This window comes from Lepus europaeus, chromosome 14 (genome assembly GCF_033115175.1).
Source record: "Lepus europaeus isolate LE1 chromosome 14, mLepTim1.pri, whole genome shotgun sequence".
Classification (NCBI taxonomy): domain Eukaryota; kingdom Metazoa; phylum Chordata; class Mammalia; order Lagomorpha; family Leporidae; genus Lepus; species Lepus europaeus.
In genome coordinates, this window is record NC_084840.1 from 88,535,460 (window position 1) to 88,606,750 (window position 71,291).

The window sequence follows — 71,291 nt, forward strand, 5'->3', positions numbered from 1 at the left end:
TCCGTGATCTCTTACGGTCCTATATACTTTGAAGATTCTTTGGGGAGAACAGGCGAAACGCTCAGTTGGATTGCCAAGGTAAAATAATACTTTTTTGAAATTTCAGATGCATATACCCTCCATTACAAACAGTGCTAACATGCCGGGCGCCCCTCTGGGGGAAGAAGCAGCTGTGATTTGTAACAGGCCACTGGAAATCTCAACACTCAGCTTCCTAGGGGCTGCTATGGCAAAGACCCAGCGAGCGACCAGGAGGCTGAAGCAATGGAAATCCATTGTCTCGCAGTTCGGAGGCTGCAAAGCTGAGATCAAGGTGAGGGCAAGGTTGTTTGCTTCCAAGGGCAATCAGAGAGAACGTGTTCCATGCCTCCTGCTCATCTTCTGATGTCTCTCTGGCAATTACAGCCGCTTCTCGGCTCAAATGAGTATCACCTTGGTGGGATTGTGTGTGTGTGCGGGCGCGCGTGTGTGTGGGAGGGGGTGGGTGGGTGGGTGACAGGGGGCATGTGTGTATTCACGGTTACCATTTTCTAAGAATCCCACAAACCTGAGTGCTTCCTCCATGCACAGAGTACATCACTAGGTCTGATGTGGGTTGGGGGTAGGTGAGTAATTACTTATTTAAAGATTTATTTATTTATTTGAAAGGCAAGTTGCAGAGAGAGAAACAGAGACAGAGAGGTCTTCCTTCTGATGGTTCACTCCTCAAATGGCCACAAAGGCTAGGCTGGGAACTCCATCTGGGTCTCCCACGTGGGTGGCAGGGGCCCAAGCACTTGGGCCATCTTCCACCGCTTTCCCAGGCCATGGCAGAAAGCTGGATCAGAAGAGGAGAAGCCAGGACTAGAACCGGCGCCCATATGGGATCCTGGTGCTTCAAGCAGAAGATTAACCTACTTCGCCACAGTGCTGGTCCCTGTGTTTTTCTTTTCCATGTAATTTTTTTAATGTTGTGTTTGAGACTTTCCTACTAACTCCAAAATCATAAACATGTTTTCCTCTAATGTCCCCTAAAACGTTTAATTGATCTTGCACTTGTAAATCTGTAATCCTCTTGTTTTTTATGTATAAGAAGGTATGTATTTTTCCCATAAGGACAGCCAATCGCTCCAGCAACGTTTATGGAAAGATGATCTTTTCTCAGTTAAATCGCAGTTGCCATGTCTCTCGTAATCAGGCAACCATGGCGGGAGCTGGTGTGCTATCAGCCTGTGGGTCTGCCATGAACCCTGTCTGTCCCTGTGCCCAGGACTTCCTGGCGTAACTACTATCATTTCAAAAACAGTCTTGCTCCCTCGTGGGGTGATATTCTAGCCTGTTTTGTTTCTTCAAACTTTGATTTTTTTTCTCCTAACAAAGAAAGAAGGTTTGGACTTCATGGGACCCTGTAATTACATAAAAGTGGTCTTCAAAAACTTCATGGAAAGAATGTATGTGTATTATGAATAAAACTATACATGGAGCATTTTTTTCTTTTTTGGTACCAAAATAAACATCTTTTTGGTCTTTTCATGAAATTTATTATTAGAAGCAGAAAAGGTAATAGAGAATTTTTGCAATGTTTTTCTCCAAAGATCCAAAATTCTGAGTGGTGTTTTATGAACTGTTTTGGGGGCCAGCATTGTGGCAGAGTAGGCTAAGTTTCCGCCTGCAATGCCGACATCCCATAAGGGTGCTGGTTCGAATCCCAGCTGCTCCACTTTTCATCCAGCTTCCTGCTAATGCACCTGGGCAAGCAGCAGGAGGTGGCCCAAATGTCTGGGCCCCTGACACCCACATGGGAGACCTCCATGAAGCTCTTGGCTCCTGGCTTCAGATCAGCCCAGCCCCAGCCATTGAGGCCATTTGGGGAGTGAACCAGCAGATGGAAGACCTCTCTCTCCCTCTCTCTCTCTGCCTCTCTCTGTCTGTAACTCTGCTGCTCAAATAAATAAATACATCTGTAAGAAAAAAAATGCTCTGACCATGTAATTTTTATTTATACTAAAATAAAATTTATGAATTAAGTGTCCTGGAAACTAATCAAAAACCTCAGTGAGACAGAGTTGGATGTTTTCACAAGTTGATTTCTTTGGTTAACATACTGAGATCTGCAAGTCTCTTATTTCAACTTGCGTTTTTTTATCCTTGATTTTATACTCTGACAGTTTTATTATTCAAATTTTACATACACATGTAAAATATTTTTAACCTTACTCTTCCTAAAAAAAAAGTATTTGTTTATTTTGTTTGAAAGGCAGAGAGACAAAAAGGGGCGGGGGGAGATCTTTCACCTGCTGGTCCTCTCCGTAAATGCCCACAATAGGTGGACTGAAGCTAGGAGCCAGGAGCTCAATCCAGGTCTCCCAGAGTACTGAGGGCCATCCAACTGCTTGAGCCATCCCCAGCTGCTCTCCCCCAGGATGCACACCTGCAGGAAGCTGGAATTCAGAGCGGAGCCGGGACTTGAACCCAGGTACTCCACATACAGGGTGCCGACATGCCTAAAGTGGACTCTTAACTGCTGGGCCACATATCCATCCCTGAACTTGTCCTCTGATTCCATTTTCCATGAGCTTTGTGAAGTCCCCTTGTCTCGTTCCACAGCTGCTGGGACATCTCAGACAACGCAGGCGAATCGGATGTGGAGGTAGGGCGGGCAGCCGGCTCTGCACTGGCTAAGCCGTGTCTTCCCTCCTGGAGCCCTGCGAAGGTCATCGCAGCAGGAGAAACAGCTCACCAACGTCAGCTAGCACTGCACGTCACAGCCTTTGGGGAGACTACGGCCTTGGATCATTCTTTGAATGCTAAGATGTGTCTCTTGAGGATCTGCCCATGCCAGATACCTAGGACCGCTGGGATCCCTGCCGGCTGTCTCTACCACAGCATAGACCTTACCCCTAGAGCAGACCACGCTGACAGGCGGATAGGAGAGCCCACTGCTGCCCAAGGCCGCAGGAAGTGAGAAGAGGGAAGGAGACCCTGGCTTGGCCTTTGCTTCCCTTCCCAGGATCCCTCGTGGCCACTTCCCAATGTTACATCCGTAGATTCCTCAGACACAAACAAGTGCTCCCTGGAAGGAAGTTGCTCAGTGGGCCAGTGAGCCCGGCCCTGGAGCACACCCCCGCCCAGAGGTACTCCGAGGAGCAGGGGCGACCTTTGCAACTGGGCATGCCACCTTCCTCACCGCCCAGGGAACCACGCGACCGAGCTTCCCCATAGGACGGAGGCCTTCTTCTTTCCTGATATCCTAGGCCATGTATGCCGAAGAAGACGAATTCTCCCCATTGGGACCAGTTAGATGGTTTTGTCTCTGCACACTGCTGCAAATCACCAGGTGCTTGTGGACAACTAAGGTTGGGGTTTATTGACTGATTGCTTTGCTCTGTTCAAATGCTGTTTCCAGTTGAGAAGGATTAGAGAGAGATACTTAGAAGCTATTTTTAGTTTAAAGATTTATTTATTTATTGGAGAGGCAGAGTTACAGAGAGAGGGAGAGACGGGGCGGGGGGAGGTCTTCCATCCATTGGTTCACTCCCCAAATGGCCACAATGGCTGGAGCTGTGCCGATCCGCAGCCGGGAGCCAGGAGCTGCTTCCGGGTCTCCCACATGGGTGCAGGGGCCCAAGGACTTGGGCCACCTTACACTGTTTTCCTAGGCCATAGCAGAGAGCTGGATCAGAAGTGGAACAGCCGGGACTTGAACCAGTGCCCATATGGGATAGCGGCACCACAGGTGGAGGCTTAACCTACTACCCCACAGTGCCGGCTCCACTCAGAAACTGTTAAGGAGGGGGAACGAGTGGGAGAAGGAGCCCTACAGTAGACAAATGAGTAGATAAGGAAGAAACATTGCCACCAGGAAGAACCACGGATCAAAGAAAGATTTAAAAGATGATACCAAAGTGGTTATGGAAAATTCCTATAACCAGAAAACCCAAACAAAGGAGAGAGTTTAATGGATATGAGAGTCAGCATCGGGGCCAGCTGGTACTCCACGGGGGCTGATGTGACAGCAGGGTGAGCAGAGGTCTGGAGACGCTGCGTAGAGTCCGCCTTTCTTTGTTTTACTCTGGCTGTAATACCTTGGTCCTCGGCTCAGCAACTCCGCAGATCTCTCCCATAACATAGCATTTCTGAGTGAAGATGGGAAACTCCTTGTTCAGTCTTAAGGACCAGAGTGCTGAAGAAGGAACCAAACGTGACAGCAAGAAGATGCCTAGAATCCAAGAGGAACACTTTCTTTGAATTGTTCTGCTAAAAATAAACAAAAAATCTCCCTTGGCATTTTAGCGACTGGAACAAAAAGTTGATTAGTAAAGAGAATATGTTTTGTCATGTGCTCTGGCTTCCCATTTAGAAACACAAAGCATCTATAAAATTAAATTTCCTTTGGGAAATTTTTTTTTTAATAAAAGAGAAGGCAAATGGCTTTTCCATGGCTGGATCCTGAAGTATATACCTTTTATGTATGCATATAAATAATTTGCATATTGATATACATTAGTGAATATGTAGTCTTTCTTTAGCATCAAAGGGAGATACCCACATCCTGGAATCAAGTCCTGTATGTAAAACAGAGAGTTGGCATTTGGCCAGGCAATTAATGCACTGGTGGGGACACCCACATCCCACTTTGAAAAGCTGAACTAGTAGCTGTGCTCCCAATTCTAGCTTCCTGCTAAGGTGCTCCCCAGGAGGCAGCAGATGACATTCAAATATCTGGGTCCCGGTCACTCATGTGAGAGAGCCTGACTGGGGTCCCAACTCTCCGGTTTCAGCCCAGCCCAATGCATGCCCTTGCTGGCATTTGGGAAGTAAACAGCCAACGAGAGTTCTCTGTCTCTGTCACTCTGACTCTCAAATAAATAAATATTTTTAAAAAGAAATTGTATTTGGCCAGCGCTGTGGCTCACTAGGCTAATCCTCTGCCTGCGGGGCCAGCACCCCGGGTTCTAGTCCCAGTTAGGGTGCCAGTTCTGTCCCAGTTGCTCCTCTTCCAGGTCAGCTCTCTGCTGTGGCCCGGGAGTACAGTGGAGGATGGCCCAAGTGCTTGGGCCCTGCACCCGCATGGGAGACCAGGAGGAAGCACCAGGCTCCTAGCTTCAGATCAGCGTGATGCGCCAGCCGCAGTGGCCATTGGGGGGTGAATCAACGGAAAAAGGAAGACCTTTCTCTCTGTCTCTCTCACTGTCTATAACTCTCTCTGTCTCTCTCTCTCTCTCACTGTCTAACTCTGCCTGGCAAAAAAAAGAAATTGTGGCCAGTGCCGCGGCTCACTAGGCTAATCCTCTGCCTTGTGGCACCAGCACACTGGGTTCTAGTCCTGGTTGGGGCACCGGATTCTGTCCCGGTTGCTCCTCTTCCAGTCCAGCTCTCTGCTGTGGCCCGGGAAGGCAGTGGAGGATGGCCCAAGTGCTTGGGCCCTGCACCCCATGGGAGACCAGGAGAAGCACCTGGCTCCTGCCATCAGATCAGCGCGGTGCTCTGGCCGCAGTAGCCATTGGAGGGTGAACCAACGGCAAAGGAAGACCTTTCTCTCTGTCTCTCTCTCTCACTATCCACTCTGCCTGTCAAAAAATAAAAATAAATAATAAATAAATAAATAAATAAATAGAAATTGTATTTACAATAGAGCAAGGATATTATTTAAAAATATATATATAAGGCCAGGTGGCCGGCCCCGTGGCTCACTAGGCTAATCCTCCACCTGTGGCGCCGGCACACCGGGTTCTAGTCCTGGTCGGGGCACCGGATTCTGTCCCTGTTGCTCTTCTTCCGGTCCAGCTCTCTGCTGTGGCCTGGAAGTGCAGTGGAGGATGGCCCAAGTCCTTGGTCCCTGCACCCACATGGGAGACCGGGAGGAGGCACCTGGCTCCTGGCTTCGGATCGGTGCAGCACGCCAGCCACAACACGCTGGCCGTAGCGGCCACCTTGGGGGGGGGGGGGTGAACCAATGGAAAAAGGAGGACCTTTCTCTCTGTCTGTCTCTCTCTCACTGTATAACTCTGGCTGTCAAAAAAAAAAAAAAACAGGGCCAGCATTGAGGTACAGCAAATTTGGTCACCGGTTCAAGTCTAGGCTGCTCCACTTCCGATCCAGCTCTCTGCTATGGCCTGGGAAAGCAATAGAAGATGGCGCAAGTCCTTGGGCCCCTGCACCCACATGGGAGACCCGGAGGAAGCTCCTGGGTCCTGGCTTTGGACCGGCACAGCTCCAGCTGTTGTGGCCATTTGGGGAGTAAACCAGAGGATGGAAGATCTCATTCTCTTTGTCTCTCTTTGTAACTCTGTTTTTCAAATAAATAAATAAATACATCTTTAAAAAATAAATAAAATGTTATAGTATTTGCATAGAACTTATACACAGCCTGCTGTATACTTTAAATCATTTCTGGATTACTTATGGTATATTATAACTATTGCTTATAATACAATATAAATACTGTGCAAATAGCTGTTCTACTGTATTAAGGGAGTAATGACAAGGACAGAAAATCAATGCACACATAACAGTTTTTCTTTTTCTTTAAGATCTTGTGTTGTTTCTTTGAAAGGCAGAGTTACAGACAGAGAGACAGAGACAGGTAGAGAGGTCGTCTCTCTGCTGGTTCACTCTCCAAAAGGCAGAAGTAGCTGGGACTGGGCCAGGCTGCAGCCAGGAGCTAGGCGCTTCATCTGGGTCTCAACTGTGGATGGCAGGGGCCTAAGCACTTGAGCCATCTTCTGCTGGTTTCCCAGGTGCATTAGCAGGGAGCTGGGTGGGAAGTGGAGCAGCTGGGATTCAAACCGGTGGCTTAATCTGCTGAGCCATAATGCCAGCCCAAAGATGTAACTTTTTAAAAAAATTGTTTTCAAGGTTGGTCAACTCTGTGAGTTCAAGGCCAGCTGTATACATGATTGGGGGATTCCCCTGGTCACTTGTCCCTGTCCTAACTATGGCCATTTCAGGAGACGTGTTTCGTGAGTGGAGCCACCTCCACCATCCCAGCAAGCTCTTTTCTATCAGGGATAAAGAAACTGCCATCAGACCCAGCCCCAGCTCCCACGGCCAAGAAAGCGAACCCTTACTCATGCTAGCATCCTGCAATCTTGTTCTGTGAGCCATTCTCCCCAGGGACTCTGCCTTCATGTGTGCGCCAGCTGGTCTCGCTTTTTGTGGACATAGGTATCGTGAACTTGTAAGCCACACTTTTTTTTCGCTAGTGGCTGTCCATTCAGGAGCACTCACCACATTCCAGAACTATGCTCCCTGCTACAGGCACAGGGACAGCAGACCACTAAAAGCGTGCACCTGCTGTCTGAGGAGTCCGTGTGGCAGGAAGGGAGCGCCTAGGACCTGCACAGGGGTCCTCAGCCCCACCTTCAACTCTGCAGGCTGAATGGCTTTCCCTTTGCAACACTGCCAGCCGCCCCACATCTCCCAGTGTCCCCCTTGTTTTGTTTTATTTCACCCGTAGCAAGGCAAGGGGTGAGCAAGAATCTTCCACCAGCGACCACCATCTCCCCTGCAACAGAGCAAGCAGCCTTTGGAGCAGCCCCTCCACGTGGATGTACTTGAGGGCCCTTGCTGGAGCACACATGGACCGGTCACGTTCAAGGCCAACCACTCCGACTCCACGGTCACTGCCCAATCAGGCAGATTTCATCGCCTGCATCCAGGAGCTGGCATCCACCTGGTGGGGGCGTGGGTGTGTGGACCGGAAGAGGCCTCCACGATTGGATTGCTTTCCTTGTGTTATTTTTGTTTTGGAAACAAGTTCTGGTTTAGGTCGAAAGTCGTTTGTGTGTGGCTACTTCCTGCGGTTTCCATAACGCCTGGCCCTTGACCCACACTCTTCTTGCAGGCTCAGCACTTCCCCTCTGCTCTCTGCTCTCATGCTGAGCAAAGTGGCCTCTTAGACATAAGCTGGCGCCGCGGGACCCCAGCGAGGCCCAGGGCTTCCCAATCCGCCCACCCAGGCAGAATGGAGCTCCTACAGGGAGAGCTGGCAGCCAGTGGCGTGCATGCAAGTAAATGTGCACCCGGAAGAAACACTGCCTCTTTTCTGTGCAAGCGACAGGCAAGGCGGCTCTGCTACCTGCCTGACGCTGGCCGCTAATCTTGATCAGATGCTAAGCGTTTTAAAATTCATATCATTTCTGCATAAGCTGGTCTTGCCTTATTGTCAAACTTTCAGGGCACTTCGTTTTGATCAAAGTAGGATGTCGCCCCCTCCTGAGACTGGTTGCTATGCTGTGGGGACAATAGGATTTCTCACGCAGTGGTAGGTTGGACTTCAGCATTTCTTTTTCTCAGGAGGTGTTCAAACCCTGACTCTCAGATCCCAGCATCTTCTGGAAATGGAAGCTAATCCGCGGCTTGACACAATAGGGGATAATTAAATTCTTCTAGAGTCACACGCAGAAAGCTCTGTGTTCTTTGTGTTATTAATTCACAGGGTCTTTTTTTTTTTTAATTTAACCTGATGGAATAAAGTTTGTTTCCCAGCAAATCTCTTTTCAAAATTGTGCCTGTTGGGTCTGCAAGTCCTCTTGCGATCAGCGGCTTATCTTAGCATTCTGTATGTGGCAAGGAACATAGAATACTTGCAAATCTATTTTGCCTATTGCTTGGAGTTGACATTTCTGGAGTTTGCAAGGCTCTTCCTAAATAAATTTTTTTAGACAAATTAAGCATTATATTTCTACCTGGATATAGAGCTTGGGTATCCTGGAGTTGGTGGAATTGTGGACATGTAGCACTGTTAAACTATTGAAACTGCTTAGAGCAAAATGGAATTCTGATTGTTTTTGGTGACTTAATTTACCCCAAGCTTCCAACTTTATTGCATACCTCACCTTTTAGAAGTAAGAATAGGGGTGGCCATCTGGTCCAGCCTGGAAGATGCCACTTGGGACACTAATATCCCAGACTAGAGCCCCAGCTCTGTTCCCAACTCTGGCTTTCTGCTTTTGTGCACCCTGGGAGGCAGCCGATGATGGCTCAAGTACTTGAGTCCCTGCCCCCACATGGGAGACCCCAATGGAGTTCTGGACTCCTGGCTTTGACCTGGCCCAGCCCCAACTGTTGCGGGCACTTGAAGAATAAGTCAGCAGATGGAAGCACTCTCTCTCTCTCTCTCTCTCTCTTCCCCCCCCCCTCTTTCCCCCTCTCCCTCTTTCTTTCTGTGTCTTTCTCTCTTCCAAATAAAATAAATAATTTTTGGAAAAAAACATATGCACACACCCCATATTACAAAACCATATTCTGACAGCAACACTCACATCCACACACAGACCCTAAGCCTCTTGGCAATCATTCGATGGCTCTCCAGAGGCCTCCAGCCTTTGCTGAGGACATGTGGGGTAGCAGATGACAAAACCAAGTTCTTTTCAGGTTCACTCATTCTGTGATGGTCACCAGGAAAGATTTCAGAGAAAGTGAGAGCCCAACTTCTTGGCCTGAGGGGCCACACCCTCCAAGGAAGGGGCGGTGAGCTGGCCACCTCCATGCAGACCTCTTTCCTTGGCAAGACCCCTGGGTGCTACGGAAACCCGTGGGTGGCGTTGTTGGTGGGATGCACACGAGGAACACATCAGTTTTTCATGTCCGGCGTGGGTGGCCCCCGGGGCCTCGGCCGGAGACTTGCCATTGTTTTAAAGCATCTTGGATGAGCCCACACGGAGCTCCCAGGAGGCCGAGCGGACGCTGCGAGCCAAGTCCTTGTTAACCGAGGTGAAGCTGAGGTTATGTTGCTCTGGGTCCCTTCTCAGTTACAGAGGGAAGTGGTGGGGTTTTCAAGGGCTGAGCTCCCCGAGACCTTTGGCAGAGCTCTTTTTAATCATTGGAGCCAGGGTCAGCAAGGGGACAGAGTGATTGCGTCCATGCAAGGGGGCAAGTGCTGACCATGGCCTTGAAGGAGAAGTGACAAGTGTCTCTGGCCCCTTCTCGCCATCTGGTGACTCACACGCGGTCCCTGTGGACACACACGCCTCTTCCTTTTGCAGTGTTCACTCAGCTTCCCCTTGGAGGTCAGGCCCACCTACAAACAGCTCAGAGGTCCGGGGAAGAGAGGGGGAGGCTTGTCCGTTCTCGGGGCGCAGGGAGGAGGGAACAGTTCCGCTGTGAGCGGGAGCCAGGCCAGATGTGGGGGCAAGCAGCCGGGCCATGGGGCCTGTGAGTGGGGCTGCCCAGGCCAAACACAGGAGCCCAGCATCGGCCAGGCCTGCTCTGCTCGGCTCTGCTTTCCCAGGTGTGGCCTGAACCCCTGCTGGGTGGACACTTGCAGCCCCAAGCCTCGCTCTTTATGGAAAACCAGCTCTTCACCATCACTAACCCCAGCTTCCTGTTTTCAAGAGGCTACATAATGGGCCCTCTGTTGCTCGTTTGTTTGAATAAGGAATAGGATTCTGCTGTGTGGCTCCCAGCGTGGAAAGATAAAATTCAAACAGGCAGGAGCTGTCCCTGCTTTGATTTTTTTTTTTTTTAGTCTCACTTCCCTTGTTAAAAAAAAAAAAACACCACACCTCTTCCAAGTGGGTTTCAGCAACTTCAGAAATCAGTGCTCCCGAAGACTTTGCAAGGTATGTGGACCCAGGAAGAGGGGAATCTCTCCTGCTCTGCCAGCTGAGGCCTGGAGCCTTCCAGGACATGTGCCTGGCTGACTCTGAACTTGAGCATGGATTCTCCCAGGCAGCCACTTAGGCGCCTCAGCGGGGAGCCAGCTCTTGCTAAGTGGGAACAGAGCATTTAAGAACAAATAACCTAGCCTGGCTGCCACACCTTGACTTTTTCTTCCCCGGGCTGCAGAAACCGTCTCAGGGAATGGGCCAAGGATTGCAAAGTGGAGTGAGATTGGGGGAAAAAGAAGAGCTTTGGAAATGCGCTCTCTCTCTCCCTCTGCCTTTCATATAAAGGAAGCAACATCTTTTGAAAACAGACACGCCCAAAATCTTTCCATCCTGGTGTCTGAAAAGCAGGTGAACCGAGTTGGAGAGGCACTGAACGTGGGCCCTGGTGCTACAGCATTGAGGGGCTCACCAACTGGCTGATGCTCTCAATAAGCAGGCAAGCAGGAGATGGATCTCTTGGGGGCCATGTGGGATAGGAGGTCAGCCACAAAGGTATACTCTTGTAGCTGCCCCACGTGTGTCCCTTCCGCTTCTCTTCCTCTCTAGGGTTTGGTTGTCAATATGCAGAGTCCGAAATTACAGAGAAATCAGACTCCATCTGTCTTCTCGTTCTTGTTCCCCGATTCATAGCTTCCACAAAGAATGATACAGTCCCTCTGTCCCCTTGGAGAGTCGGAGTGTTGGTGGTTCTAGAACGCTCACAGGCATGGCTACCCCGGATTTTATCACTAGCCTGCCAGTCTCCAAGTCTCTCTTGGTGAGTGTTGAGTTGTCGCTGTCAGATAGAGAAGCAGGAAGTCATCGGTTGTTACTTGTTTCTCTGCTGTGCACTCCATGAGCCCAAAAGCAGCTGTGTAGGTGATGTGATGTGAGCGCTAAGATCTCTCCAGCCAGCCGGCTGGCACCTCAAGAAATTTGTAGACTCTCCTCCTGCCCCTGTGGGTGCCCTGTGCTATGGTGGGCTGCAGAACACACTGCCTGGCCAATGGCTGTATCTAAAAATCACACAGCTTAAGTTGGGCATCTACTATTTCAGCAGAGTGAAGAGACAACGCACACACAATGGGAGAAAATGTTTGCGAACTCTTCATCTGACAACGTCCGCAATGCAGAAGGGACTCAAGAAACTCCACAACAATAAAGCAAACAATGCAGTTAAAAATGGACAATGACCTGAAGAGATGATTCTCCAAAAAAAAAAAAAAAGGATATGCACATGACAAGTATGGAAAATATGTTCAACATCACCAGCTATCAGGCAAAGGCAAATCAAAAGCTCTGTGAAATCAACCCAGGTTGCCTGCCCAGGAGAAGCCGATCACTTGGGGCCATCACTACTCCCAAACTTTGCTGGGCTCCTCTTTGCTAATGAGACAGGACTTGCTACTTTCCCAGAAAGGACAGGCTCTTTGTAGCCTCTGCATTTCTTCCTATTATGGTCTCTACCTAGAAATCTAACAAGCCAGCCCCTTCCATTTCTATCCGGAGTTATCCCGTAGTCCGAGAAGCCTGCGTCCCCATTAGAAAGGATTGCTTCCTCCTCTGCTTGATTAACTTGGAAGCCAGGAATCGGTGGTTTCCACGGCTCGGGTGTTACTCAGGTCATTCTTTCCCGTGGGTCTGTTTGGGAGCACACATGATGCGGTGAGTGTTAAAGCTGGATTAGCAGAGAACTTGAACCAAAAAATAAGTGATGGGCAATGAAATAAAAATGTGACGTCTTGGCTGGAGCAACCGTCACATACACACAGCTACCATGCTGCTGCTCTATTTATCTTGTTTATTGTACATCGGTAGTTCAACAAGTGCATGGAAACTGGAGTGAAAACATACGTCTGCTTTGTTGCCCATGACTTTGAAATTCATGCAAATGAGGTGTCTTTAAAAGTTCATGGAAAAAGTGCATTGCCAAAAAAAATGCATAGATCTCAAATATTTTTGTACCAAAATAAATGCATCTTTTAACCCCATTTTCCACAAATGTTTTAAAATATTATCCATTTATTCATTTATTATTTGTTAGTTGAAAGGCAGAGAGAGAGAGAGAGAGAGTCTTCTATCTGCTGGTTCACTCCTCAAATGGTCACAACAGCTTGGGTTGGGCCAGACTGAAGCCAGGAGGCAGGAGCTCTATCCAGGTCTCCCATGTGGGTGGCAGGGGCCCAGGCACGTGAGCCCTTACCTGCAGGTTCCCAGTGCATCGGTAGGGAACTGGATCAGGAGCTGAGCAGCTGCGACCCAAATCTGCGCTGGGATATGATGCAGGCATCCCACACAGGAGCTGTACCACACACCTGTCCCTCCGTGAACTCTCTGAAGTGTATTCACGTCATGTGAGAATGGAGGAAAATATTCATCCTGTGTTGATTTCCTTCCAGAAGCCAAAGGATTGAACTATTCTTTCTGCTCAGCTAAACCTGTTTCCCCTAAACCTGTTATTTTTTTTAAACTTATAGGCAATTGTTTCTCTTTGATATCCGAAGTATCCTGAGTAGCACTATGAAATAGTAATGAGAAGATTTTCAGAAAACAAAGGAAAATTATTTTTTTCTCTAGAGGGCAGGCTTTGCATTTTGGTTTCTTATAAAGAAATCATTTCCCTGCAGAGCACACGCTGCTCAGGAACCGTGTTCACAAACATCGCCATGTTGCAGAACCCTGGGAACAGGTGGCCTGGGTGGGGGGGGGGCAGTCCAGTTCCACTGCCTCACAGAGGCTTGCGTCCTCCGAGAGCGGGCCTTGCCCAGGGTCTCGTGGCTGGGCAGTGGCAAACCCAGGGCTGGAGTCGGGCCTCCCAGCTCAGGCCGGGGCCTGTGCTGGCGACACTTCAGCTTCAGTTCTGTGAGACTGTGCGTTAGAGGGGTTGTGGCTGCCATTTTCCTTCCAGCTTTGTCTTACAAAGTGAGTGTGTGTGTGTGCACGTGTGTGGTGTGTTCTTTCTTTAAAAAACATTGTAGGGGGGCAAGAATGATTCTTCAGGGCTTTTCTTCATCTACTTCAACTTTCAACTCCTGTAAATATCAGCAAATCCTTTTTTTTAATATTTATTTTATTTATTTGAAAGACAGAGTTACAGAGAGAGGTAGAGACTGAGAGAGGGGTTTTCCATCTGCTGGTTCACTCCCCAGATGGCTGCAACAGCCAGAACTGGGTTGATCCGAAGCCAGGAGCCTGGAGCTCCTTCCTGGTCTCCCGTGTGGGTGTAGGGGCCCAAGGACTTGGGCCATCCTCTACTGCTTTCCCAGGCCGTAGCAGAGAGCTGGACCAGAAGAGGAGCAGCTGAGACTTGAACCGGTGTCCATATGGGATGCCGGTGCTTCAGGCCAGGGCTTCAACCCGCTGCGCCACAGCGCCAGCCCCAGCGAATCCTTTTTTAAAAATGTATTTGAGAAACAGAGACAGATGGACGGACATACACGCGCACACACACAGGCACGTACGCACACATGCAACACACAAAGAGCTCCCATGCCTAATTCAGTCTCCAAATCCCTGCAATAGCGGGGACTGGGTCAAGGTCAATTCTAGGGCCTGGGAATCCATCCAGGTCTCCCCTGTGGATGGCAGGGACTCACCTGCTTGAGCCATTCCTGCTGCCTTCTAGCTTGAATGGGGAGTGAAGCTGGGACTTGAACCCAGGCACTTTGATATGGAGGCAGGTGTCTTGGCTGTGTGCAGGGCCCTGAGTACACAGGGCTATCCTGAGAAGCCTTGTGCTTCCTTCCAGGGGTTTGCAAACTTGTCGGGCATTGACCTCTTTTAAAAATACCTCCTCCACAGCAGATGGTGCCAAGTGTCATCACAGAGGGATGCTTTTTTAGAGACTCAGAGGGAGGGAGGGATCCTATCGGGGGGGGGGGGGGGGGCAGGGAATCAAAGGCAGCTTCCTCAAGGGGCGGCCTTTGCCATGACCCTGAAGGACTGGTGGGGTTTCAACAGCAGCAGATGAAGATGAAGGAGATGTCATTGCAGACTGGCCGGGCCTGTCTCAACCTCTTCTCATGCTGTGGAGACGCAATGACGCTTCTCATGCTGCGGCGTCGACTGATGGCTGCCCTGAAACCAGGGTTGCACCGGGGTTGCTGTCTTTCATGTTTGCCTGGGACAGGCGCTGGGAAGCTGCTGCCCCAGGGAGGCAGTAGGGCATGATCTTTGCTGTGCTCCAGAGCTGGATGCAAAAAGGCTGGGCTCTCTCTTCCCCCATCTAACTTCCGGCCCACACCCTCTGGGATTTAGAATGATGCTGGGGTCCCATTTAGCTCAGCTGATTCTCGGCCCAAGTCAGAGCCTCCTCGTACACCCAGCTCCTGCAGATAGCAGCAGACTGCTGGAGTTGTATCAACCCATTTCATTGGGGCAGGTGCAGCCTCTGCCTGGCTCCTGTACAACAGCGCAGCCTGGTCAGCCTTACCTCACCTGGAAAAGCTGCACCTGTTGCAATTGCTGTTTCCCAGGAGTCTTTCCTGGTGACTGTGGTGCCAAACTGGAAGCTGATTTGCTTTCTTTAAGGCAGTCATGCACCCTGATCTCAAAGCTCAGAGTGCAGCCGCCATCCAGCCTAGAGGTTTTCAACCGCAACATCAGGATTCATCCGTGGGTCCTGTCCATCAAGCCTGTGTTATACGAAAAAAGCTACAAGTGGGGGCAGGGTGACTTGTGGCATAGTAGGCTAAGCCTCCCCCTGCTGGCACCAGCAACCCATATGGGCATGGGTTCGAGTCCCAGCTGCTCCACATCCAATCCAGCTCCCTAAGATGGCCCAAGTGTTTGGGCCCCTGTACCAGTGTGGGAGATTTGGAAGAAGCTCTTGGCTCCTGGCTTTGGCCTAGCTCAGTCCTGCCCTTTGTGGTCATCTGGGGAGTGGACTAGGTGGATGGAAGATCAATTCTCTCTCTCTCTCTGCTTCCCTCTTTATAACTCTGCCTCTCAAATAATAAATCTTTTTTAAAAAAAAGAATAGGCTGTGTTTGTAGTGCTTTGCTTGATAGCATGACCTCAAGAAATAAAAATTGCCCTCTATTTGCTACAAAGCTAATTTGTTAGCATGAGGGTACTCGAAAAAGGAACTAAGGCATAAGTGTATTTTGGAGCAAAAAACAAGCTGAAATTCAGCTTGTGGGTTTTCCATAGTATGCATTTTCCAGAAATTTTTTGAAGCCCTCTGATATGAATGGATTTCAAATATTTTCCACTATAATAAACTGATTTTTAAACATTTTTTTACTTATTTGAAAGGCAAAGTTACAGAGAGAGACAGAGACAGAGAGAGACAGAGACAGACAGACACACACACAGAGAGAGAGAGACAGAGAAGAGAGAGAGAGAGAGAGAGAGAGAGAGAGAGAGAGAGAGAGATCTTCCACCTGTTTGTTCACTCTCCAAATGGTTGCAACAGCAGAGCTGGACCAGGCTGAAGCCAGGAGCCAGGAACTCCATCCGGGTCTCCCACGTGGGTGGCAGGGGGCCAAGGACTTGGACCATCTTCTACTGCCTTCCCAGGTGCATTAACCCAGATGTGGAGCAGCTTAACCCCTGCACCTCCTCGCCAGCTTATACACTGATCTTCTAATTCCATTGTCCCACAAACTTTTGAAGTCTTTCAAATGTGTTCTGTCCTCTTAGGAAACAGGTTAGGAGTCTGTCCAGGATCACAAAGGGTCATTTAGTTCGTGGTGGTCAGACAGGCTGAGGGGACAGGAAAACGTATTAAAACTGACTGTCACCTTGACTGTCCAGTGTGGTTTCTTTCCTGAGACATAAAACAAGAGGAGGTGAATGTGGATGCCCTGGTATCAAAGTCAGACTCCTGCTAGTGCTGGGGCTTGGGCTTTAAGGACGATTTAGCGTGGAGCAGGTTGAGCCCAGCCCCTCTCCCGCCGAACGCTAGTCTTGGCCCTGCTACTGGCGATGACATCATGAGCAGCTCTTTGCAATTTTTAACTTCAAATGTTTAAAATTTACTTTCTGCCTATTAGAAAGGCTGTGAGAGAGAGAGAGAGAGAGAGAGATCTCCCATCTACTGGTTTTCTCCCAAATGACCATAAACACGGGAGCTGAGCCAGACAGACAGAAGCCAGAGACTTTGAACTCATTCTCGGTCTCCCACGTGGGTGGCAGGGGCCCAAGTGCTTGAGCATCACCTGCTGCCTCCCAGGTTTGATTAGCAGGGAGCTCGGATAGAATTGGAGCCGGGACCCGTATCCAGGCACTCTGAGAGGGGATGTGGGCATTGCGAGTGATGCCTTTTTTAAAATAACAGGTTTATTTGTTTATTTGAGAGGCAGAGTTACAGAGTGAGAGAGAGAGATAGAGAGAGAGAGAGAGAGAGAGAGAGAGAGACGTCTTCCATCTGCTGATTCACTCCCCCAAACGGCCTCAACGGCCAGAGCTGGGCCAATCCGAAGCCAGGAGCCAGGGGCTTCTTCAGGGTCTCCCATGCAGGTGCAGGGGCCCAAGCACTTGGGCTGTCTTCTACTGCTTTCCCAAGCCATCAGCAGGGAGCTGGATTGGAAGTGGAGCAGCTGGGACTCATACTGGCACCCATACGGGATGCCATCATTACCAGCTGAGGCTTTACCTGCTACACCACAGCGCCGGCCCTGTCAGCAAAGGCCGGTGCTCAGCCTAGCAGTTGAGAGACCCCTGCCCCGCCTCGTGGCGTGTGTGTTCACTAATGGCTACAGCTCTTGACTCCAGCTTTCTGCTATGAGGAAGGGTCTGGTGAATTGCCCCGGGTGGAGATGAGCAGGTGCGGGTGCAAACATATGACTGTAGAACTAGATGCTACTGCCCACGTGAGTATCTGTGAACACACAGTGAATGTTCAGGATTCTGCAGATGCAAGGGAGCCTGGGATCCACCTGCCCAGGGGCCCACTACTCGGCCACTGATGGCGGACGGGGAGGCGTACGGCAGAGGAGGGGGTTCCTCTCCCTGTCCCTCAATGGGACTCTTTGGTTCCTGTTGGCTTTGGCTCCTATGTTTCCCTTAAAAGCGTAAAGGAGAATGGGCCAGTGCTACGGTGTGGAGGGTAAAGCCACTGCCTGCGGTGCCTGCATTCTGTATAAGCTCTGGTTCTAGTCCCGGCTGCTGTAGTTTCCATCCAGCTCCCTGCTGCTGCACCTGGGAAGGCAGCAGAAGATGGCCCGAGTGCTTGAGCCCCTGCCACCCACATGGGAGACTCAGATGAAGTTCCAGGCTCCTGGCTTCAGCCTGGCCCAGCCCTAGTGGCTGCAGCCATTTGGGGAAAGAACCAGCGATGGAAGACACCCCCCACCCCCGCCTCTCCTTTTCTCTCTCTGTAACTCTGACTTTCAAATAAATAAATAAATATTTGAAAAACATTGTGCAGGTGGAAAAATAACAACTGAACAGAAAATCTAGACTACATAGCGCCCTTCTTCTCTACAAGGGGACTTCAAAAAGTTCACAGAGCATGCTCGCACATAAACACAGACACACACCCACACACTGCTACGCTCACATACATTTACACATACATATTCACAAAGGTTCAAGTCCTTGTTTTTGCCCCTTACTATCTAGACAGTGCCGTCCTCCCTCCCAAATATCTACAGCCATGGGTCCCCAAACCCAGAGCAAGCTAAGAGTTAGAGATAACGTGTGAACAATGAGAGACATGTGAGTTCTCAATAGAAGATAGCTGCTATTATTAATTGGTGAGTGTGCCAACACATTGATTGAATTGGTGACCACGGTAGTAATCTTGCTGCCTGGGCTCTCTCAGTGGTTCCCACAGCTCAGATGCTCCGACCTCTGATTACAAAAATGCGGCTTGGAGCATGCCGACGCATCAAGACTTGGATTTCTGCAGGTGCCTTTCTCTGAGGAGGGAGCCTGGGTGTGTTCGTGGCCAGGCAACCACAGAATCTATTCCTAACCCAAAGGAGGAAATTAATTTAACTGACTGTATTGGGATGGAGGTTACAGGACAACTTGAGAAAGAAGAAATCTCTTATGAGATGATATGGAAGAGAGCATGGCATGTCTGACAGGCCCCCAGGGGAGAGCCCGAAAAAGCCATCGTGAGTGAAGTGTTATCAGGGGTGAATGGGCTAGGTCAACAGGCGGGGCAGGACTGATGTACAAACCAGAGAGGGGCCAGCTAAGTGGGAGGTTCATGTTTGGCATAGGATGCTTTGGACTTTAAGAGGAGCTAGCCAGCACTGCACGCATACGAGTGTGGGAAAGTGCAGGCTTCGCAGAGCCCTGGACTTGCGTTCCGCACACCCTGGTGCATTTTAGCTTTCATTCCTCCCCAGGCTGCCTCCGCTGTGTTTTAATTCCTGCCTTTGCTCCACGTGTTTCTCCAGCCCAGCACCCACGTGCACACAGCATTCACAATGTTAAGCCAAACCATTACTTCCACGGCTAAGCAAAACCAAATGTCCCAGTAGCCTGCAAGTCCACATAGCATATGTTTTCCTTTTTCCCAGTGATTGAGAATCTCTCTCGCTCGCTCTCGCTCTCTCGCTCTCTCTCTCGCTCTCTCTCTCGCTCTCTCGCTCTCTCTCTCGCTCTCGCTCTCGCTCTCGCGCTCTCAGCTAATTTTCTTCCTGTTTCATCCATCCCAGCCCCTGGATGTCTACGGCCTCAAGTCTTTTGTCAACCACCCTTAAGCACATCCGTCTCCTTGAGGGTGACGCTGCCTGCCTGGTCTCATTTCTTGCCTGGCATTCCTCACACACGGGGACTTTGACCTTCTGACATTCCTGCTGAAGATTGAATACCGCACCCAGCAGCCCGGAGGAGGCTTAACAGATGGCATCAGAAGGAGTCACGTTACCCACTCATGGGAAAATGTGCATCGGGTGGTCAGACACAGAATGTAGCTCACATTCTAAGTGGCTTTTGGCACTGGGGTCGCCGGAACCCAGGGAGGGAGCAGCTCTGTTCTTGGCTGGCAGGAGGCCCCTGCAATGGACATATTTTCTACTGCACACACCAAGGCATTGAGTCCCTTTGCGGAAGGTTGAGAAGTCTCTGTGCTGCTTCAGACAGCTCACTCCTCCACATCTCCTGCAAATGGCCCCACGCAGAAACCGAGTCAGAACTCGTCTCTTCTCTCTTCCGCCTATTCCTGGCTTGGTTTTAGGTTTCTTTTGGTAGTTTAAAGCACAGAACAGCTGCTTGTAGGACAGAATCAAGAAGTCTGGTTGCTGCAGAAAGAAATCAAGAAGTCTGGTTGCTGCGTGAGGAACATACCCCATCACCATGGAGGGACTCCTGAAATCAGCAGGTGGGGAAGCCAGGCGCACAGCCGAGGTCTTCTTCCCTGCCATCGATGTGAACATTGCATTGAGATTTTAATTTTCTGAAAAGCCTGTGGGTTTGGCTGAAGATGCTGTGAACTGTTGTTGCCTCCACATTTGGCTTCCTTCTGTTGCCTGCTCTTTGGTTATTTTGGTTTCTGGTATACAGGAAGGATCTCAGAGAGACGGAAAGAGAAAAACAGGATTGTGTATTCTTCCTCCTTTGGACTCTGTTAGTTTTTTCTCGGGAATGCAGAGCTAATGTGCTGGGTAAAATGGGCTTTAGGGGTCTGTATGGAGGTGGAATAGAGCAGTGGATTCAGAGTAAGGGTTTAGGGGCTGGTGCTGTGGCATAGCGGGGAAAGCCATCACCTGCGATGCTGGCATCTCATATGGTGCCAGTTCCTGCCCCAGCAGGTCCACTTCTAACCCAGCTCCCTGCAAACAGCCAGGGAAAAGCAGCAGAAGAAGGCCCAAGTGCTTGGGCCCCTGCCACCCATGTATGAGACCCGGATGGTGTTCCTGGGTCCTGGCTTCAACCTGTCCTAGGCCTGGCTATTGCAGGCATTTGGGGAAAGAATCAACAGATAGAAGATCTCTCTCTCTCCTCTCCCTCTCTTGGTGTCACTCTGCCTTTCAAATACATAAAATAAATCTTGTTTTTTAAATCCATAAGGCCTATAGCAGGTGCATGCCCTTGTATGATACTTATTTATGTATTTATTTGAGAGGCAGAATTACAGACAGTGAGAGGGAGAGGCAGAGAGGACTTCCTTCCGTTGGTTCACTCCCCAGTTGGCCACAACAGCTGGAGTTGCGCCGATCCAAAGCCAGGACCCAGGAGCTTCTTCTGGGTTTCCCATGAGGGTACAGGGGCCCCAGCACTTGGGCCATCTTCTACTGCTTTTCCAGGCCATAACAGAGAGCTGGATCGGAAGAGGAGCAGCTGGGGACTTGAACTGGCACCCATACGGGATACCAGTGCTGCAGGTGGAGGATTAACCTACTGTGCCACTGCGCTGGTCCCTCTTGTAGGATTTTATAGTTTACAGATTTTATAGTTGCACTATCCTGAAGGTGCTCTGTGTTTTGGATTATTAAACTTTATGCAGCTTATTAAGTACAGCTGGGAGTGACCCGCTTAGCCAGCGCCCCCACCCCCTCGGCACACCTGCGCACACCTGTGCAGCATGGGGCTCCATCCTGGGCACACTCTGGCTCCCAGCAGCCTCACTGCCTGGTGGCTCCCAGCCCTGGCTACCCATAGAGGCACAGGGTGGCCCTACAAGTGCTGATGTCCGCTAATCCAGGGTCTCTGAGGATTAGCTCTAGGTCCGAGTGTTTTTTTTGTCAAAGCTGCCAGGTGAGTCCCATGGCGATCAGTGAGGTATGACCGGTGGAGGCATCAGACAGGAGCAGTGGCAGCTTCGAGGTAGGAGTGTTCAGGAGTCCTGTGGGCTGGCACGGTCACAGCAGAGAAAGGACTCATAGGACCTGGGTGCCACACCTAGCACAGTGGCGCAGCTGGATCTCAGTTTTTCTTGGGTATAACTTGCCATGGCTCAGGACTCTTGCATTTCCAGCCAACTGATGGCACCAGAGGGGGAGGCAGGGGGCTCTGTGGGAGCCCTGAAAAATAGAACTGCCTGCACCCCGAAGGAGCAGTTTCTCAGGGAGAGGGGTGCCTTGCCTTCTTCAGCTTCTCAAAGGTTTTGCAATAGTGCAAACGGTAGATGAAGACATTCACAGAAGCCATGCATCGATGGCTCCAACAGCAGCCACGGGGCAGACACACAGAGCCGCACGGCACCAGGGCCCACGGCCGGGGCAGCACGTGGCAGTGGCCTGTGGGCTCTGGGAGACGCTGAGACCAGGGCCGCAGGCTGAGCCAGGGAGCTCAGAGTCTGTGAGTGAGGCTCTCTGTCAGGATTTGTGCATAGCTCCCCAGAGCAGTCTGAGGAGAGCCCAGAGGTGATTAGACTAAGACTAAGGTCCCATCTGCTCGCTCTGCTCCATGCCCCGCTGTGGGATCCTCTTACGGCCTGGTCTTTCCTGGCTGGGGGGCTGGGTTTTCGTTCCGACTCCTGGCTCTTCCCACTTCACCTGTGAGTCTTCTCCTCAATAATTTCCTTCCTGCCTCTGTTCCTCCTTCCCTTGCCCTATGACTCAGGAAGCTCTTCGACTAGCTGCACTTTCTGCTGTGGTCAGAACACTTCCATGGCTGCGATGAATATGTGGTCTCGGTGCAAATTCTAGGAGGTGTCAGAAAACCCAATGATTGAGATAAATAATTTTTGGAAGCACAATGTTTGGGACCAGCATTGTGGTGCAGCAGGTTAAGCCTCTGCCTATGATGCTGGCATCCCATATGGGTACCAGTTCGAGTCCTGGCTGTTCCACTTCCCATCTAGCTCCTTGCTAATACACCTGGGAAAGCAGCAGAGAATGGTCCAAGTGCTTGGGCCCCTGCACCCACGTGGGAGACCCAGAAGAATTTCCTGGCTCCTAGCTTTGGCCTGGGTTGCAGCCATCTCGGGAATGAAACAGTGGATGGAAGATTCTATCTCACCCTCTCTCTTAATCTTTCAAATAAATCCATAAATGATTTTTTAAAAATAAAAAACGTTGCTCATCACTGCAGTTGAGTGTTTGTGCACCTTGTACCGGAGGCGAGTCCCTCACTGGTGACACTCAGGGTCAGGCCTGAGTTCTCTGCTCCCTGAGTTCCATCAGACGGGAAGAGCGGGCAGTGACTGATCACACAGCAGAGCAGGTGAAAACAGGTGTGGGTGGGTGCAAGGCCCAAGGACTTGGGCCATCCTCTGCTGCTTTTCCTAGCAGGGAGCTGGATTACAAGTGGAGCAGCCAGGACTGGAACCAGCGCTCAGATGGGATGCCAGGTGGCAGATGCTCAGATGGGATTGCAGGTGGCAGCTTTACCTGCTGTGCCACAACCCTGGACCTGAACAGATCTTAACCTCATATTGACCTCCCTTGTTAATTAATGAGCCAGATAAAAATCTCTGCTTTTTCTCTATATATTAATAAGAATTTTTTTAATTGCTTTTTCTGGAAAAAAAAATAAAAACCCAAAGTACCCACTCAGCACATCCCATCAGAGAGCTTGATCTAACCAGAGCAAGCCAGGCCTGGGATTGCGGTTTTGGACAATGTGCAAAGATTGTCAAGAGCAGCCAGGGCTGAGAGCCACAGGTCTGGGATGTCCCCTGCCCCCTCCACCTGCTGCTTCCTGGTTGGCCCTCCTACTCCTCCTCCTTCTCCACCTCCTCCCCCACTTTCTCCTCCTCTTCCTCCTCCTCCTCCTCTTCCAACGTGGGTGACTTGAGCTGTGGTAAGGCCCCCTCCCACCCCAGGGAGTGTCTCCTGGGGAGCACCCATGCGTACCTTCACGGCAGCCTCCGAGGAGCCCCCAAGCCCTCTCCTCAAAGAGTCTCCTCTCCGCTGTGTCTCCCACCTGCCTGCCAGCACACTGTGCACCAGCAATGCCGCCCCGCCCTTTCTCCCTTCGCTGCACTCCGCGTTCCTAGCCGCCCTGACACGCCCCTGGGCTGCTGCCCTGCGCACTATCCAGTCCCCGGGCCCCACCCCCAACCTGCTGGTGAGAGACACCGGGCTCCGGGCCTGTGCCTTGCTCGCTCGCACCTCTGCTGTCACAGCCTGGCCGCCTCCAAGCTCACGTCATCCCTTTTCCATGGGCCCCTGGCCCGCCAGGACCAGCTCCACCCAGGGGTCAAAAGTGCAGTCCCAGGCCCAGGACTGGAGCCTGGCCCTGACCACAGCACACGCCGCCCCCCCAAACCAGTCTTTCCTCTGGAAAGATAAAGCTCTCTCCCCAGACCCTCTGTGTCCTCTCCCCACAACCCCCTTTCCTTTTAATTCCAGACTGTCATGCAGGGAGGGGGAGGGGCAGGGTGGGTTTTTGCACAAATATTTAATCTTTCCCCATCTGCCCTTCTGCACTGCCTGTTGGTCCCCGGGGTGGAGACCTCCGTGTTTGCTTTAGCGGGCAACAGGATCCTGCTCAGAGAAGCCCAGCAGCAGGCAGATGGTTTAACTGCACACTGTTGCTCTGCCAGGCAGCTCGGCCGGGCGACTGAGATGTTCGCTTTCTGCTGGAGAGAAGCGCAGCCCAGCTCAGGCCCCTCGCCCTGTGTGCAGGACGCCAGCAGATGTAGAAATAGAGCCAGAAGCACCCCCCTGGTATGGAAAGCAACCACCAATTCTCACCTTCCACAGGAGATCAAACAGAGAGGGACAGCATCTCGCCTGAGCTCACACAGCCAGGCGCCGGGGGCCGGGAGGTGCACGCGGTCTGTCCATCTCTGAGTGCACGGCTGTCGGCTTTGATTTGCACCAGGCACATGGCGCCTCAGTCTGCAGTAACCTGGATTATTGCATTTCCCCAACGGGACCCATGTGGAACAATTTCTCTTCGTATGCAGCCCAGCGGCACATACACGAAAGCACTGCCCAGCATCATAGCTCCAAGACTCAACCCGAAGGGGTCAGGGTCCCTGGAAAGAGAGCCCCCCCACCCACCCAAAAAGAACACACCATGTATTGAGGGACTTGGGGTGAAGTTTGGAGAACAAGCAGTAAGAAGAGAAAGGGCCTTTTGCAAACACAGACTAGTGCCTGGACCAGTGGTGGGGGCAGATGGCATGGTCACTGCTGATGCTACTTTTGGGGGGTCCCGTTTTTTTAAAATATCAGCAAATCTTGCATCCAATTAACTGAAAAGAGCGGGGTGCAAAATCCTACAATTGCAACTTTCTAAAGCAATAGAAAAAAAAAGAAAGAAGGCAAAAGACATCCAAACAGGGCCAGCAGTTGTTGAGGGACGAGGATGCTTTGTTTTGATGGTTCTGATGTGGATTCGTGCTGCGTTTCCCCAGTGAAGACGGGTTTTCCTGAGAGGCACAGTCTCACCGGTAGAGCCAACCGAAGAACAAAGAAACAGAAAAATGTCACCGCTCCCTATGCCAGGGGTCTTCAAAAGGTCCATGGGAATTGCATGTTAGGAACAAATCATGCACGGATTTTGATCAATTTTCACCAAAAAAAAAAAAAAGTCTTAAAGAAAAAGATTTAATTTGCTTATTTGAAAAGCGGAGAGAGAGAGAGCATGCGCACACAAGAGTGAGCTTCCACCTGCTGGTTCACTCTGCAGATGGTTGCAATAGCCAGGGTTTGGCCAGGCTGAAGCCAGAGCCAGGAACTTCATCCAGGTCTCCCACATGGGTAGCAGGAGCTCCATCCGGGTCTCCCACGTGGATAGCAGGGAGTCTTCTGCTGCTTTTCCAGGCACATTAGCAGGGAGCGGGAGCGGTGTGTTTGCTTGGCGCCATGGTGGCCCACACCTTATGGAAGGAAGCCGTCTCTTTTTCTCCCTGCTCCGTCTGTCTCACCAGGGGCACGCAGGGGGCTTCCGCACTTGGTTCCTCTTCTCTTTCTGCTGTTGGGGGTGGGGGTGGGCAGACACAGGTGCACCTGCTGAGGCTGTGGGTAGCACAGGTGCCCAAGGTCTCTCCCTCTCGTTGCCCTGCGCTGGGGGAACTGGGCGAGGAAGGGGAGGAACAGAGAGAAGCCACTTGCCCGTGGGAGCCCCCACAGTGATGCAGGTGCCACTTCGGCTTCCTACGGATCCAGGCCCTAAGCTGTCGCTAGCGAGCCAGTCTTGTGACTTTGCATCCGTGAGAACAGGGCCTGGGACTCCTGCAGGCACCATGCAGGCACCATGCAGTGGCTGCTGTGCCTATCCCAAGCCACATTTGCTCTTCCTGCCTAGGAAGCACCAAGTGCAAGGGCAGTGGCCTGTGGGGGCCTTTTGGTGGCCATTGGAAGACATACTGTTCCCATTTTCAACTTTATAAATAAGGGCCCTGTTTAGCCTAGGGATTAAGAGATCCACTTCCACTTCAGGGAGAAACTGGCTTCGATTCCTGGCTTCAAGTCCTGGTTCCAGCTTCTTGCTCATGGAGACCCCGGAAGACAGCAGTGATGACGGAAGTCCTCGGGTCCCTGCCACCCACAGCGGAAACTTGGGTGGGGCTCCTGGCTCCTGGATTTTGACAGGAGCCTGGCTGATGTGGGCATTCAGAGCCAATGGGAGCTGCCTCTGTCTGTCAGCCTCTCAAATAAATACACATGAACGGGTCAGGGCCAGAATGTCCGCTTCCCAAACCAGAGTGCCTGGGATGGAGCATTAGCTCGGATTCCAGCTCCCTGCTAACATGCACCTGGGAGGCAGCAGGGGATGGCTCAAGTATTCGATCTCCTGCCACCTATGTGGGAGATCTGGGTGGAGTTCCTGGCTCCTGGTTCCAGCCTGGCCTGGGTCCAGTTTTGTAGACATCAGGGAAGTGAGGCAGCAGATGGAAGCTGCCTCTGTCTCCTTCTGTCTTTCTGTGTTTCAACCAAATCATCAATCTACACCTGTTAAAGAAGTCTCTCTCTCTCTCTCTTTAAGATTTATTTATTTATTTGAAAAGCAGAGTTACAGAGAGGCAGGAGGAGAGAGAGAGAGGTCTTCCATCTGCTGGTTCACTCCCCAGATGGCCACAATGGCTGGAGCTGCACCGATCCAAGCCAGGAGCCAGGAGCTTCCTCCGGGTCTCCTATGTGGGTGCAGGAGCCCAAGCACCTGGGCCATTTTCTGCTGCTTTCCCAGGTGCATTAGTAGGGAGCTGGATTAGAGGTGGAGCAGCTGGTACTTGAACCGCCACCCATATGGGATGCTGGCACTGCAGGCGGCGGCTTTACCCACTACACCACAGCACCGGTCCCGTGTTTTGTTTTGTTTTGTTTTTTTCCAAATTCATCTTGAGGGCATTAAACTGTCCCCATAGGTCGTTTAGGGGCCAGCGAGGGTTTGTGCCATCTTTGGGGCACTTAGGGAAGTAGATGTGTTGAACACATGTGAGGGGCTCAGATGCTTCTTGTCCCCAAAAGAACAAGGCCAGCGTTCTTCCACTGAGTCCCTAGGATCCTTTCTTTGAAAGGCAGAGTGACAGTAGCTGGCTCTGTGGCGCAGTGGGTTAAGCTGCTGCCTTCAATGTTGGTATCCCATATGGGTACCGGTTCAAGTCCTGGCTGATCCACTTCCGATCCAGCTCTCTGCTATGGCCTGGGAAAGCAGTAGAAGATGGCCCAAGTCCTTGGGCCGCTGTATCCGCACGGGAGTCCCAGATGAAGCTCCTGATTCTTGGCTTTGGGATGGCTGCAGCCATCTGGGGGAGTGAACCCACAGTTAGAAAATTTCTCTCTGCTTCTCCCTCTCCCTGTCACTCTGCCTTTCAAATGAAATAAATCTTTATAAAAGAGAAAAAGTAAAAGGCAGAGTCACACACACACACACACACACACAGAACGAGAGAGAGAGAGAGACAGAGAGAGAAAGAGGTCTTCCGTCTATTGGTTCACTCCCCAAGTGCTCACAATGGCCAGAGCCAGACCAGGCCAAAGCCAGCAGCCTGGAACTCCATCCTGGTCTCCCACATGGGTGCAGGCACCCAAGCACTTGGGCCATCCTCCATGGCTTTCCCAAGAGCATTAGCAGGGAGCCGGAACAGAAGCAGAGCAGCTGGGACTGGAACGAGTGCTCCGATATGGGACGCCTGCATTGCATAGACGGCGGCTGAATCCACCGTGCCACAGCGCCAGCCCCTCTAAGGCTGGCTAACTGGCAGCAGGATGCTGTGGGCCCTGGGAGACAGCTACCCCTATGTATTTCAGTGACTTGCTTCTAATGAAGTTGATGTTCCCTTGGTTCTTAAGGTTGCTACAAAGCACTTGTGGGAACCTGATTTGAAAACAAGCTGTTCTAAATACAAGGCCTTGTTCCCACCCCCTTGACCCCACCGCACAGGCAAGCAGTGCCAACGGTCGCCATCCAGTGTGACTGGCTGCCAGCTGTGACTTGTTCAGCATGGCAACAACAACCATGGAAAATACTGATGTGCAAGGAGATGACAGAGAGGGGGACGAGCCCAGTCCCTGGGGACTTCATCCTCTGTGCACAGCAGCCATGAGCTCAGAGCAAAGGCCTTACGAGGCCAGAGCATCACAGGGCATCACTGATGGCACAAGCGTGCAGGAGCTCCCAAAGCCGGGAAAAGCGGGAGCCAGGATGCCCAGGGACGAAGGGTGCTCAGGGCTCAGGCAGCCTGGGGCACACAGGGCAGAGCAGACCAGGAAGTGCTGAGGGATCTTGGGGAGCAAGCTAAGATGTTATGGGATGGATGCTGGGTGGGGGTGGGGGGCCACGAGCCATGCAGAGCTGAGTCCTCCGAGACAGGAGGGCCCCATACAGACTTACTCCTGCACCCTCATGGCCAACTGTAGGTTCAGAGCACCCAATGCCCTGCTGATAAGAAAAGACAAACAAAACAAGAGTGGGCATTCAGCCTAGTGCTGCCCACCCTGGAGGGCCTGGGTTCAATTCCCTGTTCTGACTCCTGTCTCTAGCTTCCTGCTACCTGGGAGATGGCAGATTGATGGCTTGGATGATTGGGTCTCCTGTCTCACACGTTGGAGAACTGGATGGAGTTCCTGGCTCCAGGCTCCTGGCTGGCCCAGCCCAGGTTTCTGCAGACATTTGAAATAGAGGATTGGAGGTCTCGCTTTCTCTCTACCTCTTAAATCAATATTTAAAAAAAAAAATTAAAAGAAATTGGGGCTGGCACTGTGGTAAAGCAGGTAAAACCTCCACCTGCAGTGCCAGCATCCCATATGGGCGCCAGTTCTAGTCCCGGCTGCTCCACTTCTGATCCAGCTCTCTGCTATGGCCTAGGAAAGCAGTGGAAGATGACCCAGGTCCTTGGGCTCCTGCACCCATGTAGGAGACCAGGAAGAAGCTCCTGGCTCCTGGCTTCAGATGGCTCAGCTCCAGCCATTGCAGCCATTTGGGGAGTGAACCAGCAGATAGAAAACCTCTCTCTGTCTCTACCTCTCTCTGTAACTCTTTCAAAAAAATAAAATAAATGTCCCCAATTTTTTTTAAGAAGTACTCTTTAATTCTTGAATTTCTGAGGGCATTAATAGTGGAAAAGGACCCAGGACAATGCATTTTTATCCTTATTATTTATAGAAATATTAAATAAATAAAACACTCAGGGAAGGAAATAGTAGAATTGCATGCTTAGAATTTTATGAGTTCTGAAAAAAAAAAAAAGATCAATCAAACTATAAGGCCAGCCAACTTCCCATCACCTTGAATTTTTTTGGAGTGGGATTTTTTTTTAATTTTTAGAATCTTTCTCCCAGTCTCTGAATGCCTGGCACCAGGTCCACGCCAACCACGGTCATTAACTTGGTGCCACTGGTTTCAATGAAGGAGGAGGTCTGGCTCAGAGTGGGGACTGCAAGACAGATGGATGACTGTCCCCTAGTAATGTAAACTGTCTCTTTATGGTCCTCTGTAAGCACAGATTATTGATTGAACACCGCCTAATGGATCCACGCTTTTCTCATTTTCTTTGGCCATCTCATAGAGTTATTGTTCAATTCTTACACGAGTCCCCAAAGCTCTCGTCCCAGGACGATATGTTTGTCTAGAAGTATTTAATATAGTTATTTATTTGGCAAGCAGCAATCAAGATTTTGCTTTGTGTCTATGTATGCATGCCCAGCCTGTGAGCCCAAAATGAACCCAACAGTGAGGTCAGACAGAGTGGGGACAGAATGCTGAAGAATTTTCTAGATGCCATCATAGTGGCCAACAGTCTCATCAGTGAGGATTTTCTTCTAAGTGGGGAGCTTATTTCTTGGTATCACCATGTCTCTAGCAACTCTTAATTTAGTGCAGTCTCTCTTTTTTAAGCTATTCATTTTATCTGAAAGAGAGAGAGAGCGAGAGAGCACTCTTCTATCCATTGGTTTACTCACCAAATGCCCACAACAACAGGGGCAAAGCCAGGAGCCAGGAACTTATTCCAGGTCTCCCACACGGATGGCAGGGACCCAAGTACTTAGCTCTCACCTGCTGCTTCCCAGGATGCACATTGGCAGGAAGCTGGAATAGGAAGTGGAGTCAGGACTCAAACCCTGGTACCCTCACGTGGGACATAATATCACACCTGTGAGGCTCAACACCCATCCCTCATGGTCACACTGCATTTTACCCGTGTCTCCTGCTTGCGCCAGGACTGAGAACAAGGTGGCTTTGACCAACTGTGCTCCAGCAGGACAGAGACATGTGGATAGGAAAGTGGAGAGCTGACCTGTCACATGGACCAGCGCAGCAAGCATCCCTGGGTGGAGCACAAGGCATCCTGGGAATATCTCTGTGGGGTCCGAGCATCTCAGCCCACTGCTGTGGTGAGTCTCTGAATTCCTGGGCACGCTAATACATTCTGTACATCTAAGGCTGAAAACAGCTTTCTTGAGGACACTAAGTGTGGCTTTTGAATTTGCTAGGTTCCATTGCAGTGGATGTTTTGGGATAGCCCCGGGGTACTCTGGGGGGCTGTCACATCTGCAATTTCCTCTCTTTGGTTCCATCAGAATTTTCATCAGGATGGCCCTGCGAGGCCAGAACATTCTCCCGGGCAGTGTTGAGCTGGGGGGAGTTCTTTTTTGAACCAACTGCCATTTCAGTGCCCCCAGGGAACAGGACCGCTAATTCCTTCCAGGGCAGGGACACGAGGGAGATGACTTTGCAGGTGCTAGCTGAGACTGAGTCCAGGCAAAGACCTTTCAATGGAAATGTTTATTCCGTTAAAAATACAGCTGAGTTTTGAACATGGGCAGGAAAGGAGCCAGGATGGCCCAGTCATCACACATCCCAGAGACCCACTGCCAGGCACTGTAGGTCCGGGTCCCCGGTCAGGAAACCTCACACCCTTTCTTCCACTCAGACAGTTCCTTGCCCTCACAGTGCTTCTTCCAGCCTTGCCTGGGGAGAAGAGAGAGAGAGGCAGCAAGAGCAGACAGAAGCGTGAGAATCCTGATAGGCGTGGGTCGCAGCCCATGCATCCTTCACCCAATAACCGGCTGTGCCCAGGGGTCCAGGACTGACCCCTATGGATGCCTGGGCTGTGTTGAGCTGTTCCCCTCCCTGGATTTCCCTCCATCAGTATTAACCTCAGCAAGAGGGAAATGACTTTGGTGAGGACAAGGTGGTTTCATCAGACACCGTATGTCTGGAAGTTCACCAAGTGGATGGTCAAGCGCACAATGACCAAACCAGACGGGGTGGGGGTGGGGAATTCATCCTTGGGACATCCTCTGGGCTGTCACCAGGTGACAACCAAGCTCATTGTCCTCTCCCCCTGCTGTGGGTTCTTTTGCCCCCAACACACGCTGCTCTCGCCCTGCAAAATCAAAGGCAACCTGAAGCTTTGGTTTCTGTCTGGTCTATGGACTTGACCAGCTTTTTCTGGTCCACATGAGACAGTAGCTCCTGGTCCACTGTCGGGAGCCCCTTCACGTGGAAAGCACATCATGCTATCTCAACACTCTCCCTCTCTGCCCGTTCCCGCCCAGCCCAGGCTGAATCTGGGTTGGCTACCCTCCCGCTCGTCACTGGATAACATTCTGGCAATGCCCACGAGCACCATGATGGGTAGACCCTTACCAGTAGTTCATCCCTTGGGTATCTTTCACGATTTTCTTGGCACAGATGATCGCATCGGTGAGGTCGTCTGTGAGCAAGGCTAGAAAGAGAAGACACGGGGGTGTCAGCAGAGGCTTTGCCACTGAGGGAAATTCAAACCCCGACGTCTCCACCTCTCCCACTGCTTTTGCAATAGACAGATTCCCATTTCATGGAGCTTGTTCACAATCAAAAGATGTTTGTTTATGGCTGAAACACCATGCTTGCCATGAATCACCTGAAATTTCAAAGAATGGGATTTTCTGGAAAAGTGTTTGGACAAGACACACGTATAAATTTTTTTTTTTTATGTCCTAAAGAAATACACACATCAGAGCAGTATATTGGCTACATTGGCTGTTTTGGCGTGTAAGATGTCCTCATAGGTAGATAGTAAACTCTGTTAGAAATTTCTAGTCTATGTCTTTAAGTAGATTTTTACCCAAGGTGGTTTTTATACGCAGAGATGTTAAAGTCAAATACATCAGTCTTTATCATTATGCTTTTTTTTTTTGGAAGATTTTATTTGATTTCTTTGAAAGTCAGAGTTATACCTAGAGAGGGAGAAGCAGAGAGAGAGAGAGAGAGAGAGAGAGAGAGAGAGAGAGAGATCTTCCATCCACTGGTTCATTCCCCAAATGCCTACAACAACCGGCTATGGTTACAGGGGCTGGGGCGGGGCTCCAGGAAATGCGCAGATGCTGATAGAAAGATCCAGGCTTTGAGAGGCAAGGTGGGTGAGTTCTGGAATCTCACCCACAGCAGGTGCCTGTGGCTAGCAGTGCTGCATTGCTGACTTGGAATTTGTAGAGAGAGTGAGTCTACCATCATCACTTCACCGTGTGTGCCTACACCGAGTCTTCCCAGTGCGTGCCTTAAATTATGTCCAATCTGTGCCAATCATCCTGCAGTAAATCTGGAAAAGCATTATAAAAGTGGCACGTTTGCAGTCACATTCAACGCAATGACAACTTGAGTCCCTCGGTTGCTCCCGCAATTTCTCAGGTACTGCAGCACCGCTCGTGGCAAGTGGATCCTGTCGTGGATGGGGTAGACGGACAGCTTGGCGACAGAGCCGGCACCCCCTAGCCCAAGGCGTGTGGTTCTCTTGGCAAAGATTGCTGCTTAGGGAGCATCTTCTGCTGTTTTTGAGCTGCTGGCTCACGAGGTTTGGTGCCCGAGCCACTCGTGCCACAGTGGTTGGGTCACTCTTCCCAACAGGAGTGGGGGCTGGGGGCGTCTCTAGGGCTGGGATGCTCTATCCTGCTGTCCCAGGGCGGGAGCACATCCCAGGTGTGTGCACACCAATAGCAAGTTCTGCGCCTGAGGCCAGGCAGTCCGCTTAACATATTAATCCTTAATATATTAAGTCTCAGGACTGCAGGCTCAGGAAACGGACATCGCATAAGACCATCGGCCTGCACTTTTTTTTTTTTTTTGCACAATCGAGATGGTTTGAGAGTGCTGGTGGGACAGGACTAGATTCGCTTAGGAAAAGACGCAAAGGAAGGAAGGAGGGTGGGGGCTGGGAGAACAAGCCCCCCACTCCGAGGCAGCCCTGCAGTACTGAAGATGGTCACAAGAGGGCGATAGAAGGGCAGGAATGTAACTTCTGATGCTTGTCAAACAGCTATGGAGTCAGGGGAAAAAAAAAAAAAAAACAGGAAAGGGAATAGCAAAGCGATATGCAATAGAAGCGTTCACTCCCTGGCCCCGACGACAGGATACTAGCAGGGAACTAGGCTAGACAGACCAGTGGGTGGTCACCTTGGGCTGAAACTCCTGTGTTAAGAAAACCATGCTGTCAGCCAACAATGAATGTCACTGTTACTGCAAAACTTTGTAATGTGGGTCTGAGCATGTGTGTGTGTGTGTGCGTGTGTGTGTTGGTGGGTGTGCATCTTTGAGGGTATCTCACAAAATTCACAGGAAATGGAACTTAACACAATCGATGTATGGGACACAGTAGTTAAGACCTTGGTTGTGACACCCCCATCCCACATGAGAGCACCAGCAGACCTGGCTGCTCCACTTCTGATCCAGCTCCCTGCTAATGTGCCTGGGAGGCAGAGGAAGATGGTGCAAGTGCTTGGGACCCTGCCACCCACATGGGAAGCCTAGATGGAGCTCTGGGCTCCTGGCTTCAGCCTGGCCCACCCCCAGCTGTTGAGGCCATTTGGGGAGTGAACTGGTAGATGGAATCTCTCTCTACCTCTGTCTCTTTGAAAATAATAAACAAATAAATAAAATAAAGTTTATTTTGGTGAAAATATTTGAAATCCAGGCACAGTTTCTTATAAGATAATTTTTCATGAACTTTTCACAGACCCCTTGTATGCATAGATTTCAAAAAAAATATTTGTACCAAAGTAAACAGATCTTTTTTTTAGTTTAAAGATTTATTTATTTGACAGGCAGAATGACACAGACAATGGGAGACACACATACACACACACACAGAAAGAGAGAGAAATATCTTCCACCTACTGATTCACTCACCAAATGTCTGCAACAACCAGAGTTGGGCCAGGTCAAAACCAGGAGCCAGGAGCCAGGAGCTTCATCTGGGTCTCCCACGTGGGTGCAAGGCCCCAAGGACTTACTTGGGCCATCTTCTACTGCTTTCCCAGGTGCACCAGCAGAGAGCTGGATCAAAGGGGAGCAGCTGGGACTTGAACCGGCGCCCCATGGGATGCTGGCACTGCAAATGGTGGCTTAACCCGCTGTGCCACAGTGCTGGCACCTAAATATTTCTTTTAATCCCACTTTGCACAAACTAAAGTATTTTTATGTTAAATATATTCCTAGGAATTCATGCACGCATGATCTTAATCTGTTTTCTGCTGTTATATAACAAAGTAATGCAGAAAAAATAGGTCATTTAGAAAAATTACAAATTTAGAAAATGTGATTGAGAAAGAAAGTGCAGTTGGCTCAGGGTTGTTGCGGCTGAAGTTCAGGAGCACAGCACTGGTGGTTGCCTGGCGGCCCTGAGGCCCTCCTGCTGTGCTGGAACGGGGCGGGGACATCATCTGGTGAGCTCGGGGGCTTCCTTCTTCCTCCTTTGAAGCTGCCAGAGCTGTGATGGGACGCCCACCACCATCTCATCTAACGTTCCCCTCTCCCAGCTCCATTAACGTGTGAGCTTGGGGGCTAAGCCTCCAACACGGGCACTTGTGAGACAACATTCAAACCAGAGTACAGACATAGAATGTTCTCTGTCCCCATGGGGTGGGGTCCGTAGGCAAGTGTTGGAGAAGAGAGTCTGGAATGGGAGTGACAAGACGGTGCCTTCAGCAGCTGGGCTTGCGGTGTCAACTGTGCGTGCAGTGTATGCACTGTGCATGTAGTATCACATGGACTGTGCATACAAAGTCATGTGACCTGTATGTAATGTTTCATGAACTGTGTGTAATGCATGAACTGTGCATGTAATGTCATATGACCTGTGTGTGTAATGTCACCTCAACAGTGTATGTAATGTCATGTGAACAGTGAGTGCAATGTATGAACTGTGTGCAATGTATGCACTGTGTGTGCAATGTCATGTGACATGTGTGTAATGTCACATGCCCTGTGTGTGCAATATCACATCAACATGTATGTGATGTCATGTGAACAATGCATGCAATGTATGCACTGTGCATGCAATGTATGAACTGTGTACGTAGTATCATATGAACTGTGTGTGGAATGTATGAACTGTGTGGAATGTATGAACTGTGTGTGGAATGTATGAAATGTGCATGTAGTATCACATGAACTGTGCACACAATGTATGAACTGTGTAATGTATGAACTATGTGTGATGTATCAGCTGTGCGTGCAATGTATGAACTGTGTGTAACATACAAACTATGCTTGCAGTGTCACATGAACTGTGTATGAATGTATGAACTGCACATGTAATGTATGAACTGTGTGTGGAATGTATGAACAGTGCATGTAGTATCACATGAACCATGCATGCAATGTCCTGTGACCTGTGTGTAATGTCACATGACCTCTGTGTATAATGTCATTTGAACTGCATGTGTGATGTCACATGCCCTGTGCATGTAACGTCACATGACCTCTACAGCCTGATGCTGACTTGTCTCTGGGTTCCCACACCGCGTATCCCTTGTGCCACTCATGGGACAGAATGACACACCTCGTCATGAAAGCGTCCCTGGCCAGAGGCTGAGGCAGGCCCATCACTGGCCAGTGGCCAGGCTGTAAAGCCAACACCCTGTTTTCTATCTTTAAGGCCGCCCCTACAAACTGCACGCTATTTCCGGTGAGAAAACGGTTCTGAGTGTTCTCACCTCCAGCCAGTGTCCACCCAACACTTTTCATCTCCTGGGATCAGAGACTGCCCTGAAGATCCACACTGGCCCCAAACTCCCCTACTTGGAGCTAAATTGTGCAACTTGACATGTACAAACTGCACGTGGATCCAAGCACTGGACAAAACACTTGCACACGAGACTTTCGGATCTTGGCCAACCAGCAGTCTAGGCTCATGGTGCCGGACATGCAGAGAAAGAATGAGAGGAGCCCTGTGTTCACCGTGGCTTCCTGCCTCGGGAAATGTTCCCAACCCAGGAGCTGAAACCAGACGGGGGGGACAGAGATCAGACAGCAAGGCAGCTGGGGTTTGGGGAGAGCACCTGCAAGGCAGGAGCCAGAAGTCGGTATGGGGCATCTTCTAAGACTTTGGCCGAGGGCTCTAGATCGCATGCAAAGGGTGAGTCTCCAAGGAGCTAGACAGAAAGCATCCAATGGGGACTGGACCATGACAGAGCTCCCCTGGTGTGGGTGATGCTGGCTTTCTGTCCAGTCAGAAGAAAGAGACCCTGCTGAATCCCCAGGACATTCCAAAGGGACCTAAAAGAATTACGCCATGGGGGTGGGAGCAAGCCAGTGCTACTTGAGAACTTGCCTTCCACAGTTGAAGGGTCAGGTTCATGGGGATGAACTCAATTGCTTGGCAAAACAAGATTCACCGCTGCTTACAGCAATCTAGACAAGCAACACTACTAGTGTTGTACCTGGCAAAAAATAACTTCTTGTACCACTGATGGAAAGACCCAGAAAAGACAGGGCTGATTGGATTAGTAGAGGAAATAAAAGTGACCCCCAAAGTTTGTGGGGAAATGGCATTACAAGATTAGTTGATATGGGGCAAAAAATTTTTGCAATGCATGCATAGCTTTTCTCTCATAATATACATTTTCTTTTTGAAGGACCTGCCTATATTAAAGACTTAAATGAAAACATGTATAAAATTAAATGAAAGGTACAAGAATGTACCTAGCGCTGAAATGAAACGTTCAATTAATGAGCTTAATAGATGAAGCATGTTGGAAAAAAAGATCAGAGAATGTGATGATAGCGCAATGGAAACTACTGAGGATCAAAGAGAGAAGAGGGAGTGGCTGAAAGACAGGAAATGCCCTCTGCAAGCTTTGGAACAACATCAGTAACCCAGCGTAGGTGCCACTGAGATAGATTCTAATTCTCAGGAAAAGAATTTGAAGCAAAAATGGAAGGCATTTTTTTCTGGATTGAGATAAAATCGTAAACTCAAGGATCAAAGACTTCTTTTACTCTTTTTTAAAAAAATAATTAGAGAGAGAGAGATGGACAGACAGAGCTCCTGGTCTCTGGTTCCCTCTGCATATGGCCACAGTAGCTGGAGCTGGACCAGAGCCAGAGCCAGAGCTGGGACCTCAATCCAAGTCTCCCACGTGGGTGGCAGGGACTCAAGTACTTGAGCCATCGAGCTGCCTCTCGGGGTGTGCATGAGCAGGAAGCTGGAGCAGGAGCCAGAGAGGGATGCAAACAAACCCAGGTACTCCGATGTAAGGTGTGGGTGTCTTACCCAGCACATCAACCATGAGACCACATCCTGGCCCCCAGAAACTTAAGGATAGAGAAAATATCTCCCCAAACCAAAAAATGGAACAGACACATTACAAGAAAAATGAAACCTGAAAATGCTAGCTAGTAGATTTCCACCCTAAAAATAATGAATTACATTGCATTTTAAAAGTTACAGGAAGTTCTTCAGGTTGAAGCAAATATCACTTACCTGTGTGCCCCAGTGCTCCACCCAAAGGAACGGAGGGTGTTGGGAATATTACTATGGGATGCAGGCGATGAAATCTATCACTTCATTTAAGACATGTAAGCCAAACTACAGAAAAATCACTGTGGGGACATAACACGTAAGACAGCACAGCTCAAAGCACAGGGTAGGGAGCCCCAACTATGGTTATAGGGCTCCCGTGTTACCCCCCCATGTGAAGTGGTGCATTATTTGAACGTAGAACATGATAAGACAATGATCTTAGAGTGACTACCCATGACAAAGAAGAGGCATAGTGAAAAAATCAATGGAGGAAATTTAAAAAAGAATGCTTGCATATATTACATTAACTTAAAAGGAAGCAAGGGGCTAGGTAGTTAGCCTAGCGGTTAAAACTCTGGTGAGGAAGCCCCATCAGAGTGTCTGGGTTCATGCAAACCCCTGGGAGGCAGTGGTGATGGCTGGAGCACCTGTGTCTCCACTATACCCACAGGAAGATCCTCACTGAGCGCATGGCTCCCGACATCAGCCTCTCTGCTGTTGTGGGTGTTTGGGGGAACGAACTGGCAGACAGGAGCTCTCTGCCTCTCTCTCTCTCTCTCTCTCTCTCTCTCTCTCTCTTTCTCTCCTTGTCTCTCAAATTAAAATAACTAAAAGGCTGCACGGATCTTAAAGCACCACATGGCTGTGTGCTACCTACAGACGTCCACTTTTCATATAAAGAAACCCGCGGGCTGAAAGGAAAAGAATGGGGAGAGAAAGGCTGTGTGTGCGGGTCCAGCTGCATGGGTCCCTGCCACCCATGTGGGAGACCCGGATGGAGTGATGGGCTCCTGACCTCAGCCTGGCCCAGTGCTGGCTGCTGCAGGCATTTGGGGGCGTGACCCAGAAAAAGAGAAGGTCAGACAAAGTGGATTTCTAGATAAGAGGTTTCCTCTTCCGTTTACCTTGTCTTGGTAGATGTTTGCCTTTTAATTGTACTATTGTTTACTGTGAATTCAGTAGGATGTCAGGATGGAGGGGAGGTCTGTTAGCTTCCTACTGCCGCCACTACAGTCACCAGGCACCTAGCACTGGTGACCGGAAGACACAAGGGCTTCTTCCTGCGGAGTAGGTAGGCAGCGGGATGTGGGACTCACTGGGCTACACTCTGGAGACTCCAGCAGAGGAGCCATCTCCTTGCTCACTTGGGTTCTGGGCCATCTCAGCTCCTTGCTGGCGTAGGGCTGAGGTCCCTGTTTGCTACATGTTGGCTGGGGGCCAGAACTCCATCCAGCTGTCCCATGTAGGTTGCAGGGGCCCAAGAACTCGGGCCATCCCCCACTGCCTTCCCAGGTGTAGTAGCAGGGAGCTGGATCAGAAGTGGAGTAGCCGGGACTGGAACTGGCACCTAAATGGAAGGCCGGCAGTGCAGGGGGTGGCTTAGGGGGCCTCATGCACCCTGTATACCTTGAATGACTGGAGCAGAAGACTTGGAATTGAGTGCTGGTTTAATTGCTGCTGTTTGAGAACCCAAGGTGCATTTCTCTGTTCATTTTGCACAGAGTGTATCCTTTGGGTGCTCTCAGAGAGCAAGCAGCTTTGGGCTTGCTATTGACAAGATCAGATGTCTCTGTATACGACAGAATTGGTGCATTGCCCCTGGTTGCACAGAGGGCTTAAAAAACTACCCTAGTAGGAAAAAAATCATCTTCAGGCAAGCACGTCACCTGGGAGAACTGGTAAACCATCGACTGGCCTGGAAAAGACCTACTTAGAATTCTCAACTCCAACTCGTAGTTTAAAGCCGAACACAGGTGGATAGCCCCTCACCAGTTTTCTGGCCTTTGTCCCCAGGGATGCTATTTTTGGACAAACCAAAACGGTACCTGAGCAGGCAACGTGGCAATGGTTCTTCTCCTGCGTCTTCGCACGTCTGCACCACGTGAAACTGTTTATCTGGAAAATGCCGTAATCAACGCTCCCATCCTCCAGGACGGTCTGAGCCGTGGTGTTGTAGTGGCTTTCGTAGTACGCCATGCAGATCCCTGGGGAGACAGAAAGCCCGGCCAAAGTGCCCAGCTTCGTCTCAGCCTTCTACGTGGTCCCACATCGCCTCCTCCTGGCAGACCGTGGGCACGGGCAGATGGTTGCCCCCACGAGGCATAGGAAGGGCCTGAGAGGGGCGGGAATGGCACACCTGGGCCTGCACACTTTGTCAAAGGCAGATACTCATCTAGACTAGACGTCAGGTCATCCCCCCACAATGCCAGCAGGTGCAGCCTCGCTCCTGGTTCCTTCGCTAGCATCTGACTCCGGCACTCCAGGAATGAGCAGGAAAGAAGCAGGGAGCAGAGAGCAGCAGCTGAAGATGTGTGAAGCCCCACCAGCCACCCCAGGTGGAGACAGAGTGTGACAAAGTTGGGACCATGAAGATGGAGGTGTGGATGGGACCTTGGGCACCTCCCCAGGGAAGCCAAGGGTGCAAGGGAACAGGAAGGAAGAAATCTCACAGTTTCCAAGGCTAAAGCCCTCGTAATTGTCCAGGCCGGCCCTCGAAAATATTTTTGCCAGTTTACAGCGAGTGTAGACTTTGGATTCAGTGATGGTGGCCAGGCAGCCAACCAGGGCCAGGATGGCAGCAGCCCTCATCCCGAGACCCATCAGAACCGAACCTGGAAGAGATCAGGAGCTGGGTCAGAGGATCTTGTTGCAGCCCGAGGGTGTGTTTGTCACCTGCAGGAATTTCAAATCTGACAGCGGGAGCTGGCGGTGATTAGGCCAACACCTGCAATGCTGGCATCCCATATGGGCACCGGTTTGTGTCCCAGCTGCTCCACTTCTGATCCAGCTCTCTGCTGTGGCCTGGGAAAGTAGAAAATGGGCCAAGTCCTTGGGCCCCTGCACCTGCGTGGGAGACCCGGAAGAAGCTCCTGGCTCCTGGTTTCCGATCGGCCCAGCTCTGGCTGCTGTGGCCATCTGAGGAATGGACCAGCAGATGGAAGATATCTCTCTCTCTCTCTCTCTCTGTAACTCTGCCTTTCAAGTAAGTAAAAGAAAAAATCTGAGAGCAGCAGCTCAGGTGGCTCCACCCAAGAGCCAAGGGGAGCCACCAGGGAAAGCCAGAGAAAATCCAGGCAGAACACAGGGCAGGGAGGGAGTCTGCCTGGCCACTCTTTGCTGAGTGCCTTCCACAGAGCACAGCACAGCCCTGGCTGTAGACTGAGGGAATGCTTCACCTTTTGTATTTTATTTAAAATTTTTTAAAAATTTAATTAATTAAAATTTTAATTAATAAAAAATGTAAGTAAAAATCCAATTATTGATTAAATTTAATTGAAATGTTAATTGGTGAACCCTCCTTTGTGGACATCCAGGTAGAAATGACAGAGTATTTCTACAAGTGGAAAACATTTAACAAAATGAAATATAGGGTGGGTGGGGGCATTCTGTCCGCCAGCGCTGACACACACCTGGGCCTACGCAGGCAACTTCAGGACTTGGTGTTTGGTTTGGGGTTGGCACTGTGGGATAGTGGGTAAAGCTGCCACCTGCAGTGCCAGCATCTCAAATGGGCACCAGTTCAAGTCCCGGCTGCTCCACTTCCAATCCAGCTCTCTGCTATGGCCTGGGAAAGCAGTGGAAGATGGCACAAGTGCTTCAGCCCCTGCACCCCCGTGGGAGACCTGGAGTAAACTCCAAGCTCCTGGCTTCTGTCAAGTGCAGCTGAGCCATGACTGTGGTGGCCATTTGTAGAGCGAACCAGTGGATGGAAGATCTTTCTGTCTCTTTCTCTCTTTTTTTTTTTTTCTGTAGCTCTGCCTTTCAAATCAATCAATTAAAAAAAAAAACACTCATCTGAAGCTTATTGAAGGGAGAATATTAAGAACCTCTCTTTCATTCTCCCATTTTTCTTAAAGCAGGCTTATTTATTTATTTATTTGAAAGGCAGAACAATAAGATACAGAGAGAGAGAGAGATATCTTCTTTTTTAAAGATTTATTTATTTTTTACTTGAAAGTCTGAGTTATGCAGAGAGAGAGAGAGGTCTTCCATCTGCTGGTTCACTCCCCAGATGGCCGCAATGGCCAGAGCTGATCCAAATCCAGGAGCCAGGAGTTTCTTTCGGGTCTCCCACGCGGATGCAGGGGCCCAAGGACTTGGGCCATCTTCTACTGCTTTCCCAGGACATAGCAGAGAGCTGGATTGGAAGTGGAGCAGCCTGGACTAGAACCAGCGCCCATATGGGATGCCGGCGCTTTAGGCCAGGGCTATAACCTGTTGTGCCACAGTTCCAGCCCTGAGAGAGAGAGAGAGAGAGAGAGAGAGAGAGAGAGAGAGAGATCTTCTATCTGGTGTTTTACTCCCTAAATATCTTCAACAGCCAGGGCTGGGCCAGGCCAAAGCCAGGAGCCAGGAACTCCAACCAGGTCCCCAACATGGGTGGCAGGAACACCAGTACTTGAGCCATCACCTGGTGCACATTAGGAGGAAGCTGGATTGGAAGCTGAGCCTGGACTCAAACCAGGCACCGGCTATAGGGTGCAGATATCCCAAGGGGCGACTTAACCTGCTGTGCCATGACCTCTGCCCCTCATTCTCTTGTCTTGATGCCTTTCCAAATGCGGGAGCATTGCTTGGAAAATGTCAGTCTTTTCTCCTTTATATCTAAAATGTGATGTTTTGCTGGCCTCCCCCACTACTGTCCTGGAGGGACCTCCTTCAGACCTGGCCCCTGATTGGAGAGCGGGAGTACAGATAAGGAGAGGTTCCCAGGGGAGAGAAGTGTTGGGACGCACATGTACAGGTCCCAAGTTCTTCCTCTCTTGAAGCAGTCTGACATCAAAACATTCATGGAGAAGTGGAATGAAAAGGTACATTTATTTATTTATTTCAAAAACAGAGATACAGAAAGAGGAGGCACACACATGCATACACACACACAATCTTCCATACATACATTGGTTCACTCCTCAAATGGTCACAACAGCTACAGCTGGACCAGGTCAAAGCCAGGAGCCAGGAGTTTCTTTCCGGTCTCCCACGCGGGTGCAGGGGCCCAAGCACTTGGGCCATCTTCTACTGCTTTCCCAGGCCATTAGCAGGGAGCTGGATCAGAAGAGGAGCAGCCAGGACTCAAACTGGTGCCCATGTGGGATGCCAGCACTGCAGGCAGAGGCTTAGCCTACTATGCCATAGTGCCAGCCCCTGCAGCGCTCTCTTCAGCAGCCCCACTGTGTTGGGAAAGGAAGAAGAAACTTTCTGATAACCGCACAGGATCTGCACTTGCCAGCTCTATGTGTTTCCAGTGTCACGTGCTGCACCTGCCTGGCAGAGCCTCGAGCTGCTGCACTTGCGGCTGGGGTTGAACTTGAACTAGAGCGGGCGGGGCTGAAGACAATGACTCAGGGTCAGTAAGGCTGGTGATGACAGCGGGGGCTCTTATGTAACTGAGCCACCAGCTACGTGCGTTTTGCAAAAAGCCTAAAATAGTTAGTACCTGGTCCTTTAGAGAAAAAACAAAAAAGAATGCTGGGCACACAGAGGCGGGCCAGCGAAGTTTCAGATGAAGACCTGGAGGCAGCGTTCCCACTACACTGCCTGGGACCCCTGCATCCTCTGTTGGAGCACCTGGGTTTGGTGCGTTCAGCTCTGCTTCCACTTCCAGCTTCCTGGAAGGTGGTGATGATAGCTCAGGCACTTTGAGTCCTGACCACCCGTACAAGAGACCCAGATTGTGTTCTGGCTCATGCCTTTGGCCTGGCCCAGCCCTAGCTGCTGTGGGCACCTGGGGGCGTGAATCAGCAGATGGGACGTCTCTCTTTCTGTCTGCTTCTGCCTCTCTCTGCCTTTCAAACACACAAATAAGAAGACCCAGAGCTCACAAAGAAAGTTGGTTTCTATGCCCTGAGAACTTTATGGTTGCAAACAAATCAAAAGAAAACCCCTCAGTGCTAGCAGCGCCCCCCCCCCCAGAAAGTTCCAGAAGATTCTGTGAGGTTCGAGGGGGTGGCATTGCTGGGTCTTTGGGATGCTGCCTCCCTCGGAGTTAGTGAAGACAGATCCCAGTGCAGCGGCAGAAGCTGGTTTCTCGGGGGGCTCTGGGGCAAGGGCACGGGCTACTTACTCAGTCGGTGGCGAGCAGCTCCCAGGAGTCTCCTGCACCCACTGATGGCATGGCTGATCCTCACAAGGCACCACGGAGAAATCAGTAGGGTCTCCCTCCCTCACAGCCTTTCCTCAGAGCCTCAGACAAAGAAGGATTCTTATCGCCTTTGTTGCCAACTGCCCAGAGATTCTAGAACTCTGTTGACATGCTGCGCCCCCGTGTTCCGGGACAGATGGTCACACTGGGCCTCCCTACTCCTCTCTCTCTTCTTTTTTCCCCATCCCGAGCCCTCCTTCCTCCGCAACTCCATAGAGCAAGGGCTGCTCTCCAAGGCAGCAGCCTCCTAAAACTGCAGCAAAGTCCCCTCAGTCAGGAAAGGTAGCCAGGTACTGGCAGTAGGTGCCTATGAAATTGCCAATCACAGCCCCACACACCCCATACTGGGCTATCCACACACCAAATGATAAATGTCCACAGAACTCGAACTTGGAAAAGAGCAAGGTAGAGGGGAAACTAGCATTGAAAGGTTTTCATGAACAGCACAAACCTCCTTTGCTGTCATTACATTGGTTTTAAAACATTTATTTATTTATTTGAAAGGCAGAGTTAGAGAGAGGGAGGGAGAGAGGAGAGAGGGAGAGAGGGAAAGAGAAGAGAGGGAGAGAGGGAGAGAGAGATGGATGTTCCACTTGAAGTTTCACTCCCCAGATGACCACAGTGGCCAGGGCTGGCCCAGGCCAAAGGCAGGAGCCAAAAATTCAACCTGAATCTCTCCCATGGGTGTCAGGGACCCACACAGTTGAGCCATCACCGACTGCCTCCCGGATTGCATTAGCAGGAAGCTATCTTGAACCCAGACACTCTGAGTTGGATGTGGGTGTCCCAAACAGGATCTTAACCACTGAGCCAAATGCCTACCCCTGGTGATGATGTTTTAGATCCAACACCAAAAGCATAATCCATGAAAGAAAAGGAAAGATTAATTAGACGTGATCAAAGTTAAGACACTGTTAGGAGGTTGAAAAGACAAGCCACAGATTAGGAGAAATATTGCCTAATCATGTGTCTGAATGAAAAAAAAAAAAAGCCTTGTAGCCAGAATATATAAAGAGCTCTCAACGGTCAACAATAAGAAAACACACGACCTAATTAAAACTGGGGAAGCCACCTTGTCATCGACAGCAGCCGGTTTGCCATGATTCTTTTCACCAAAGGAGCAGTGAATCCCACAGTTCAGTGAGACAGTAATACGGATGACAAAGCAAAGTGAAAAAGTTACTCCAAAGGAGAAGCAGGCCGTCAAGAAAAAAGACAGCCCCTTTTCTGCCTGGCTTAGGGCTTTTATCCCTAAAGTCTAAGGGTGCTGACTGGTGACATGGCCATGATGCTCTTGATTGGCATTTCTAATTGACGCCTGGGAGTTGCTTGCCTGGGGGTGGTCTGTGCCTGCACAGCTTCCCAGTGTGCATTGGGGAGGCCCCCTGAGGGGTTGGGGAGGGGCAAACCACAATGCTAATTAGGTTATAATGATCATGCAATGAAGCAGCGTTGCTCCAATCTCAGGCTCGATCTCCAGGCTGGCGTTGGGGCCTAGCGGATAAAGCCCGCTCCCTTCAATGCCAGCATCCCATATGGGTGCCAGTTCAAGTCCCAGCTGCTCCACTTCCAATCCGGCTCCCTGCTAATTGCTTGGGAAAACCAGCAAGAGATGGCCCAAGTGCCTGGGCCCCTACCACCTGCATGTTAGAGACCCAGAAGAAGCTCCTGGCTTTGGCTTAGGTTACAGCCGTCTAGGGAGTGAACCAGCAGATGGCAGATCTCTCTCTATCTCTGTCCCTCCCTCTCTCTGTCTCTCTAACTCTGACTTTCAAATATAAAAATCTGAGAAAAAACCAACTCTCCTGGCCCATGTGCCATAAACTAGACTTTCCCAGTTTGACTGGGCCTCTATTTTATAAGAACAAGTGAACCACAAACTACACCATGAAGTGGGAGGTCCTGAGTGGGCCCGGGTGGAGAGCAGGGTCCCTGGTCCCTCCCCCAGAGGAGGTCCCTTCCCTCCAGATGCTCGAGCCCAACTTTCCTCCTGACCACTTGAACAGACAGGACATTAGGGAAGAGACACAGATGGCAACTACCCATATGTGGACATGCTGGCATCACTTGTCGCTAGGGAAGGGACAGACAACCGGACAGCGGCCCACCCCAATCAGAACCGCCAAACATCGCCAAAGGATGGCAGAAATGCAGAGCGGCAAAAAGCCTCGTTCATCACCGGTGAGGAGACACAATGGTACCACCACTTTGGAAAAGACGATCCGGCCCCTCCCTAGAGTTAGACGCAGGTGCACCGTCCAAACCAGCACTCCCACTCCTTCCTACTTCTGCGGGAGCATCAAGAGTTTCTGGTAACACAAGGAGAAGTCAACTGGTGCTGTTTGCAAAATCACTAAAAACAGCTTGGAGTCAACAAAGAAGTTCTCCAACAGGGGACTGTATTAAAAATGGTGGCATCTCCTGGCAATAGGATACCCAGGAATCAGAGGAATGGGCTATTGATCCTTCCGACATGAACGACTCTTCAATGCAATTTGTTAAGTAAAAGAAGCCAGGCTCTCAAGACGCGTGTTTTGCAACTCCATTTGTACGAGGCTATGGAAACGCTATGGCCATGGAAAGCAGATCGGGTGGATACAGAAGTTAGGGGAGGGGTTTAACCTGCAGGAAAATCAACCAAGGGAAACTTTAGGTCGATGGAACTGGCCGCTATGGCGCTGAGCTAGTGGGTACACGACCCCGTGAGTTTGCCAAAGCCGGTAGGCCCGTCTACCCCGCAAAGACCATGCAAACCTTAGAGAATCAAATAGGCTGCTGGGGACTCTCAGGATGTAATTCCGTCTGTCACCAAAAGACTTTCCCTTGGAAAACAGCCAAATCTTTTGGGGACAGCGCTGTGGCATAGTGGGTAAAACTGCTGCCTGCAGTGCTGGCATCCCATATGGGCACAGGTTCGAGTCCCAGGTGCTCCACTTCCAATCCAGCTCTCTGCTATGGCCTAGGAAAGCAGTAAAAGATGGACCAAGTCCTTGGGCCCCTGCACCCACCTGGGAGACCCGAAAGAGGCTCTTGGCTCCTGGCTTCAAGTCAGGACAGCTCAGGCCATTGCGGCCAATTGAAGAGTGAACCAGTGGACAGAAGACCTCTCTCTCTCTCTCTCTCTCTCTCTCTGTCTCTGTGTGTGTGTGCACGTGTGTTACTTTGACTTTCAAATAAATAAATAAATAGTATATATATATATATATATATATATATATATATATATATTTCTTGACTATCTACTGAGAGAACCCAGAAAGAGAGACACCCCGGGAGCAGTGAGTTTATCTAGCAGCCATATCTGGTTTCACATACCATTATCCAAAGTAAAGGAACCAGGACTGGATAGAAAGTCAGCTGATTTTAGGACTGGGATGAGAAAATGCAAAAAGAGTCTGGGCGTCTGGTCAGTGTGAGAAAATAAGATTAAACAAAAGGCTAGGGATAACAGTGGATGGTTGAACACATCAAAGGGACAGACAAGCCAGACTAAAAGGACTCCCAATGGCCAAAGATGAGACAATTTGAGCAGCAAAATAAATAACTATAGTCTTAGGTTATTACACAATCAAATAAATATCTACAAGTACATCCTGATGTAAATACAAGAGAGGATAAATAAATAGATAGGGAGAAGGAACAAATCTTACCACAGAAGAATTCCAAATAATCCATGCAGATAATCCCCCTCCAGGAAATGAGTTTAATCCCCTCCCCCCACTAACTGGAGAATCCACAGACCATAGGAAGGGAAAAGGGGTGACGATATGGTCGCGAGCCCCACTGGCTGCACCTGAGCCGGGTGAGCCTCACGGTCATCCTCACAGGGGTGAGTGTGTCAACACTCCTGATGCATGGTCTCTGCTTTCACTTCCCCAGGCCGCAGTCCCAACTGCACAGGGGAAAGCATTGTAGAAGCCAGGCGAGGGATGGTTAACAAAACCTCTGAGCGGTGCCCTTCAGTGCCTCGAAGCCATGCCGATCAGGACTGAAAAACACTTGGAGCCCAGAGTGGACTGCGGCCCTACGGGGCCTGAGCAATGCTGGGTGGCCTGGACTGGACTCTGGGGTCATAAAACGATGCTAGGAAACCGAGGAAATCCCCCACAAGCCTTAGGTTAGTAGACTGAACCAATGTTTGTTGTTTGGGTTTGACAAACGTACAGTGGACGTGGAAGATGTTAAGTTAAGGAAAGCCAGAGCTAGCCGATGAGGGGGCTTCAGAAGTGCACAAAAATGCTTATTAGGATGGGCTGGTGCTGTGGTGCAGCTGGCTAAGCTGTCACCCACTACCCTGGCATCCCACATGGGCACTGGTTCCAGTCCCAGCTGTTCCATTTCCAATCCAGCTCCCTGCTAATGCGCCTGGGAAAGCAGCAGAAAACGGTGCTAGTGCCTGGGCCCCTGCCACCCATGTGGGAGTCCCAGAGGAAGCTCCTGGCTCCAGGCTTCACCTTGATCCAGCCCAGGCTGTTATGGCCATTTGGGGAGAAAAGCAGCGAAGAAGACTCTCTCTCTCTCTCTCTCTCTGTAACTCTGCCTTTCAAATAAATAAATAAATAAATCTGCTTTTTTTAAAAAAAATTATTTTATTTACTTGAAAGACAGAGTTACAGAGAGAGGTAGAGATAGAGAGAGGTCTTCCATCTGCTGGTTCACTCTCCAACTGGCTGCAACGGCCGCAGCTGTGCCTATCTGAAGCCAGGAGCTCCTTCCGGGTCTCCCATGTGGGTGCAGGGGCCCAAGGACCTGGGCCATCTTCTACTGCTTTCCCAGGCCACAGCAGAGAGCCGGATCAGAAGAGGAGCAGCTGGGACTAGAACCAGCACCTATATGGGATGCTGGCGCTTCAGGCCAGGGCTTTAACCCACTGCACAACAGCGCCGGCCCAGTAAATCTGCTTTTAAAATATCTGTCATGAAAGTACTATGAGTGGATTTCAAAGTTCTTTCTGCACCAAAATAAACTGTGTAGTATTTCCATTTCCCATGAACTTGTCAAAATACCCCCAAATATGCAGACATCACTACCTATGCATCTTTCCTGCAATTCTGAAGTCATTCCAAAGCAAGTTGAAAAGTCTGCATGCTTCCCATAGCTCCTTATCACAGAAAAGTTGAGCAATTTGGAAGCATTTGTTTATAGCGACACAAAAATCAGTCACTAATCCCACACCTGCTAACTAATTCGCTCATGACAAACCCAACAAGCACGCGTGGCACAAATGATGTTCAAAGTCACTCCCTCTCTGCTTACAAAGTTCTTAAAGGTCTATTATTTACAGGCATAATTTCTTCAAATTGTTTTATTTACTTATTTTTATTTATTGGACAGAGAGATCTTCCATCTGCTGGTTCACTCCCCAAATACCTCCAACAGCAGGGAACAGGCCAGGCCTAAGCCAGGAGCCCAGAACTCAATCCTGATCTCCCACGTGGGTGACAGGGACTCAACGACATGAGCCATCAGCTGCTGCTTCCCAGCGGGCACATTAGCAGGAAGCTGGAGTCAGGAGCAGAGCTAGGACTGGAAAACACGCACTCCTCCCACTTCACACCTGAACCACTTTACCAAGCACCTGCCTGAGGTCTCGTCATCCAGCTCACTGGATTAACAACTCTATTGATACAGTCTGATCCTACATAGAGGACTGCAGTGCTGGAAGTTGGGGGAAGCCACAGAGCGGCTGGCCGCGTTGTTGTCAGCCCACTCCCCCGGGGGCCACAAGAAGTGCGAGGAGGATGTGGGGGCCACACCTGTCACACGCAACAGGTGCACACAGATGAAGGTGCTCCCTGATTTGTACAGTTACCTACACGAACAACCAGCCACCACGCTGAGACCAAGGCAGAGACGCAAACAAATCAAACAGGCTCTGCCCTTTTCATAGCGATGGTACCAGCTTTTAATGTCTGCAGTGTTTTGTTTTGCTTTCACCGTGGCAAAATACCGATAACAGAAAATTTACTTTGACCATTTCAAAGTCAAATCCGGAGGCATTAGATGCATTCACAGTGTTGTGCGTCCGTCACTACGGCCTACTTCCAAACCTTTTCTCTCTCCCCACAAGGAAACCCTTGTTCAGGTGTTCCACTGCCCAGCCCTGCAACTGCAGCTCTAGGTTCTGTCTCCGAGCCTTGGCCTGTTCCGAAGACTTTCTATACGAATGGGTCTACAGTGCGGAGAGATCCTCAACACCGGCCAGAGATCTGGGGCCTGAGGATTTCTGAGACGGCCAGTCCTCGCCCTGGCTTGTGTCAACACGGACAAGCAGCCGCCCATCTTCTGTGGTCTCCACCAGGCAACTTGACAAAGGAATTCTCTCAGTGGGAATGACATAGCTGAGGCTGACCCGACCCTTGGTGGGTCTCAGTATTCCAGTTGGTTCTAGGACCCCCTCAGACAGCTACAAAGACTCAGGCCCCTTAAGTAATATGGGGCAGTATTTGCATACAATGTTTGGATACAAAATGTTGGCAGGAAAATGCAACTGAAAGATAAATTTATTTGGGGGCAAAACAAACTTTGAAATCATAGATTTTTCGTAGTGTGCATTTTAATGGATTTTTTTAAAGACCCTTTGTATGCATGCCTTTAAATATTCATGCTAGGGCTGGCCCAACCTAGCCTGTAATGCAGGCATCCCATATGGGTGCCGGTTCCAGTTCTGACTGTTCCATTTCTGATCCAGGCTGAGTCCCTGCTGAGGCACCTGGGAAAGCAGCAGAAGATAGCCCAAGTTCTTGGGACCCTGCACCCACATGGGAGACCCTGGCACTAGCCTGGCCTAGTCCTGGCTGTTGTGGCCATTTGGGGAGAGAACCAGCTGATGGGACATCTCTGTCTCTGTCTCTCTCCTTCTATAACTCCATGTTTCCAACAAACACATTTCTTTAATTGTACCAAAATAAAAGACTCTCCTAATTACCCTTTTTCATGAACTTTAAAAGCAAGATTTATTTATTTGAAGGGCAGAACATCAGAGAGAGAGGGAGAGACAGAGACAGACAGACAGATACACACACATACACACACACACAGAAGAGAGAGATCTTCCACCTGCTGGCTAACTCCCCAAATGGCTGCAACAGCCATGGATGGGCCAGGCCAAAGCCAGGAGCTCAGAACTCCCATCTGGGTCTCCCACTGCCTTCATGGTACATTAGCAGTGAGCAGAGCAGGTACACTTCAAACCAAGGCTGAGATATGGGACGCCTGCATTGCAAGGCGCAGCTTAGCCTGCTGCTCCTCTCCGTGAATTTTTTTTAAAGCACCCTTGTGTGACCTTCGTAGAACCCCCACATACTTTCACTCCGATCTACGTTACCTGCAGACCTACTACCCTGCACATGCTGGGAAAATAGCTTCCATCCTAAATTGCTTAGGGAATAATGGCGAGGGGGAAAAAGCGTGTATACATGTTCAGTCCAGAGGCGATCCTGCCCCCAAACATTTTCCATCCTCAGTTATTTGAAGCCCCACTAAAGCAGAACCCCAGGATATAGAAGCCATGGATACACAGAGTAGGGAGACTTCTCCAAACGCAGTGTCTCAGGCCAGAGACTTAAGGCCCCAGATATGTGTCTTGGCACGGCTCCTCTCTGTCCCCACCACGGAGGGCCCAGAGCCACCCTAGGGAGCAGACAGCTGCTCCCATTGCCGGGACCATCTCATCTAATCTTTAATGCTGCTTCTTGTGGATGTGGGAAGACCGGCAGGTGGGATGCAGGAATGCCTATGAGGCTTCGGACGTTGTCCTAGACCAGACGGGGATGCATTATGTCACTGGGGCGACAGACAGAGCCGAGCCTGAGAGTTCTCCAGGGGGCTTCTGGGACTGTGCTGTGGGCCCTCAGTCTCCACCAGGGCACCCACGGGTCCTGGATCTCTAAGCCAAGTCCAAGGTCCCTGATATGACTCATACAGCACTGCCAGGATTAGTGCAGCAGATAAATCACCGTAAGACACCCAGGGGTGGGTCAGTAGGAAACAAACCTCATTTTTTTTAAACAATTTTATTTGTTTATTTGAGAGGTAGAGTTACAGACATAGAGAGGGGGAGAGAGTGATATCTTCTATCTGCTGGTTCACTGACCAATGGCTGCAATGGATTGCTGTGCCGATCCAAAGTCAGGAGCCAGGAGCTTCTTCCAGGTCTCCCACGCTGGTGCAGGGCCCAAGGACTTGGGCCATCTTCTACTGATTTCCCAGGCCACAGCAGAGAGCTGGATTGGAAGCGGAGCACTTGGAACTCGAACTCGCACCTATACGGGATGCTGGCACAGCAGGCGGCGGCTTTACCCGCTACGCCACAGCACCACCCTCAGACCTCATCTTTATATCCTAGTCTATAGCCTAGTCTGGATATTCTAAGGCCATGGTCACTCTTTTAGGCTTCTATGATTAGACGCTACCACTGCCAGGCAAGCTTGTTTCAAAAATCAAACCCAGCAAAGAGACCTACTGGCTCACGACAGAGCATCAGCCCGGGACAGTTCTAGGTATTTCTGAAAACAATCGCTCAGGTTTCTCTAGTGGCTGTATGTCTGGATGGCACACTGTGTCACGAGTGTCCTTTCGCTGAGTGTCTCCCGGATTCCAAGCTGCTAGTGAGATGGTTGGAGCTGGCTGCTGGCATCAAGGGTCGCTCACCCTCACAAAACAATGTGCGCTTACATCCAAACACTGGGCTCCCCCCCTCAACAGTACTTCTGAAACAGTAGCCGTTTTCTGTCCCATTTTTTGACCTCGGGTTTTTTATTGCCTATGTTCATTGATTTCTTTTTCTTAAAGGTTTGTTTATTTATTTACTTGAAAGTCAGGGTTACAGAGAGAGAGAGAGAATCTTGCATCTACCAGTTTATTCCCTTGCTGGTCGCAACAGCCGGAGCTGGGCCAGGCCAAAGCCAGGGGCTTCATTCGCATCTCCCATGTGGGTGGTAGGGGCTCAAGCACTCGGGCCATCTTCCACTGCCTTCCCAGGCCATTTAGCGGGGAGTGGGATTGGAAATGGAGCAGCCAGGACTTGAACCTGTGCCCATATGGGATGCCGGTGTCGCAGGCAGTGGCTTTGCCCACTATACTACAGCGCCAGCCCCTCATTGGTTTCTGCTGTTTCCATTGCCACATATAGGAGAGAAATAGTTCAGATTTTTCAGGACGTGCATTTTTGCCTTGGCGACTTCCGGTCAGCATTGTAACTTCTTGGTGCCTCGTGGATCTAGTCTGTAAAATGGGATGATAACAGTTTGGTGGTGAAGACCAGATGGAAAGATATATATCAGCAGGTGGACAAGCAGCTGGCTCTCAGCAGGAGCGCAACAGACACCGTGGCCACCGTTCCAAGATCGCTATCGTGCCGACTAGCTCTAGCTGAGCGGAGAAAGTGAAATCTTGGGCAAAAGCAACAGGTGGGTTGGCTGAAGAAGATCTGTTTCGTTCTAAGATCTAGGGCTGTCTTCTAGGGAACGTGGGAGACTTTAGCCCCAGGCGTCTGCGGAGTGGGAGGGTTTGTGTACAGATTCTAAATCGGCCCCAGCTCTCCAACGGAGCCCAGGACTCCCCAAAAATATGAGGATATGAGGAACGCAGCTTCTTTCCAAGCTACAGTCAGACAACGCATGTCCCGCCCCCTCCCCTCTACCCTCAGCTCCCCAGAGGCAGGTGCACGGATCTGCGTACAAGTCTCGTCTTCTGCTGGGACTTCGCTGTTGTTCCCAGTCCTTGACATTTTTGGCATTTTCCAAACGCACAAAGAGAGGCGTTCAGGCTTCCAAACATGCCAGAATACTTGGGGCAGAGTTGGGAACCACGGAATAACATTCATGACCCTACGGTGCACGCTGGGTGGTACCCCAGGAATTCCTTCAGTTATCTGAGCTAAAACCGTGTATGGGGGGTGGGGGGGGAATGTTTAATCCCGCCCACCACCCTTTCACTACTTTCCCCACCTCCCTCAAATCTCCACTCCTTGGTTGATGTCTTCTTCTATTCACCATCTTTATACTTCTGCCCCATTTTTACTCTCATATGTCTGTGTGCTGTGCTCTAATCATTTCCATTTTTTTTTTTCAGTCCAAGATAAATGCAGAAAGAACTTGCACTGTGGCTGAACTCGCTCTGACTTCTCGAAAGGAAAAAGGCTTGTGTGGCACGACTTTTTCCATCGTTTTATCCAACTGCACTCTTGCAGCATGAGAGAAACTCAGAACTCCAGCAGGCTGATGACCGCCGGCCCCCGGTGCTGGTGAAATCGCGGTTGCTCCTTTGAACGGGGTAACAGGCAGGGGAGGGCCAGCCAGCCGCATCTAACCTTGACTTCGGTCTTCAACATCAGCCCATCTTTGCTGGATCTGCATCCTGCTGCTGCTATCAAGTGGGAAAGAGGCCTTACAGGAATCCGTCCGGGACCCTGGCTCTCCTGGCTGCGGTTTATGTATCATGTGCAGTCGCATGCGAGCGTGTGTTTACAGCTCCAGTTAGTCTTCATCTGCCGCCTCCAAGCTGCCAGTCACCAATGGGGAGAACCCGATCGTCTGGCGACCTTTCCAGTGTATAATTTAGATCCAGGAAAGAGATCACAAGAATGATTCTGGATTCCTGATGTTTGTAAATGAAAGGCAACTATTTATAAACAAATAATAAAACCAATGAAAATGGGATTTTCTTTTTTTTTCAACAGAAGAAAACCCCAAAAATGCTGTAGTACAATACTTTTTTTTTTTTTTTTTTTTTTTTTTTTTTTTTTATTTATTGCAGATTAGGAAACAGAAAGCCAATGAGTGACCATGGTGCATTTTAGCACACAGCACCAAATTTGGCTCCAAAGAAGAATTTCTGTGTGTGTTTGTGGATTGAATCTTTGTGATTCCGTGGCTTGCTCTGAGTGCCTGGCATCAAGCCCGGGCTCCATAAGCATGAAGTTCATAGGCTATGCCTGGGCAAGCTCAGTGAACAAAACCACATTCACAAATCGCAAGCTAGCGCTGAATCCAGAGATGCAAGTCTGCACACATTGGCCAATGACACAGGCTCCCCGGTGCTTCTTCAGTACAACAAACCGGTATAGCACAGCTCAAAGCAAGAACAGCTGTCACGTCTGTCCCATACCCTTTATACAGATGAGGGGGGCTTGTCCTGGTCTCAGTGGCCCCGTTTGCTTAAGGGCATACTGTGGTCATTTGTGTTCCCCTGGAAGTTGACATTTCTTTCACAATCTCTCTGGGGAAGACATTTTTTCCATCCCCTTTGGGCAAAGCTCTTGTCCTTCCCACACACCGTGTGCTCAAAAGCCTGGCCCCCTGCCTGATTTCCTAAGGCTCCCCCCCTCCCCCGCACCTAGCCAGCTTCTCATTCTGACTGTACCCATGTGGACACAGCATGGGATTTTACACTTGGCCTTCTACATGCTCACTGTTGCAAAAAAAAGCTCACACTGGTTGCAAACCTGGGTTTCATAGGCAGAGTTTGTGCCGCTAATGAGACTGAATGAAAAGCATCCAAGCAAGATCCAGGAAGGCGTAGAAATCCCCCTGGCGAACTCAGGACAGACCTAAGGTTTGCTAGTAACCAATGGGCCTTCCACAAATGTCAAAACCAGGGGCTCCCTTGGAGGCTGTCACTTCTGATTTCACTTAGGAGTCAGGGGAGAGTCTCTCCTGTCTCCATTTTCCCTTCTGACTGGTAATGCGGGTTGTGGAGCCTTGGAATGTCTCAAATGTCTCCTTTCTGATTTCTACACAAAGCATGCGTTTTCCTGGCCGTTAGCATCTCAACGACCCGTGGGAAAAGACAGAGAAGGAGAGGAGCCCAGATTAGTCCATTCTCTGCTTTATGGCAGCTCTTAGGAGAGACTGCAAGGGAGACACTAAAATGATTGGCAAAAATGCGATTTGGGGTTTCTCTGGATTTAAACCGGCTACGTTTTCCTCAGCCTTGCCACAAGGAATCATCAGATTTCACTCGCTGTTCGACCTCGAGAGCTCAATGACGCGCTTTGGGATTATTATGGGATATTTTTGGAAATACTTGGATGGAGGGAGAAGCTAGGACTTTGTTTTAAGGATATTCTCCTGTCTGATTAATTCCACATCAAAGAAGAAATTGTGTTGCCGGATCTGTTATACGATTAGGACAACTTGATCTTTTTTTTTTTTTTTTCTGTTGAAAAAGAAAAAAAAAAGATGAGAGTACTTTCCAAAGTTCATGGAAAGTGGATAGGGCGATTTGTGTGGGATACACGGGGTCTCTCTGCCCACAGGGCCACAGCAAAGGATGCTGAACCAATTCAAGGTAGCACATCCAAGCACTGCCATCCAGCCAGCGAGGTTTTGTCTTCGGCACCAATATAAACTTTCCATTCAATTGGAGGTTTTCACGTATTTTTTTGAACTATTCTCACACTATGACATTTTGCACAAAAACAACACTTCCCGTGTTTGGTGGGCTTCTTCTCTGCTTATTTCCTCTCTCTTTAGAAATATCCAGTGTGATTATGCACTGGCTATTCCAAGGAGGCACTTGGAAGCCAAGAATTTTGCAGTGTTTGGAACGCTGGAGCCTTGTTAAAGGTAGGAATGTTTGCAGATGCTAAATCTCCTTGGCTTAGGAAACCCAAGGACTCAACTTGCAGCTAAGCCTTCCCGCTGGAGGGGACCAGCCTCACCCGGGAATCTGCAGGCGAGCGAGACGTTGACCCCAGGCTGGGTGTCCAGGAGCCCAGGGCCTTGGCTTGTGCTGCAGGATGAGAGATGGAAATTCACAACCAGCTTCACCCTTGCCCCTTAGGAAAACGTGACCAGAGAGCTCCGAGTCACTGCCCTAGGGGACAGTGCTGGCTTCCCAGACACAGTCCAAGAGGTGACTTCATTTCTAGAAGCTCAAAAAATAAATCTGCAAAGTCCTACGCAAGAGAATTGATTTAAAAAAAAAAAAGATTTATTTGTTTGAAAGGCAGAGTGACAGAGAGAGAGAGAGAGAGAATCTTCCATCTATTGGTTCACTCCCCAGTGGCTGGGTCAGGCTGAAGCCAGGAGTCCAGAGCTCCATCTGGGTCTCCCACGTGGGCGGGCGGTGCCCATGCTCTTTGCCCCGCCTCCACTACCTTCCAAGGCACAGTGGCAGGGAGCTATATGGGAAGTGGAACAGCAAGGACTTGAACTGTAGCTCTGATATGGGATGCCAGCATCATCAGGTGTGGCCTCACCCACTGTGCCACGACAGGTTCCAAGAGAACTTCCTTAAATCTAATTCCTTGAATTATCGTCTCTGCTCGTGTCATAGGCCCATGTCGCACTTCGTAAGCCATAGGTTTCCAGTTATACCTCTTTTGACCTGCATTATTAAGGACTTGGCATACTATCAGATGGCTTGCTCTTTGGGTACAACCAATAATTCCCCCAAAGGTATGGATGTGAAGTGACCCTTCCACCCGCAGCTTCCTGCTTTGGGGGCAACATGGCTTTTGTGCGGTTTGATTCCAGCCGAGGTCCAAGCACCAAGTTCATGAACAGGACACAGGGCAGTACTGGGTTCCTTCCTTAATTCAACAGAGGACAAATAGCTTGGCGAGGGACCACCCTGAGAAGTCTCGCGTTAGTCTGCATCAGCTCCTGAATTTGTGGGCTGCTTTGCCAGGAGGGTGTCTTGCAGAGAGCTTTCAATGGCTGGGGAGCCCTGAGCGTTAAGTAACAGCCGGGACCTCTATCAGGGCTAACTGCTTCCTCCCCCTCATAAAACTGCTATCAACATCAGTCTCTGTTTATTTTCCTCCTGCGTTTTCATTTGCCTAATGGATTTCAGCTGAAGGCTTTGCCCAACGTCTGACCAAAGTCAAGTCTAACAAACACCTCAAGACGCAGCTGGCGTGGTTCAGCACTTTCAGGGATGATGTTTGTCCGATTGCCATCCTCACTGCTGCAGACACAAGGGCTATAAGACCCTCTGGACCTAGCTCTGTAGCTTGGGAGGCTAAGAAGCAATAACCTAGACCAGCCCCACTCGGCGGCTCCCTCCCTCTGCCTCCTCGGTGGCCACAGGCTGTCCCATGTGCCATCCTCTGGTCTTTGGTGGCTGTGCAGTCTCCCTCCACTCTGTCCCGACTTACTTTGTCCACACGTCCTTTAACCTATTCATAGACAGGCTGACATGGAGAGCCCCGCCCTTGAAACTCTGGAATTTGCTGGGAAGGAAAGAGGATGGTAATCTGGCACGCACAAGCTGTGAGGAGTCGCAAAGGCTTCCAGAGAGGAAATGAACACGTGGGTTTCTGTGGGTAGAACCAGGGAGGCGGCCTGAGATGTTCTGAAGTGACTGTGTCAGGTCCACAGGGATCAGTAACAGGTGCAGCATTGGTGCAGGGCTGAACTGGCAGTCACCGGCTGGGGTCCTTGCCAAGGTGATCTCTGTGCAAAGCTGGCATGCTGATGTCATGAAATGAACATGACCAAGAAGCACCTGTCTCCTGTGTTTATCACAGCTCTGTTCACAGGAGCTGCATGGAATGTTCCCAGGTCCCCGCGATGGATGAGTAAATAAGGAATACGTTGTGTGGATACCCAGTGGAATACTATTCAGCCATGAAAAAGAGTGAAATTCCATCATTTGCAGCACAATGGATACAGCTGGAGGACATTTTGTTAAGTACAATAAGCCAGACAGAGAAGGACAAACACCCTGGTTCTTTCTCATACATGGAAACTGAAAATCAGAAAAGAAAAGGAGAAATAAAAAAAGATGTGACTGTAGAGATGACTAGAGGGTGGGAGAGATGAGGCAGTGGGAATGTTGGGAGGTGGGTAACAGATATAAAAATGTAGAAAAAATATTTGAGTTCCACAGCACAGAGGGGTGACTATAAGTGGAAATACCTTCTGACAGTAGTTGGCTATAACTTAGAGTATGGTTGACAGTAACCCAGAACTATAGTTGACGTGACCTGTGACTACAGTTGGCATCAACCTGTAGAGTTGACAGTGCTATAAGACTACAGATGACTGTAGCCTAGGGATAGAGTTGGCAATGACCTAGGACTGTGTTTGATATAACCTAGGACTGACTAGAGTTGACAATGACCTAGGACTGTGGTTGATATAACCTAGGACTGACTAGAGTTGACAATAACCTATGATGTGTTTTACAAGGGACTAGAAGGAAGGAGCTCCAAAGCCCCAAAGAAATTATACAGGAATGGAAATGTTGGGTATCATGATTTGATCGGTGCATGCTGTATAAATTTCTTAAAATTTCATACTGATCTCTCTCTCTCTCTCTCTCTCTCTCTATATATATATATATATATATATATATATATATATATATATGGAGGGAGAGGAGAGACAGAATGAATCTTCCATCTATTGGTTCACTCCCCAATATAATAATATTACATATATATATATATGATTATTATCTGGCAATAAAAACACTTAAAACCCCATGGAATTAAAATTACTTTTCCAAAGTAGCTGATTCAATGGTTCTTAGCCTCTTTGGAGTGGTCCCTGAGAACCTGATGAACACCCACCTGCACAAAGTTCACAGGGAATCCACCCCAAAAGCCCCACGTGGACCCACCTTACGAATCCCCAGCTGAGATGCTGTGCCAATGCATGGCACTTGGCAAAGCCAGGATCATTTCTGCACCCCCGAGGGAGCTGAGAGGGATCCCCAGCCACCGATTATAAATGAGAGATTCCGGGGTGTCAGTTTCACACCACGGATGATGTTTTCATTGCCAATTATACCCCAGTGAAGAAAGCCAGAACTTGACTAGATGAGACAGAAAATGTGTTTTTCATTCGATTTCTCCAGGGGCTCTTTCTGAAACATGGATGCCTTTGAACTTTACACAGATTCATTGTAGATTCTCTACTTTCATTTTTGAATTAATTTATTTATCTGAAATGCATAAACCACAGAGAGAGAGAAAAAGTGAGAGAGAGAGAGATTTTTCCCCCTGGCTTACTCCCCAGATGCCTGCAAGTTAGGACTGGACCAGGCTGAAGTGGACACAGCAACTAAATCTGGGGATCCCACGTGGGTTGAGAGGCCCCAAGTACTCGAGCCCTCACCTGCTGCCTCTCAGGGTATAGTAGCAGGAAGCTGTATAAGACAGTAAAGCTGGACTCAAACCCAGACACCCCAATACGGGATGCGTGTAGCCGAGTGGCGTCCTGATGCCCACCCCAGATTCTACCATCTTAGACAGAAATTTGGAGTCCACCCCAAATCCTAAAACAGAGGTGAACATATCTCAGATGTTTCTCTCTGAATGCTTTGTGCCAATGAATGGCTCTGGAAGAACTCACCATTTCAAAATACGTTTTGGACACGGAGCTGACGGATGGCCCAGGGTGATTGTAATTTCCCTTGCTTTTCCCATGCATTCAGGAATGGAGGTGCAGAAACTGATGGCCATGTTTATGGTACATTCCAGAACACAGAAGGGGCTGGGATCATATTTGCCCTCCTGGGCCCTACGCCCCCAAGAGTGGGGATAATGCATCACGAGGTATAAGAATCTCAAAGGCAGTGTTCTTATCTGGACACTGCATGTGCGTAGAATGGCTTGATGGACAGCTTCCTAGGTGTCCCACCACCCACCTCACCCACTAGTGGTATCCTCACTCCACCCCGCCCACCTGCAAGTGTCCTGCCTCCTGACAATGACCTTGCTATCCCAGGCTGCGTTTGTCGCAGCATCCAGTCCAGGCCCATATGGCTGAGCAAGCCATGTTTGAATTTTTGTCTTCAACAGTGTTAATGAATGTGGGCTCTCAGTCCCTTCTGTCGAGACCTGCTCTCTGCTCTTCATGCCCAAGTTTAGCAACGGTTTACTGGACCTAGTCCTGCTCGGATAAAGTGTTTGTATTTGCAAGTGAGTCTTCTTGGGCAGGCATTTGGAGCAGTGGTTAAGATGCTTCTCAGGGAGCTGATGCTGTGGTATAGTGGGTAAAGTCGCCACCTGCAGTGCTGGCATCCCATAGAGGTGCCGGTTCGAATCCTGACTGCTCAACTTCCAATCCAGCTCTCTGCTATGGCCTGGGAAAGCAGTAGAAGATGGCTCAGGTCCTTGGGCCCCTGCACCCGTGTGGGAGACCCGGAGGAAGCTCCTGGCTCCTGGCTCCAGATCAACGCAGCTCCAGCCATTGCAGCTAACTGGGGAGTGAACCAGCGGATGGAAGACCTCTCTCTCTCTCTCTCTCTCTCTCTCTGCCTCTCCTTCTCTCTCTGTGTAACTCTGACTTTCAAATAAATAAAGAAATCTTTAAAAAAAAAGATGCCTCTTGGGACTCCTATATCACATATCTGCTGTTGGTGATATTTCTTAAAGATCTACCTTCTGTACCAAGTCTGTCTTAGGAAACCCTGTGGAAAAAAAAATTTATCTTTAACATTTTGGGCATGAAAAAGGGCGCATCCATTAAAAAATCATCATTTTTAATGCAATATAAAATACCATGAAGTTGTAGATCTTACAGAAAGTTCTAGGAAATTCTGGAAATTTCCATGAAAAGTCCAGAAGTTTTATAGGCATTTTTAAAGAAGTCAATAAAGAGGTCTCTAAGCCCTGCTCTGTTCCTTAAATGGACCCCAATGTCTCCAAATTCACTTCACAAAAAAGAAAAAAAGGGTATTTGATTTCCTGGGAACCAGTCTGAATATCATTGCACCTAATAGGAGTTGAAAGCATCTTTTGTGGGAAACCCTTTCATGAGTTTCCTGTTGCCTCAGTGTTTGTGAGGAAGGAGTCTGTGGTGTTCCCAGGCAGAAAGTTGCAATTTGCATTTTGGAAATACAAACACAGCAAGTCCAGAAATGAAGCTGAATTCCGAGGACAGAAGCAGCAAAACAAGACCCACACACACACACACACACACACACGCATGCGGGGAAGTCAGGCTGGCCCCCGTCCTGGGCTGATTGCACCAGTGTCGCTCCTGCTTTGAAAATGGGTTCCCTGTGCACGCTGCCCACCGTGTGCTGCTCGTGAGAGAGCAAAGCAAGCAGTCTCAGGACCTGTGCAGCTTTCCAGATGTTTTGCACACACTTTTTTTTCCCTGGTAACACGCCACTGTGTAACTTGCTGGGTCAACAGTGGAGCGCAACACAAAGCAAAACCAAACACAAACCAGTTGACTCCACCAACCAAGTGGCCACGACTCTGGACTGCCTTGGAGGCAAGGTGAAGTGACAGGCTCTCATGACACCGGCATATGGCCTCGGAATACTTTCCTCATTTCTGGAGTTTTTTTGAAATGCTGTCTTCTAGGGCCTCTCTGTGTTCTCCCCTTCACGGCTGGAATGTTTGTTTATATGAATTAAATTTTTAGGCTTACAGAAGGGCACTCAAATATAGCTCATGGAAATGGAACTGAAAGATAATTTTGGTACACAAAAACAATGAAATGCCCGTTTTGGGAGGCTTCGAAAAGTTCATGGAAAATGTGTATGATGGAAAACAGTTATGTCTGGATTTCATTTCTTTTTTGCATTCAAATAAACTTATCTTTTACCTCCAGGTTTCCATGAACTTTTCATAGTTTCAAAGATTTCAGTAGGAGATTCTGTGCATAACCCTGAGCACAGCATTCTTGTCTCTAGGCAGAAAAATTATAGATGCCGTTCACAACAGGACCCAATACATACACCAGTAACTTTCCTTTCAGAAAGGGTTACAATATTCAGATTTTATTGTAAATAAAACACTGTTTCTTAGGGGGTGTTGTGATGCAGTAGTTTAAGATCCTATGTAAGAAGACTGCTTCCCGTATCAGAGCGCTGGGTTTGAGTCCTGACTGTTCTGCTTCTGATCCACCTTCCCTCTATGCATCCTGGGAGGCCACAGGTGATAATGGAACTGCCTATGCCCCTCCCACTCGCATGGGAGACTCAGATGGAGTTTTAGCTTCCTGGTGGGCATCTGGGGAATGAACCAGCAGATGGAAGACTCTCTCTCTCTCTTTCTCTCTCTGCCTTCCAAGTAGATTAAAATGAATAAATAAACATTTAAAAACTTCCTAGCATTTTGATGTGTGATATAGACATACAATGTCCTTTCTCAGTGCAGCTGTGCAAAACCATCAAGATGACTCCTGCCCTACAGTGAGCTTGGGCTGCTGTAGAACCCAGCCATCCTGGCATCGCTGGGAGCCAGCTGCTAACCTCTGCTGTGTCTTTACCTGTGTTGTAGATATAGGTAGACATGCACATGAAATCTTTTGCACTCTTGGGGCCTGTATTGTGGCCCAGTAGGTTAGGCCACCACCTGCAAAGCCAGCATCCCATGTGGGCACCAGTTCAAGTTCCAGCTCCTCAACTTCTGATCCAGCTCCCTGCTAATGGCCTGGGAAAGCACTAGAAGATGGCCCAAGTACATAGGCCCCTGCCACCCAAGTGGGAGACCCAGATAGAGTCTGACCTGGCCCAGCTCCATTCGTTGCAGCTGTTCGGGGAGCAAACTAGTGAATGGAAGATCTCTCTCTCTATCGGTAACTCTGCCTTTCAAATAAATAAGTGAATGCTTAAAAATCTTTTACAGTGTCTCACATATTTAAATGTAAGATGTGTGTGTATTTCACACTCTCTTGCAAGCCACGTAAACATGTTGATCATTTGCCATGATTTATTTGCATTTATGATTTATTTGCATGCATTTGAAAAGCAGAGAGAAAGAGACAGAGGAGACAGAGACACAGACAGACAATCTTCCATCGCTGGTTCACTCCCCCCAAATGCCCACGACAGCTGGGGCTGGGCCAGGCTGAAGCCAGGAGCCGGGAGCTCCAGCCAGGTCCCCCACATGGGTGGCAGGGGCCCAAGGACTTGAGCCATTACCAGCTGCCTTCCAGGCCGGCATCTGCAGGAAGTTGGAACTGGATGCGGAGCTCAGACTTGAATCCAGGCACTCCGATAGGGGATGCAAGTGTCCCAACCAAGCGCATTCCCAACCACTGTGCTGAACACTCACCCTGCCTCTCCTTCTTGCAGGAGCCCCCACTTCCCCGAGTCTGTTCTCAGGATGTAGCCCCTCCCTGGGGACATCAGAATGCAGTGATAGGCAGGCAGTGGGTCCACCTGGAGGTGCCTGGGACAAGTGAGAGAGAACATGAGGAATGAGGAAGTCTCCACAGGTGCGCCTGGGTGAGCTGGGGCTCCACTGGGTCTCTCCCAGGCTGTGGGTCTGCAGCAGAAATGCAGACAGTGGGATGAGGCAGCCAGTGGCTTCTCACTGTCTCCCTGCTCCCATCCCTGGCAGCTCCCTTGACTTCTGAGCAGTGGGGAATAGCACAGCTTCAGAGCTCCATCCCTTCAGAGCCTCGGCCAACTCCGGTTGTGCAGCCAGATTCTACACAGGCCCCCGGAAGGCTGCATCAGGTTTGGGCACCTCCCCTGACAGGGACATCCTTGTGAACCCCGGGGGGAGCTCCCAGCACCCCTGGGCTGAGTACCTGGTGGCACTTCAGAGGCCACCCCTAGACCCCCCTCATCCTCCTGAATTGTTCTGCCTTGCACCCCAATCTTTCATTTCAGAGGTGCAAGATTTCCAAAATGGCACTCTGGAAAAATGGTGGGAAGTGTTCATACCCATCATGCCCTGTGTGTGGGAGGCAGGGGCAGGGAGAGGTTGGTGGGAGGGGTTTGTCACTAAAAGCAATGCTGCAGCCAAGGGCTTGGGTTCAAGTCTCAGCTCTGCTCCTCATTCCAGCTTCCCCCAAGGAAGCAACAGTGACACCTTAAGTATTTGGGCCCCTGCCACCCACACGGGAGACCCGGATGGAGTTCCTGGCTGCTGGCTTCAGCATAGCCCAGTAACTTGGCTGTTATAGCCATTTGGGGATTGAACCAGTAGGTAAAAGATCTCTCTCTCTCTCTCTCTCTCTCTCTCTCTCTCTCTCTCTCTTTCCCTTTCAAATAAATAACTATTAAAAATGAGCTAAAGAAATGGAAAGGAAATGGATATGTATACCTCCAAAGCAAAGAAGAATGAAAAAAATGAATCTGGCCACAGTTTAGTACATTTCTTTCATGCATAAATTCCTATGACAACACTTTCAGGGAACACTGATATGAGCCAGACTCGTGGTGGGCACTGGGGACGCAGTTATTAAGAAGACGGATGTAGTCTCGGTCTACGGTCACGAGTCATTATGCCTGTGCGTCCTTTGTGTCAGTGGCTTTGTCACTTAACTATAGAGCAAGAATTTCCCCTCACCAATAAGCATTCTTCTACAGTACACAGGATAATAGCTACCTGTTGCTTCGTTTTAGAGATCCGTCCTGATCCCTTTGACTAATCTCCTTTCGGAACACAAAAGACTTTGAACTCCTCTTTTAATTTTGACAATATAATATTTTTTGGGTTTTTTTTAATAGCTTCTTTTTTAAGATTTTTATTTATTTGTTTGAGAGGTAGAGTTACAGACAGTGAGAGGGAGAGAGAGAGAGAGAGGTCTTCCACCCGCTGGTTCACTCCCCAAATGGCCACAACGGCTGGGGCTGAGCTGATCGGAAGCCAGGAGCAAGGAACTTCTTCCAGGTCTTCCATAGGGGTGCAGGGGCCCAAGGACTTGGGCCATCTTCTACTGCTTTCCCAGGCCATAGCAGAGAGCTGGATTGGAAGAGGAGTAGCTGGGTCTCGAACCGGGGCCCGTATGGGATGCCAGCACTGCAGGCAGAGGATTAACCTATTGTGCCACAGTGCCGGCTCTGACAATTTCATTGGCTTCTTTCATCTGTTTCATGATCATTAATCAACATGTTCATCTGAATTAAGGTTCATGTCATCAAGCTGCCCTGAGCAGCCTGGAACCCTGGGAACGCCTTCCGCTCTCCCGGCCTTGGGTGCTACAGGTGAGGGAGCCACTTCTGTACTCTCACCCTGGACTGGGCACTTTTACAGATCAGGGGCAGGTGGTGAGTATTGGCAGGAAGTTGCCTTGGAGTCTCAGGAAAGCCTCAGGGATAAGTTCACCGAGAGCTGGCATCACTGCCCTGAGCTCCCCCTACCAGGGTGAATCGGTGCCTGCCTTTTGCTCCTGCAAACCAAGTTCAAGTGCCCGGTTTCACCCAGGCTCCCGGAGACGCAGCTGGGACAACCCAGACACCACAGACTCACGTTCCTGCCCGCTGGCTCCTTTTGCTTTAAATGAGTCTCTATTTTTAGTGCAAGACAGAAGGGTATTCATAGGCCCGGTTTTTCAAAGCTTAGATGCTGTGCCAGGTATGCGGTTTGCCCCATAAGGACCTGGCCTGATGAAGTGCTGCACGTTGCCGGGGGCTGGGGCCATGTTCCTCTCCTAACGACAGGCTCCCGGTGGCTTCCCTGCCCTGCTCCCATCAGTCTGATCCCTGCGCCAAATTCCTGGGCTTGACACATGTAAAGAGATAATTCACATGATTCCCCAAGCTTGCTTTCGACTCTGTTAAAAAAAAAAAATGCAATAAAACCTTACAGTACCAACAGCATGACTCAATGTTATTTCTGGATTTCAAAATATTGAGGTTAGATGTGCTAATGATTTGTACCGGAGCTACTTTACCAAGGCGAGCCGGGGCCTCTCGTGCCAGCCCTGCAGAGCAAGGGACCTCGGTGCGTTCCAGGTTCTATCCTTTCCATCCCAGCACACACTATGTCTGCAGCTCTAGAACCCGGAGTGCAGCAGACGGAGCCGTGAGACATCCCCAACACGGCAGCCGCCACTACTGGATCACAAAGGAAAACAAGACATGATTCCAAGCCACCCGGTTTTCTGATCTTGTAACACTAGCAGATTCCACAAACGTTTGGAGACAAACAGAATTCAAAGACAGGTGGATTTTGGTGCAAAAAATGTTTTGATATCATGAACAATTTGAAGATTCCTCTTAAACGTGGATTTCAAAGATTTCTGGCATCTTTTCGTTCCATTTCCTATTAACCTTTTGAAGCGCCCTCCTCTCTTTGGAACCGGTGCAGACTGCGTCGTTTTGTTGTTGCTGTTGTTCTAGAAGCTTCTGGTTGGAGCAGAGTCCCCCCAGCTCCGTCTTTCACTCTCTCACTGCCGGCTCTATCGGCTCATTGACCCTCACGGCAGGCGAGGTCAAAGCGGCTGCCCAGTATGGCTACAGGATAATCTGCTTGTTTTGACAAGAAAAGTCTTGGCTTCTTTGAGAGTTTAACTGTCTGCAAATGCCACAGCGTGTAGCCAACAGGCGGGACCTGCACATCCCCTGAAATACTGCCTGCCTGAAATAAAGCTTTTAACCCAGGGAGAGAGCCCCTGGCATGTCTGAATACTGCTGCCCAACTCTGCTTTCTCTCTTTATTGGACAAAGAGAGCGCCTTCCTCCACACACGCCCCTCCCTGACATTTCTGGGACTATTTGCTCCATTAGCCCAGCCGTCGGCCTCAGGCAAAGACAGCTCACAGTGTGGGAATGGAAGCCACTCATCTGAAACCCACAACAAGGACAAAAACCCCACAGTACAACAAACAACTAAACAAACGCACCCATCCATCTAGGTGTTCCCCGCATGCCCCTTCATTTAAGTTTTGTTTCTGCTCCCTGGTCTTCTAACTTCTGTAAAGTTCAGGTGTGGGAACGCTGAAGGGGAGGGGGCGGCAGTGACAGTGGTGGTCTTGGAACCCTGTTGTTACCTGAGCCCTCCAGGTCCCCAGGGGGCTGCCCCCCCCGCTAGGAGCCACATGCACCCCTAGGCTTTCTGCAGCTGAGCCTTGAGAACTCCCAGGGCTCACGCAAACCTAGTGGGTGATTCAGAAAATCCACAAGGTCCCAGCCAACTGCAGCTGGACGTTACCGACCACCAACTGGGGACGTCACAGTAAGCACAGTTCTCCCCCCAAACCCTCAGCCCCGCTGTGCCTGGCTCTCTCCCACACTCGCTCCCTGAGAGAACTGGAAAAGGAAATCCCACTGCCAACTGCGAGACTCAAAGTCATGGCCGTTAACACCCGTGTCAGAGAACCTGGGTTCTCCGACCCGGTGGCTGATTGGGGGCTGATCCACGAGGAGTCACAGAATGAGGTCTCCCCCAGTGACATGGGGTGGGCAACTCACGTTTCATGGCATCCAAATTTCCACCTCCAAAACAGAGTCAACATTGCCACCGCCACTTACGGAAATATGTGTAGACAAAGGAAGGTTCCAGTCTTAAAAACAAACGGAGTTGGGTCTCCACACCACGAGTCTCGTGTTAGTCTCTGTCTTTGGAAGAGAGGTAGATATTCATTTATTGGAAGTTCTGATCTGAAGAGCGCTGTATTTCAATTTATTATCCACTTTTTCCTTTGAGGAAAAAATATATATGATAGGTAGATAAAGACATAAATAGATGTAGATAGATGATAAATACATAAATATTTGATAGATAGATACCCAGACAGATGCCAGATAGACAGATAATAGATGATAGATAGATACTTTACCCAAATTAGAAGATACTACTCTAGGAGCCAGTGTTGCAGCTTAATGGGTTAAGCCACAGTCTGCAATGCCTGCATTCTGTATGGGCAACCAGTTCGAATCCCGGCCGCTCCACTTCCAATCCAGCTCCCTCTTAATGCTCCTAGGAAAGCAATAGAGGATGGCCCAAGTGTTTGGGCCCCTGCCACCCATGTAGAAGACCCAGAGGAAGCTCCTGGCTCCTGGTACAGTCCTGTGGCCTTTGGGGGAGTAAACCAGTGGATGGAAGAGCTCTCCCTGTCTATCTCTGTAACCCTGCTTTTTGAATAAATAAATAATTTTTTTAAAAAGAAAAGAAAATATTACTCTAGTTGACCACACCAGTGGCCCAACGTGAGGTGCAGAAATTATGGCCAATACACACACCCTGTGTGCCCTCCCCTGAGTATCTGAATGCATGTGCGTGTGTGTGCGTGTGTGTGTGTGCACGCACAAACTACTTAACTCACAGGTGGCTACAGGTGGCTCCGGCTGGCCTCCAGAAATGGAATCCCAGTGAAGGCTGCCACTGCTTCTGCTGCCTTTCACTACCACGGGACCTTAGATGCGCTGGGGCCACCACTGGTATTCACGTATTAAGGACCCCTTTGTCTGACCGGAACCTCTAGCCTGCGCCACACAGCAGAGAGCTGCTGGGCTGTTGGGGCTTCTAGTCTCACAGACAGAGACGGCGCCTCCCCCCCAGCCATCCTTCCTGCCTGGGGCTCTGCTCGCTGGAGCCCCTGATGCTATCAGCATTCTTGTCCCAGTGAGCCTGGGTGATGGATGATTAATGAGCTGTAACCACAACTATCTTTGACAAAAACCAGCCCTGCGAGCACTGGGGGAGGTTGTGGCTAAAGAGAAGTAAGGAAGCTCATTTGATCCATACCCTGGACCCATAAAAATGTCTAAGGAAGTTCTTTTTTATTTATTTTTATTTTTATTTTTATTTTTTTTTATTTTTTTTTTTGCTGAAACGGATCTCACAGCAGGTACCAGATATTTCTGAGACAAAGTGTTTTTACCACAGGCGAGTCTGGCAGAGAGGGCGGAATGAGGAAGGGACACCCAGGTCCCCTCCACCCCTGCATCTGGGGTTCAGTTTTCCAAAGCAGAATCATCCCCTTGGTCAACCAGAGCTGGTGAGCAGCCACTTGGATGAAACAGCGTGCTTTGTGCACACACACAGTCAGAATCCGTGCAAGAGGTCTGGGACGTTGGCTTTGAATAAGTTAATGATCAGGACTCTGGCTGTATGGGGTTCTCCCCTTGCTGGCCTGGGCAGTCTGTAATTTATTCCCGGAGAGAGCTGCTCACTGCCTAAACAGCCCGGACGGGCCTCGCTGCTCTTGGTGTCCCGCTGAAGCCCCACGTGGTCCTATTTCACTGGCGATGTGAGCGATGACATTAGCCTTTGAGTATGTACTTCTATCCGCTAACTGACGGCTGCAAAAGCTCTTGCATTAAGCACAGGTTGTAAATAATCTGCTGCCTGAGTGCTTCCCCTGCTGTAATTCCTCCCGAAACCATCGTGTAGCCACTTAGCCACGCGTCCGTCCAAGTAATATGCAGCGCAGCTCTTGTCAACTCCCAGTTTGGCAGCTGTGATGTCTGCTTGAAATGACAACTCCAGGTGACTTCATATGTCCCAGCCCGAATTCCTTCCAACTGCTGAAAAACAGTAGCTCCCTTGGAGAGGCGAGCTGCCTAGTTCCCTCCCTCCGCCCCCTCCACTTTGAGCTGCCTTGCGCCTTCGTAGACTTGGCACTGATCATTCCAGAAAGAGAGAGGGCAGCAGGCCGAGCCTGCATGGTGCATGGCAAGTGGACTCCTTTGGGCAGGGACACGACCTAGAAGGAGATTCGGCATGCCCCAGAGCCAGAGCAAATGTGTCACTCCCCAGGAGACACGGCAGAGCCGGGACACGCTGACCGGGACGGTCCCTTCACCTCTAACTGCACCAGAAAGGACTCAGCAGCCTCTTCTGGGGAAGCCCACCAGGCTGATGGTCCCCAGGGGCAAGGGCCCATTCACCTACAGGGTGGAAAAACCAAACCTGAGTTCTTTGTCCTCAAATTATCAGCAAGATCAGCAAACGGCTCCTGGACCCCAGAATCCTCAAGGCAGTATCTGGTGTGGCTTCTTTGCATGGTGGAGGGTATGTTGGCTGAAACATGTCCAAGCCTGCAGTGGGCTTTCCAGTCCAGCAGGCCACGGCATGGCGCCAGGCCTTTGATTCCACTCTAGGTCAAGGCCCCTAAGGATAGCACCCCAAGGGCACGCACACATATAGATAAGAGCAGAGACTGGCTGTGGTGCAGCTAGTTAAGCCGCTGCCTCCAACACTGGCATCCCATATGAGCACTCACTCAAGTCCCGGCTGCTCTACTTCCAATGCAGCTCCCTGCTCTGGCCTGGGAAAGCACTGGAAGATGGCCCAAGTGCTTGGGCCCCTGCACCTATGTGGGAGACCCAGAGGGAGGGAGTCTCAGACTCCTGGCTTCAGCCTGGCCCAGCCCTAGCCATTGAGACCATTTGGAGAGTGAACAAGGAGATGCATGGGGAAAGGCGGCTTTGGTTACCAAACCAGAATGCACAGATTTCAGAGCAGGAGGGGACTTGGAGCTCACCTACTCCAGGATTTCTGTCCTGTACAGCATGTGGGGGGGGGGGGGGAAGTGGGGCACATGGGGGACCGAGGAAGCAGTGAGGGGGTGCTGGGTTCGAAATCTGCACAGATCTCGGTCTTTTTGGATGAAAGGACGTGAAGTGTATGAACTGTGTTAGATGAAGCAAATCTGGGAGAAAATCATGATTCCAGCCAAGGGACAAGCAAATTGGTGCATGCTCTATTGTGTCTGCTCCTCTTGGGTTTGGAAAACTTCAATAGCAGCAGTTTTGAAGACACCAACACACCTGGCTTCCTGTTTTGACCTTGACCTAGACCATACGAGGCCAGTCTCCTGGCTACCTTCATTGTAAGCTCGGGTCCTCATTCGCACAGCTACCTTGAGAATTCAACAGTGGCAGGAGTAAAAATCCTTTGCAAACTCTCAAGTTTTAAATTCCTGGCTAGTGAAGGTTGAAGAGTCACTCATCTCATGCCCAA

At 49.9% G+C, this 71,291-nt stretch overlaps 1 protein-coding gene across 1 annotated transcript; it reads right to left on the reverse strand.

The window, feature by feature from the left end:
- Positions 1–30,709: 30,709 nt before the first annotated feature.
- LOC133773910 (lysozyme-like protein 1) lies at positions 30,710–40,182 on the reverse strand. The gene is made up of 4 exons (XM_062211449.1): positions 40,044–40,182; positions 39,420–39,578; positions 31,461–31,539; positions 30,710–30,779 (listed from the first exon to the last, which is right to left on the reverse strand). The coding sequence occupies exons 1-4, from the start codon at positions 40,180–40,182 to the stop codon at positions 30,710–30,712; spliced, it is 447 nt and encodes a 148-aa protein (XP_062067433.1).
- Positions 40,183–71,291: the final 31,109 nt, after the last annotated feature.

Excerpts from the sequence above, each read along its gene's own strand:
- LOC133773910 (XM_062211449.1), bottom strand. The coding sequence starts at position 40,182 with ATGAGGGCTGCTGCCATCCTGGCCCTGGTTGGCTGCCTGGCCACCATC. Across the intron at positions 39,579-40,043 it reads GGGCTTTAGCCTTGGAAACT|GGATCTGCATGGCGTACTAC; the intron begins GTGAGATTTCTT and ends CTGTCTCCCCAG. Across the intron at positions 31,540-39,419 it reads TTGCCACGTTGCCTGCTCAG|CCTTGCTCACAGACGACCTC; the intron begins GTACCGTTTTGG and ends TTCTCTTTCTAG.